The 70892-nt window shown below is 32.9% G+C and overlaps 8 protein-coding genes across 12 annotated transcripts; 7 read left to right on the plus strand and 1 right to left on the minus strand.

Annotated features, from left to right (window-relative positions):
- The first annotated feature begins 3380 nt into the window (after nt 1–3380).
- On the plus strand, nt 3381–4522 carry LOC125836245 (protein PHLOEM PROTEIN 2-LIKE A9-like). Its single transcript, XM_049515410.1, has 3 exons — nt 3381–3494; nt 3629–3705; nt 3916–4522. The coding sequence occupies exons 1-3, from the start codon at nt 3438–3440 to the stop codon at nt 4277–4279; spliced, it is 498 nt and encodes a 165-aa protein (XP_049371367.1). The 5' UTR covers nt 3381–3437; the 3' UTR covers nt 4280–4522.
- Nucleotides 4523–8415: 3893 nt separating this feature from the next.
- Nucleotides 8416–9189, plus strand: LOC125836248 (protein PHLOEM PROTEIN 2-LIKE A9-like). The gene is made up of 3 exons (XM_049515412.1): nt 8416–8533; nt 8636–8712; nt 8829–9189. The coding sequence occupies exons 1-3, from the start codon at nt 8477–8479 to the stop codon at nt 9187–9189; spliced, it is 495 nt and encodes a 164-aa protein (XP_049371369.1). The 5' UTR covers nt 8416–8476.
- Nucleotides 9190–11190: 2001 nt separating this feature from the next.
- Nucleotides 11191–13182, plus strand: LOC125836407 (uncharacterized). Its single transcript, XM_049515577.1, has one exon. It carries the CDS (start codon nt 11212–11214, stop codon nt 13180–13182), a length of 1971 nt encoding a protein of 656 aa, XP_049371534.1. The 5' UTR covers nt 11191–11211.
- Nucleotides 13183–13957: 775 nt separating this feature from the next.
- LOC125836408 (protein PHLOEM PROTEIN 2-LIKE A1-like) lies at nt 13958–15091 on the plus strand. Its single transcript, XM_049515578.1, has 3 exons — nt 13958–14104; nt 14203–14321; nt 14686–15091. Exons 1-3 carry the CDS (start codon nt 13958–13960, stop codon nt 15056–15058), a joined length of 639 nt encoding a protein of 212 aa, XP_049371535.1. The 3' UTR covers nt 15059–15091.
- Nucleotides 15092–15750: 659 nt separating this feature from the next.
- LOC125836113 (protein PHLOEM PROTEIN 2-LIKE A1-like) lies at nt 15751–17301 on the plus strand. Its single transcript, XM_049515195.1, has 3 exons — nt 15751–16073; nt 16283–16401; nt 16660–17301. The coding sequence occupies exons 1-3, from the start codon at nt 15789–15791 to the stop codon at nt 17045–17047; spliced, it is 792 nt and encodes a 263-aa protein (XP_049371152.1). The 5' UTR covers nt 15751–15788; the 3' UTR covers nt 17048–17301.
- Nucleotides 17302–17920: 619 nt separating this feature from the next.
- LOC125836111 (phosphatase IMPL1, chloroplastic) lies at nt 17921–32147 on the minus strand. Of its 3 annotated transcripts, none has more exons than XR_007443447.1 (11): nt 31818–32147; nt 28577–28644; nt 27828–27961; nt 25047–25135; nt 24162–24219; nt 24022–24074; nt 23508–23606; nt 23311–23424; nt 22456–22557; nt 22038–22204; nt 17921–18170 (listed from the first exon to the last, which is right to left on the minus strand). XR_007443447.1 is itself a non-coding variant. In XM_049515194.1 (10 exons), exons 1-10 carry the CDS (start codon nt 32091–32093, stop codon nt 22106–22108), a joined length of 1092 nt encoding a protein of 363 aa, XP_049371151.1. In that variant the 5' UTR covers nt 32094–32147; the 3' UTR covers nt 21886–22105. The 3 variants fall into 3 exon arrangements, 1 of the variants encoding a protein (XP_049371151.1); XR_007443448.1 differs by lacking the exon at nt 17921–18170 and adding an exon at nt 21886–21936; XM_049515194.1 differs by lacking the exon at nt 17921–18170 and having other exon boundaries at nt 21886–22204.
- On the plus strand, nt 19168–21477 carry LOC125836114 (lectin-like). Its single transcript, XM_049515196.1, has 3 exons — nt 19168–19550; nt 20182–20300; nt 20872–21477. The coding sequence occupies exons 1-3, from the start codon at nt 19254–19256 to the stop codon at nt 21242–21244; spliced, it is 789 nt and encodes a 262-aa protein (XP_049371153.1). The 5' UTR covers nt 19168–19253; the 3' UTR covers nt 21245–21477.
- A 21819-nt stretch (nt 32148–53966) lies between the features above and the next one.
- Nucleotides 53967–66606, plus strand: LOC125836597 (uncharacterized). Of its 3 annotated transcripts, none has more exons than XM_049515786.1 (5): nt 53967–54074; nt 54204–54337; nt 64307–64372; nt 65075–65530; nt 66163–66606. In XM_049515786.1, exons 3-5 carry the CDS (start codon nt 64355–64357, stop codon nt 66301–66303), a joined length of 615 nt encoding a protein of 204 aa, XP_049371743.1. In that variant the 5' UTR covers nt 53967–54074; nt 54204–54337; nt 64307–64354; the 3' UTR covers nt 66304–66606. The 3 variants fall into 3 exon arrangements, with proteins under 3 accessions (XP_049371743.1, XP_049371744.1, XP_049371745.1); XM_049515787.1 differs by having other exon boundaries at nt 53973–54074; nt 54218–54337; XM_049515788.1 differs by having other exon boundaries at nt 54007–54074; nt 54201–54337.
- Nucleotides 66607–70892: the final 4286 nt, after the last annotated feature.

The raw sequence follows: 70892 nt of genomic DNA on the forward strand, positions 1-70892 counted from the left end.
TTATTATTTCTGAATGATACCAGATTAGTATGACATTTACTACTATGGTATCATTTAGTAATTGTTCTTTTTTTGTTGATTATTTCTAAATGATACCAGAACAATATGCCATACTACTATGATATCATTTAGTAATTGCTTATTTCCTCCAGATTATTTCTAAATGATACCAAAACAGTATGTCATATACTATTATGACATCATTCAATAATTTCTCATTTTTCTTGATTAATTCTGAATGATATCGAAACAGTATGTCATATACTACCATGGTATTATTCAGTGATTGCTCATTATCTCCAGATTATTTCTGAATGATAACAAAACAATATGCCATTTACTATTATGACATCATTCAGTAAGTGCTCATTTTTTCTTGATTATTTCTGAATGCTACCAAAACAATATGCCATATACTACTATGCTATCATTTAGTAATTGCTCATTTTCTCAACATTATTTCTGAATGATAATATAACAGTATGACATATACTACTATGGTATCTTTTGGTAATTGCTCATATTTTTTAGATTATTTTTGAATAATTTCCTAACTATACGGCCATATACTACTATGGCATCATTCAATAATTGCTCATTTTCTCCAGATTATTTCTGAATGATACCAGAACAGTATGCCATATACTATTACGACATCATTCAGTAATTGCTCTTTTTTTCTTGATTATTTCTTAATGATACTAGAACAATATGTCATATACTACTCTCATATCATTTAGTAATTGCTTGTTTTCTCCAGATTATTTCTGAATGATACAAAAACAACATGTCATATACTACTATCGTATCATTCAGTATTTCTGCAATTTTCCTCAATTGTTTCATCAATCTACAAAAAAGCAGCATGTCATATACAAGATTATGTATAGGCATTATACCTCTTTTTGTAAGATCTCGGAGTTCTATATTGAAAACCTTCATGAACTGAATGTCGTTTTACATCTTGAGCTAGAGTGATTTTGTTTTGGTAGAATTGATAAACTTGATTTGGTTCTTTCGAGAAGTCTACGATTATCTCTATGGAAGTCATTTCCTTAGTAATATTATTAGCAGGAAGAACAATTTCATTACATGTATTTTTTTCATAAATCAGTAGTTCTGTATTTTTTTGAGATATTTCTAGAGAATTGATCATTTTTTCCATTGTTTTGCAGGTGTCGGCAATGATTATCGGATAAGAAGCAATATCATGATTCTTCTTCTTCAAGTCAAGGTAAACTTTGATGGCCATATCACTAGATACTTTCAATTGCGGAAATCCTTCTGCAATTGAATAGCTTATGTCAATACTTCCATTGATTTTGAGATGATCTGCTATTTATTTTATAAAATCTTTGAAATTTGTAGTGTTTTCTACGAGCAGTACATCAACTTTATTCTGTGAATGCCAAATTCCATCATGCTGTAAAAGAATGGATATTTGCTCCATCCTCGAAATTGAGTGTTGATTTGAATTGGAAGAAGGAGAATCGTCGATGATGAAAGAAGGAGAAATGAGGGAAGAATGAGAATTGCGGATAAAGATGGAAGGAGAATTGCGGTAGAACAGAGAATTGATCAAAATTGAGTTTTCTGATTTGTTGAAGTGGCGGAAATTGCTGTTTTGAAAGTTTATTGTTAGGGCTTTTTAGTTTGTTATAGCCAATTGTTTGAGGGGATATAGAATGTAATTATTTAGGGGGCTATGAAAGTAATGGGCTATAAGCTTGTAACTATTTTCATTCTAAGGGCTATTTGCTTAGTATTCCCTAGAATTAAGACATGATATTTTATTCCATTTGCGGATAAATGCATGTCTCTTATGCATGATAAGCGTTATTGGAAATGATATTCTATGCAAAATGCATATCTCTATCTTCATGCATTCAATTTTGACAACTCACTATAGTGAGGAGTATATTCTCAACTTTTTTTGTTGTTGGTTCGATCATTTTCCGTGTTCGAAATAATTGGTCTGATTTATATAGGCAGAGACAATTTTAATTTTATAAATTTTAAGATTTTAAAATGACGACTTTCTATTAAATATAATTAAGTTTTAAACTTAATATATATTTAATAATTATTTTAAATACGAATATGTTGATTGAATAAAAACTATTGAATTTAATCGACCATGATCACTAATTCCGCGAGTGACACTCGTGATTTATTCGCACTAAGTAAGCCCATAAGGAATAAAACGTTTCCTTAAAAAAAAAACTTGTAGAAAAATGTTGCCAACCAAACAACATAATTTTTTTTTTATCCCATCACTATTTCCTTATCCTATCACTATTATTTCTAATCCCTCACACCAAACAAGCCCTTAGTACTTCCTCTATCCCTAATTACTTATTCACGTTTCCTTTTTAGTTGTCCCTAATTACTTGTTTATTTTGACAAATCAAGAAAGAACAAATTTTTTTTTACCTATTATACCCTTAATTAATTACTTTGAAAAAAAAGTATAACTTCTTGAAGATCTTACATTTTTAATTCATCAACTTCATAATTAATAGGGGTAAAATGATAAACTCACTATGTCAATTATTATTTTTTTAATAGATGTGTCAATTTAAAAGTGGACAAGTAATTAGGGACATAATATAATAAGTAGAAAAGTCAATTTAAACTATAACTTTGCAAAAAAAATATTCTGAAACTTGTGGCTTTAATTAGCTCGAGGTAATTTGGGCCGACTAGAATCAAGTGATAGTTCATTTTTTTTTTAAAAAGGCAATGAAGAAAACGTCTAAAAGTGGAATATGTGAACTAATAATATTCACCGTGTGAGAATAATACAATGTCAATTTTTTTGTGGGTAATATATTATATTATTCAACCTTAATCAACTTGGGCTCAATCTCTATCCTCATGCATTCAATTTTGACAACTCACTATAGTGAGGAGTATACTCTCAACTTTTTTTGTTGTCGGTTCGGTCATTTTTCGTGTTCAAAATAATTGCTCTGATTTATATAGGCAGAGTCATAATTTTAATTTTATAAATTTTAAAATTTTAAAATACGACTTTCTATTAAATATAATTAAGTTTTAAACTTAATATATATTTAGTAATTATTTTAAATAAGAATATATTGATTGAATGAAAACTATTGAATTTAATCGACCATGATCACTAATTCCGCGCGTGACACTCTTGATTTATTCGCACTAAGTAAGCCCATAAGGAATAAAACGTTTCCTTCAAAAAAAACTTGTAGAAAAATGCATGCCAACGTATATTAGAATATAAGACATGATATTTTATTCCATTGGATTGGTTGATAATCTATGCTAAATGCCTGTCTCTTATTACGTGTGATTTGATTCCATTTCTATCTCTATATATGTATCTGATTTTTGTAGCCAAAATTATTATAAGGCACTCAAATCTCCACATTCTTTACAATTCAACTTATATAGCAAATTAAATGGCTTCAAAATCTCTTCACTATCAAGGCAATCAAACATTCTCTATAACAGAAAAGGTGCAGGACATTTCATACAACAGTTTCTTCTTATATTGCAATTCTTGTTTCTCTTATTACTTATGCTTAATCAATCAATCCATCGAGTTTATGTTATGTTATTTATTTAATAGTGTTATTTTTGTTGCTTGCAGGGTTATATAATTTATCCGAAATCTCTTAATATTGTTTGGGGAAATGATAAGCGTTATTGGAAGTTACCCAAATACGAGTAAGAATACTATTTTTTTAATTTTATTTTTACCAACTATATTTTGATTTCATATAGAAGTTGAACATAAAATTTTCTAAAAGGACTACATTTTGCATAATGAAAAGACAATATAGGACTACATAAATCATCTTGGGATCAATTTAATTATACTGATCTCTTGTTGTTTTTAGCATGCTGACGTTTTTATTAAATATTTTTGAATTACAGAAAGGATGATGCAGAACTTATGCAAGTAAATTGGTTGGAGGTAACTGGTTGCATCGATAATTTTAATATAACGAAGAAAACTTCATACAACATTGGATTTACAATGTCATTGATGACTGATGCGTTCGGTTGGAGCGATTCGCCAGTTTATCTTATGGCTAAATGGGGAGATAATAATACTCAATGGAGAAAGATCAATTTGACTACTGAGACTAATGGCAAAAAGATGATATCAAAAACTATTACGATAACAAAAGGAAACGGAAACAACACTGATAAGATTTATTTGGGATTGTATGAAATTTGGAATAAAAAATGGAAAGGAGGTCTCAAAATTCATTATGTAAATTTAATAGAGACCTAAAACTTAATTTAGCAGAGTGAAAGAATAGTGTTACAAAAAAGTTGTAAAAATAGAAATACATCAATTATTGTCATTCGTAAATCAGAGTTTAAAATAGGGGAAACTCAATTGTTAAGAGTCTTATTTTTATTCATTTATTTTAGAGTGGGTTATCTTAAATGAATTCGCGTTTGTAACTTTGTATTTGTATTGCTCAGATCATCATAAATGAAACTATGAAGAAAAAATTATTAATTTCCTAAACGGTAACAGTTTCACATAATATAGGACAATAGGAGGAGTATCCTGACAATTATGTTTAATTTATTTATGTTGATCGATTCATATAAAATTATTCTGATTCACCACAACTTGTTCACTGTTACCGAAAAATGACTCCCAATAATTTAGTTACTACATTGTGTTTTTATTTTCTACAAGTTGTGAATACTTTTTTTTGATCGAACGAACACATTTAGTTACTATATTATGTTTTTATTTTCTGCATATGAGAGGTGTCTTGACCCATGTAACTTATCACAATTATCTCTCGATCAATCACCGTCATTTAGTACTAGATATATTCTTCAAACTACTGTCTAGCTAGCAATTTCTCGTCGCTCATTATGACAACATCAAAACTTTGTTATCTCTAAACTATCTTTATAAGTGATCTCTCATATGCTTAAGAATGACATTGTTCAATAACAATCTAAATATGCATTTTTTTCTCTAGCAACTCATAATATCGATGACAATTCTATTCGATCAACAAAAATAAGCACATACATATATAGTCAACAAGTAGAAAAATCTAATGGCTCAATTATATAAATAAAATGAATTCATCCTATAAAAGGTTTCATCAAAATCCAAAATAGAAAATTGGCTATTCATAAAAATATATAAAAGTATAATAATAAAATTAATCCATAATTAAGACAAAAGAAGAAAAAAAAAAAACATTGCTGAACCTTTCAAGGTGGCTTCTAGCTCTCCCATGTCAAAAGTTATTTAAGAGTCGTGCAAAAAATGTGAATACATTAAGGTATATGAGATCAATAACATTTTAAAGTTCACTTATCCAAATCTAAGTGTACAAATTACAATATACTCCCTCTGTCCATAATTATTTGTCCACTTTTTCTTTTTTGGTTGTTCCTAATTACTCAACTATTTTGACAAATCAAGAAAATGACAAAAAAAAATTAATCTATTATATCCTCAATTAATTACTTTGAAAAAGATAGAACTTATTAAAAATCTTAAGTTTTTAATTCATCTACTTCATAATTAATAGAGGTAAAATAGTAATCTCACCATGTCATTAATTACTTTATTAATAGGTGTGTCAATTTAAAAGTGGACAGGTAATTAGGGATAGGAGAGTATTAATACTAGGCATAATTAAAAAAACAAAGGTAATATCTTAGTGATATTGAATGATATTATCTTTTACCAAAAAAAAGAAAGAATGTTATTATTACTCCATCTATTTTCATTTATTTGTTTTAATTTAATTATTCAGCTGTTTGGCATGCTGGTCTCCGGTTCTTAAACTTGAATACATAGCAACATTATTTTATTCCAGTGCTCATTTTGCTTCTATGTTTTTATATTATATATTTTCTTCAATATTTTTATACAATTAATTGTTTTTCTAAAAGTTTGAATTAAAGTTGACCTTCTGTTTAGCCATACATTTTGCAAAAAATATAGGTTTGAATGTACTTTTCTTAGATATGATTTGTGCTGCTAATTTCAAAGAATTATCAAAATTATTTAATTTGATTAATTTTTATATTTAAATATATAAATATTTAAAACTATGTTTTTTATTTTTATATAATTAATTATTTTTAAAAAAAGTTTGAATTAATGTTGAACTTGTGTTTAGCCATACATTTCACAAAAAAATATATAGTTTGAATGTACTTTTCTTAAATATGAGTTGTACAACTAATTTTTAAAAATCAGCAATATTATTTAATTTGATTAATTTTTAAATTCGAAATATACAGATTTAAAAATTATGTAAAAAAATGCAATAAGTCACAATAATTGACATGTTTAAAATATATTTTAAAAATATAAAATTAATATTGTTAGCTTGTACTACACACTACACAGTATAGACTATTAATAACTAATATAAAAGAAAGAAATAAACAAGCGCCAAACCGTCAGCAGTCAGCACAGCACGTCTTCTAATGTTGCCTGATTATTCCCCTTGGCTGCTTCAATGAGAATGTGAATCTATTTATAAAGTTTCAAGTTTGAAAACTTTTGCTTGGGTTCATTAATCTTAGCTTCATTTGTATTTTGTATTTATTTTATTTATTTTTATTCGTTCATTTTTCCATTTTATATATTATTTAAATTTGTGATTAATATGCCTATTTCGTCACAATTTTTATATTAATCGATGTATAATATTAAATTTTGAAAAATAAGTAACTAGTATTGAAGATAAAATATTTTTAAAAAAAAATTGATATACTAAAAGTGAAAGATAAAAATTTAATATAGTGAATAAATAAAAGTGAACGGAACAAATATTTAACACCTAGGAATTTCGACCCTTTTGGTCCAACTTTAGTGCTTTCACTTATTATTCTTTCTGTCGGCTTAAGCATAAACTGATTTGGCCTCCTTATCACCAAATATTTAGTGCTTAATGAATTTTAAAAAAACAACTATAATTAATATTAAAAATTCAATAAGATCTTAGTAACTTGTTGACTTTCCAAACTTTTATCATATTTGTGAAAATTCTATTTTCTATCTTGTAATCCCCCTCCTCCTTCCGGCCATTTTCCCTTCCCCCACCCCTAATGTACATGTTTCTTTTATTTATATATTTTTAAGAAAATAGAAAAAAAAGGAGTCAATTAGACTACAACTTTGCAATTTTTTTCTAGAACTCGCACGAGGTCTAGAAAGTGGAAGATGTGAACAAAAGCAATGAAAAAGATATATACGCCTATCGTTAACTTTTACTTGTCTACTATTAAATTCTCATTTTTTTTGTTATTTACATATGCAAGAAAAGACAAAAAAAAATTCTTTATTTTATCACCAATGTTAATTACTTATTCCTCAAATAAATTCCATCCAAAAATATACACTAATTAATAGGAGTATTATAGTAAAATACTTATATTATTAATCATTATTATTTCTTAAGGATATATAAAATTAATGAATAAAAATAAAGAAAAAATTACAAAAATTTCACCTTTTAGTTTACTTATCACCATTATCCCCTATAAGTTTTACAAATCTCCAAAATCCCTCATTTTCGCGCATCAGATTAGTGTATCTCGCGCATCAGACTAATGTATCTCGCGTATCAGATTAGTGTATCATGTATAAAATGTACATCAGATTAGTGTATCATGTATAAAATGTAATGTATCTTACTTAACAATTAATGTATCTCGCGCATCAGATTAAGATATCAACGCTTATATTATTGCATCCGTTTGAGGGATTTCTGTAATTATAAACTTTTGAAGGATAGATTGTAATTTTGCCTTAAAAGTATGTGATTTCTGTAATTTTCCCATAAATAAAAGTGAACGGAGAGAATAATATCGTAATCTACTAAACGTGTGAGAATATAATACAAAGTCATTTTGTAGTGGGTGTTTTATCCTATCTTTAGCAATTTGGCCTCAATCTTAAGTAGTACTACAAAACAAAGGACGGTTCTAGTTTAATGCGTTCAATTTTGACAACTTATGGTATATACTTTTAACTTCTTTTTTGCGTGCAATCATCTCTGGCGTTGTTAAGTTAATTACTCCGATTAGTTCAGATTTGCATTTAGTAAACCCTATAAGGGCTAACTACAACATTTTTTTTGAAAAAAAAATCACGGTGTATCTTATTTGAACGTCACTGTTCAACTTGTACTATTTTTTTCTTAAAATTATTTAATTTGCACCTAATTGTTTGACAAACATCAAATATGCGATATTTAAATTAAGTTTCATACGACTAAAGTCTGACATTTTTACTTTGGTCAGTAGTATGCTTAGCTAAATGCCTCTTTCATACGATGTAGTTGATTCCCATGCATGCATGGAATTAATTCCTATCTCTATATATATCTGATTATTAATTATATAGGGCAAATAGCATATATCACAAGGCATCACTCAAATCTCCACATTAATTCTTAGTAATTTTGAGTAATTCAACTTAATATAGCAAATGGCTTCAAAAGCTCTTCACTATCAAGGCAATCACACATTCTCTAAAACACAAAAGGTGCATGAAATTTCATGTATTTGATTTCTTCCAATATATATTAAGTTGTGCTCGAGTTTCTATTTTTTATTAATTGAATTATGTTGTTTTTGTTGCTTGTAGGGTTATATAGTTTATCCGAAAGCACTGAACATTGTTTGGGGAAATGATAAACGCTTTTGGAAGTTACCCAAATATGAGTAAGAACTAAAGGGTGCTAATTAATAAGTTATATAAATTAATTTAATTAGCTAACATATGCTATACTTTGTAATATCAACTAACATGTTGTTGTTAAATGTATTTTGAATTACAGAAAAGATGGTGCAGAACTTATACAAGTAAATTGGTTGGAGGTAACTGGCTGCATTGACAATATTAATATAGCGAAGAAAACGTCATACGACGTTGGATTTACAGTGTCACTGATGACTGATGCATTTGGTTGGAGCGATTCACCAGTTTATCTTATGGCTAAATGGGGAGATAATACTCAATGGAGAAAGGTCAATTTGACAAGTGAGATTAATGGCAAAAAGATGATATCAAAAACTATTATGATAACAAAAGGGAAGGGGAACAATGTTGATAAGATTTATTTTGGATTGTATGAAGTTTGGAACAAAAAGTGGAAAGGAGGTCTCAAAATTCATTCTGTAAACTTAACAGAAATCTAGAAGCTAATTTAGTTGAGTGAAAGAGCAGCAGCACTACAAGAAAGTTATAAGACAAAAATTATATTGAATAAATCGAATGTTGTCATTCCGTCAATCAGAGTTTAAAATAGGATAAGCTCAAGTTAAAAGTCTTATTTTTGTTCACTTTTTTTAGAGCGTGTTTTTCTTAAATAAAATTTGTGATGGTATATGTATTTGTATTGCTCACTTTACGAATGAAACTACGTTTGTTCTTTCATACTTTTTCAAGTTTGTCCTTTTTGTTAAAACTATATTACGCATATATATATATATATATATATATAAAGTTTAACTATAAGAAGTGAAAATACGCAAATTACCCTTGAACTTTTTCTGAAAAAGGCACTCACATATTTTAATTTTATCAGTGTTCTCTTGCGCGCTCTATTTTGTTTATGTAACTAATGCCATCCTAGAACATAAAAAAAAAAAATCATGTGTTGAAGTGCATTACATGCACCACAAATACCTTACGGAATAGATGCTGAAGAATAAGTAGAAACATTATTGATCATTCAGGGTAAGATGAGAAAATTAAGAATATTTTCCTTTCACTCTTTTTTATATTCGCTTCCTCTCATGGGTTTAATGTAAGAGTTAAATATTTGATTTTGATTATAATTCTTTAAGATAAAATTTATTCATTAGAAAACTACATGAAAGTATTACAAGACAACATAAATAATGATTAAAAATATTTTTAAAAAGTTGAGAAAATTATACTTAAAGAATACTTTCACGTAGGGGTGTCAAATGGGCGGATTGAATTAAAATTGGAGATATTAAAATGGGTTAAAATAGAAATTGGGTTGGGTCTTGACCCGCCCAAGTTTACTTTGGGCTCAAATGGGTTGGGTTCAAATGGGCTAAAAAAGGGGTTGGGTCTTGATCTCCCAATTTGACCCGATTAATCTCAATAATTTAAACATAGTGATATTTAACTTTTATAATCACAATTCGAATATCAGCTCAAGATTTTTTTTCCAAAAAAACTAACAAATGGATAGATAAACCTTAAAAGATGTTAAATAGATAATAATTCATACCTTTAATATATGAACATATCTTAGTAAAGAGTTTTTAAAACGGATTGAAATTAGAAATTGAATTGGACTCAATTAAGGATTCCCTTAAAATGGGTTAGGCTTGAGATTGGACCCAATTCAAATTATCTTGAGCCCAACCCTTAAAATTATGGGCGGGTTAGACGGGTTACCTATGTGAACTGTTTTGATTCGCCTCAAATTATTCATATCAGTAAGTGAAAAATGATTCCCCAAATTAGCCTTGTCACAGTGAGTGATCTCATTGAACCTTTTCAACTACGATAGCAACTGTTGTAGTGACAAAATTGACAGACACTAATTAACTAACATTATGGGAAATATCTATAATGTTCCTCACTAGAAACCAATGCCTTCATCCATGGTTGATTTACTTATAACTTTGTATATACACAATCACTTTTACTTATCACATTATGCTCATTAAAAAAATAATGATCGATATGACTATTTTACCATACTACCCCTATTAATTGATGTTTAGTTTAAATCAAAAAATAAGTAATTAATGTTAAGGACAAAACACTAGGAAAAAAAATAACTGTCTTTTCTTGATATTGATATGTTAAAACTGACAAACAAAAGAGTAGTGGACAAGTAAAAGTGATCGGAGAGAGTATCTGAATCTGTGCTATTCTTTTGCATATTCTTGTATTGAAGTTCATCAAAAAGGTTTAAAAGAAAGAGAGCAAGTTGGAGTAAACGATCCCATAATAATAGATAGAAGAAACACAAGAAAAGGATCATATTCAAGTAAGAGACACTTGACATAAGAGGAAGGTACATCCTTCAACATTCTTCACAAAATTTTAGGTCTTTCTTTATCATCTCCGATTACTCGATACATATAATTTTTACATGCAAAACACGATCGAGAATAAATATCATTTCATCAATTCTTCATTGATCAAATACTTGAAACATTTGCTAGGCAGGAATGATGTCTATAAATCATATCAAGGCTGCCTGGATTGCCTATAATGTGCAATCTTTTTGCATCCTAAGCCTCTTAATCCAAGCTCTATTGCTTCTTTTAGCACCATTCAGGAAGAGAACAGGCAGTAAAATCCTGATGGTGTTTGTTTGGTCAGCATACATGGCTGCTGATTGGGCCCCTGCTTTCATTCTCAATCTCATTGTAAATTACAGCAAAACAAGACATGACAAGACAGAACTTATGTCATTTTGGGCTTCTTGTATGTTGTTGCACTTAGGAGGTTCTGATCACGCGATAGCTTTTTCCCTCGAGGACAATGACCTGTGGTTTAGGTATGCTTTCACGTTTGTTTTCATGTTCCTGTCCTCTGCCTACGTGTTCTACTTATCGTTCTCCCAAGTAAACTATCTTTGGATCCCAAATGTCCTAGTGTTCTTGGCTGGGATCATCAAATGTTACGAGAGGGCACGTGCTAGGTTCATAGGGAGTATGGATAAGTCCATAACGTTGAGTAATCCTAAGTACGAAGATGTTGTGAAGAGGAAGTCGTCAGAAGAACCTCACAATTTCCGAGCAGGAGAGCCGGATGATGTGGAGGTTATACAACTTGCATATACAATATTCAGGGCCTATAAAGGTGTTCTGGTGGAGCACAAGTTCACTTTTGAGGAGTATGGTAGAATTCAACAACTCTTGCAAAACAGAACTGATCTGTTTGCTTTTAGAATCGCGCAGGCTGAACTCGAGATTCTACATGATGTTCTATACACTAAGGCCCAAATTTTCCATGAAAGTTTTGGGAACTCAGCTCGATCTGTCTATTGGGTTCTGCTTCCTGCAGCATTGGCCTCTTTCTCTTTGTTGGTGAGGAACAACAAGCAAAAGCAATTTGATCCGTTCGATGTAGGACTAACCTACAGCTTACTCATTGGAGGTATGGTTCTGGATGCCATTGCTTTTGTTGTCTTGCTTTATTCCTCAACTTTCACAATTGCCACAATGTCAAGGGCAACATCGAGGCCAATCACTTGGGTGGTCAAATTCCTCAAAGCTTTAAAGTGGCCACGGCCACGTGCTCTATGGTGTTGGAGACCATCTCTCCAACAATTCAACCTCATAACCTATGGTTTAAATCGACCTCCAAAAGCATGGGAATGCATAATTGATTCCCTACACCTTACAAATTATCTGGATGAGATGATATATGTGAAAAACAAGAGTCTTTCTCCTATATTGGAAGCTGAAATTCTAAGACAAGTAGAAATACGTCTAAATAGGCATGATTGGGATTGTAACTTGTATGCGTCTACATTCACTAAATGCACCAGCAAGTTCCCTGTGTCAAAGGATCTTGACAAGAACGAGTTCCTCATAGTATGGCACATTGTGACAGAGATTTTCTATAATGTTGTCGATGTACCTGAGGAAAATATTGGATCTGATTCAAGAGAGTTGAACAAGTTTAGAGAATGTTCAAAGTCTCTATCAGACTACATGGTTTACATTCTTATTTTTCGCCCTTTCTTCATGCCTGTTCCTAACAAGAAGAAGATAGAAGAGACCAACAACAAGATAAAAGAATTGCTTCATGAAAAGAAAAATTCAAGCCAACAAGAAGCTTGCCAAGAGATCATGAAAAAAGCTGCTGAGGGGAGAATTCCTCAGGAATCGTTCTTGTATGAAGCTTTTAAGGCTGTCAACTATTTGCAAACTGAATCTCCTTGGTGTCAAGACACAGTTAAATGTTGGGAGATTATTCATAAAACTTGGATCGCGATATTATTTGATACTGCCAAATGCTCTGCACCGCGTGCTCATGCACAATATCTTGTGAGAGGTGGTGAAATTTTATCCTTAATCTGGTTGTTGGGTGCTAACTGTGGATCCATGGCTCAGTTTTCATTTTTTGAAGATTCTGATGAGGAAAACCAAGCTAGTAATATGGCTAGGCTCGGATCGATATATTACTAAAGTTTAGGAATGTAACATATCATGTGAAGAAGAACATCGTACCAGTTGGTCTTAGGATATGGTATCTTTTGTAGTATTGAAACTTTGTTGTTGTTATGAATAAATTGAGCTAATGGATGTTCATTGAGTACTTTTACATATTATTTATACCATGAACCATGTAATTTTACATGGGCGATGCACTTGATTCTTGTGAATTCTGGGGGAATTTTGTGTCATATAGAGTATATATCCTTGTGTTAAAAGCTTACCCACACCTAGTGTTTATTACACCAAACCATACTAATTTACACGGTCAAGTCATATATTAAGGTGATAATATGTATAATCAGTCAAGTTTTTACTGTATTCCTACCCTACGAGAAACATATTGAATGAAATTATCTAATAGTAACAATCTCCACACTTCTTTTTTCCATCTAAGCATCTCTAATTTTTCTTGTTTTACAAGCTACTAGTATGAGTCTCTAGTCAACTTCAAGTAGAGGTTCATGTTACTCGATAACATGTTATCAATACGAGTCTCTACTCAACTTCAAATAGAGATTTATATTTTTTTGGTGACTTTTGTATTATAGAAGATGTTAGCAATAGGATCTTCCACACCACAGATGGGAGGTTCTTAAGCCAAAAACAGACCCAAGAATATATGCTTTCTTTTAAAAATTCTAACTTGGTTGCCACTCAGAGCATCAGCATATATCTGGTTTTAAGATAGATTACTTGACTTTGAGAATTTTCTTTGCAAAAAATATCATCATTTGTAAGCTTCTACATGAATTGTCCAATACTTCCAAAAAGAGCAAAGCCGAAGAACAACAGCAGCAGCAGCAACAATATTAGTCGTCTTCCGCGTAAATTGGAAGAAATCTTACAATATGCAGAGCCTGATGTGGAAGTACTTTTGGATGGACAAATCAGGGTATATGTATATCCCCAATTACAAAACTATCCATGTTTTATACTGTATATATATACGCATGTTCGTCTATATTAATTGATGTATTATATATGCTACAGTATTGGATTGATACAAGGACAAAGGCAAGATGCTTCTTCTTGTATGCCAAAAATCTACATGTCCTATGGTCAGAAGAAAGCAGCAAGTGGAGTCTGCCCCAATATAAAGAGCATCCAAGGTAATTTAATCTGCATTATGAGATATATCTCTTACCTTTTAGTAGACTTTCATCAATTTCCAATGTCTTCTTGAGTACAAATGAGCAGTTGAAGGATCTCCCTGAGAAGGGCTTTATTAGGCCAAGCCTTCTCACCATGAGGCGCACCTGTTTTGTATGTCGGAAAGAAGGATAGGTCGCTAAGGATGTGTGTAGGATAATGTATGAAGAAAAAAAAATATTGGTGACATGTTTAGGAAGTATTAATCAATCCTCTGCATTCCCACTAAAGCACTTAAAGGGGCATTTCTACACTAAGATATAGAATGTTAAAACCACACATAGACACACTAATGCACTTATTTTCAATTGATTATGTGTGCAGTGATCAACCTGTTCAAGTTTACGAAATGGAAACAGTTCTATCACTAGCTGTTGGTGGAAGTTTTGATGCAGAAAAGCTTTCAAGGGGAGTAGCGTACAAGGTTTCACTTGTGGTGTTATTGAAGAAATTTCTTTCAGGATGGGAATCTCCACTGCAAACAATACTTGTTAAGCCTGATGGTACCAAAGAACATCAAAGTATTGAAGATCTTATGGAAAAACCAAAAAGAGAATGGATAAAAATTCAACTAGGGACTTTCATCATTCCACAAGAAATGGAAAGTATCACAAATTTGGAATTCTATGTGCATGAAAGGAAAGGTAGAAAACTTAAGATGGGACTGGTTATTAAAGGTGTTGAAGTTTCTGTCTAAATTCTTCTACTAAATATTATGAGTAACAAAATAAAACTTACAATAATAGAGATGTCATATTCCTCAAACAGCATTTCAATACCATTAGGGTGTTCGCTGCCAAAAGTGCAAAAAAGTTCTATGCACTGACCATGTAAAAATAGTTACATAATCAGGTCACATTTATAGGGTAATAGTATTGACTGACGATCTAGAAAAAAAAAACATGTTAAGTTACACCAATGATCGTAAACTATCATTTCAATAAGTATGGTGTTGTTGACAAATGCCAAACAATGCAAAAACCCATAGTGAACCCCATTTTTCTCTACTACTTAAATGATTTCACTTGGGTTCTTGCCAAGTATTAATCCATGATCCTCTTGTAACTGATTGAATTTCCATATCGTTAATTTAATTCATCGTAACAAGCATAATCAAGGATTCAAATCAGAGTGTCAATTTACACAAAGAAGAAGAAAAGATAAGTGACTTCACAAAGCAATTTCATCGACCATTGAAGGAATAATTCTTTTGTAGAAGAATAACTTGTACACAGGGTGAATTTGTCAAGGAAGAAGAGAATCAGATGCTTTAAGCTAAGATTTTGAGTCACTTATATAAAGAAAAAAAAAAAACAGCATAGCATCAAACTTTATGGCAAAATATCAAGTGGTCATCAAGCTTGCTTTTCTCCATATCTAGTTAATATAATATTAGACTTGGAGAAGATTGTTAATAATCTCTTAAGATGGGTGCAAAGCAATCAATTAAGAATCCAAAAAATAGAGAGCGAACGTCTGTGAAGACAGAAGAACCAAGCAAGCTAAGACCAGAAAGAAGCAAAACTGATGTCAATTATAATGCAGAAACTACAAAAATAAGAGTCCAGCCTCCATATATAAGACCTCAGCTTCCATATTATCTGAATGACATCTTGAAAGAAGCAGACTCTCCGTTGGAGATTGATATATTGTCCACAGAGCGACTATATGAACAGCTATATAATGGAGTCCACCTCAAACAAAATAAGAAGGTAGAGCAACTTAAGTTTCCCTTCTTCTTCTCTGTGAACTTCTTTTTATCCTTATCTTATACAGAAGTATGTATGATCCTATTTCAAAATAGCTAAGCAGTTGTAATTATATACTCCGTTTTTATGATATTCTTCTAATAATTCTTCATTTATTTGAAGTTTACAGTGTTATGCAATCTTACAGATAATATTAGTGATATGATATGCAGAAGTACTGGATTGACAGAACGAATAACGCAAACTGCTTTATGTTATATGCAAAAGATCTCTCAATCACTTGGGGAGAAGACAATCGTTACTGGGATTGGGTAGATATAAAAGAGACAAGGTGACCAAATCAAAGATATATTGTCTGTTTCAATTTATGTGATTCTGTTTCCTTTTCGGCCTGCAAAAAAGAATAAAATTTTGGAAATAGTTTTAACTTAAACTTCATATTTTACCCATGATGATGAAGTTTTATACTCACACAACTGTTGGGACATGTTTGAAACTACAAGTTTTATAAGTTCTGGAGTCACACAAATATTATGACATGATAAGCTGCGAGAACCTAGCTAATGGTTTTGAATTTACCACTTTGCAGTGATGAAAAAATTTTAGCAGCAGAACTAAAAACTGTGTGTTGGCTGGAAGTTTGTGGGAGGTTTGATACAGAAGCACTTACGCCAGAAAAATTGTACGAGGTAGTGTTCGTGGTGAAGATAAAAGAAAATGCAGATGGACTGGAATCAATTACATTGAGGCTTATCATCCCAAATAAGTCAAGCAACGATGTTACAGTAAATCTGATGAATGTAACAGAAAGAGAAAAATGGATAGAAGTGCCAGTAGGTGAGTTCTTCACGATCAGTGAGATTAAGAGGAAGAAGAAGAGGGAGGAGATTGAAATTTTTCTATATGAAACCGAGAAACTGAATTGTAAACATGGTTTAGTCATCAAAGGTATTGTTATTTGTCCCAAAGTGTCCTGAGATTTTCCGTCTGGGTGATTTACAAGAATGACTTTAGAGGTGGATGATCTTGAACTTATAATCTTGCTTGCCCCATTAACAGAACATCAAGTTTCGACTTTTGGCCTTGAAGGTTTACCCATGTGGCAAAAGTTCAAGACCAGCTATTTCCAAGGTCATTAGGTGTTAATTTCCTAAAGAATAAGAAGCTTATGTAATTTATTTTGGAGATATAAGTTTGTTCAGTTCGAAATTCAGTGACTAATGACCTGCCACTCTATCCTTTTCCACTAACTACCACCAAGTTTTGTTTTGCGGCAACATTTAATTGTAATCCATAATGTGCGTCTAACTCACACATCAAATGTTGCAGTCTTAGTATTCACCAAAGCCCCTGGGCTTGACCTCCTATGTACTCTTCACTGAAAAAAAATCTCAAAGTCTCTCCTCAATGCTTGAATCTTTACTGGAATGACTTAACTAAAGGATAATTATCTCCTTTGAGGATTTGAAGGTTTGTTGGACACTCTTTTAACTTGTAAACCAAATGCATGCCACAGCGTAAAGCCCAGAAACTTTTGGGACTAAATTATACACGATAAATTCAGAGTTCACTCAGCAAGTAAGTTAGACTGGGTGTCAATCACCTTGCATCCAGTTTGGGGGGCGTGACACATCATCAGCTTATAAGAATAGTCTTGAAAACATCATTATGTTGATGATGGCTTGATATTGCGGTAACTGGAATAAACAAGGATTATACCTTCATTCTATCCCAGATTATCTGCTCACTCTTTCTTTAAACCAATTCATGCTAAAAAAAAAGATAGCTCTGTTGAATTGTCCAAAGATCTTTGTGCGATGAGCACATAATTATGCATTCCTGCTAGAAGCTTAATATGAAATAATATTTAACTTAGTATGAAAAAAACATGCATTGGTTATGATGCTATGATCTCAAGGAAATCTGTAAGATGAGAAGGAATATGGAAATATGAATAGCAAATGGGAGAATATATATATATATATATTTGATAAGGACTGATCTGGACATAACTAAATAAAATCACCATATTCCTCAGCAGCAGCAGCTTGCCGTATGATAAGACTTCTTCTATCAGGATCTCAGGACAAGCATCTGATTGTGAAAGTATTGACCATACAAAGTGGTAACCAACAGTGCAATTAATAAGTAAAATAAAAAGCACTATTATTAGATCAATAAACATGAATCTTATCTCTCAGGTCTATGTCCTAGAATTAATGCTATAAAGCTAGATTTTTTAATTTTAACTACATATCAGAAGAAGATCAAATGGCAAGCAATACACAATTCTAGCTGCAATATGTTCAACATACGGCCACGAATAAACAAAAACCAACCATCTGAAAGAAGGCACACAATTGTTATATCAAAGTAACAATATTTTGAAACCTTGCAATTTAACATGTTCTAGCATGTTGTCCACCTTATTTTTCAAGATAATAATTCCACTTATGGCAGACATGTAGTTATCTTGTACTTGACCCGGTAATGCAAAAATTCTTTTACACTACCACAGTACCACTATATAGAAGTTAAAACTATATAAATTGATATTATGAAAAGGAGGCAGCAAGTGACTAGGGGTGAAATGACCAAGTATAATCAGGTACAGAAAGTGCAGGAGGTCTAATAAGGTATTGCAGGAGTTTGGAATGTTTTGAAGGTGCTAAGTACAAGCTATTTTTCAGATAGGAGGGTGTTTTTCCAATGAGGTGTAGCCAAATAGCTAGAGTAATGCAATTTTCAAAGTTTAGACATTCTCCAAATCCAGTAACATTAGTGAATTTATCACCGAAAAGGAAAAATCTAGAGTCATTACTTTTTTTTTTATGACCATGATGTATGGACCAGCTTGGGTTCAACTCGACTAATTCCATGGGGTACCTTCTACCTCCCACCAGCATAGATATTGGATATCTACAATGTCATAACTTATTGTAAAGGAATAACCTTTTTAAGGCCTATCCGTGCTGGCATGAATCTGTTCATAGACAGTGCAAAGTGGACGGAAGGAATAAATTCTTAAAGTAGATTCCGACTCCACTCGGGAAAGATAAAATCAAAAGATGCTCAACTAAGAGAGTTTCAAAATAAAAACTCCCTTTATTCATGAGAATGACTACTGACTAGGCCTTCCAGAATACATACACCAACATCCACAAAGAGTTCTTCTTCAGAGAAATGGGGTCAGGATTGTCACAAGATCAGGATTTAAAACAAAATCAAGAACTAAGCAATACTTCTCCTCAAGGCCACCATAGTGATGCTGCCGTACTCAATGAAGAACCAAGAAAGATTATGCCACAGAGCAGCAAGAGTACTGAGACTAACAAGACAATGGAAGCCGCTAGAGTACTCAGATTTCCACATAATTATGAAGAAATCCTAAAAGAGGCAGATTCTTCAGTTGACAGATCCTCCATGACCAAACTATATGACCAGCTATATACTGGAGTATATCTGAACCAAAAGCGCAAGGTAAGAAAAATTTGTGTAAGGCTCAATTTGAAACACTGGCCACCCTTCTGAAAAGGAAATTTTTCCTTTATCAAAACCTCTTTATTATCCAATTTTCAAAAAGATTTTTTAACCTACTCTCTCACTTAACAACATTCATGTTCTTCAAGAAGTCAACTTTATCTCCATTTCTGAACCTTCTTTCATATAAAAGATTAACAAGACTCCAACTTTTACCTTAAAAGTCGTGTCCAAACCAAATGAGGCACCTAAATTCGTCCAGAGTAATAGATATATTGCTAGTGTTCATCCTTGAGAAGTTTGTTATTTTTGATGTTGATATACAGGTTTCAGTGTGTGATTACATTGGGTATGTTGTTGTTTGTATATACAGGTTCTACAGTCCCTACATGCTATTTGGAAGCATATATCTACTTTATGAGTTCATGTTGAGTTCTTTGTGTATATTTTGTTAAAGCTTAGAATTCTGCCTTCAACTTAACCCCAAGAGAAGCATGTCCTCTTGTGACTTGTTGGACCAATTCTGATGTGCAAATTCAACTAGTCAATTAAGCCCAATCACTTGAAATTACAGTTTTATTCTGTAGCCTTATCTACTGCTATGGCTATACTTAATTTGCACTTCATGCAGAAATACTGGGTCGATAAGAAGTCAAATGGCAACTGCTTCATGCTGTATGCAAGAGATCTCTTAATCACTTGGGCAGAAAACAACCGTTTCTGGCACTGGCCCTTGGTACAAGAGTCAAGGTAATATGAAAACGTTTCATTTGACAAAGAAAACCATACTCATTTCGAGTTGAACTTCAGTGTAGATCCAAAGCATCTTTTACCACACATAGGGCTGGAATAGAAAAATAATAATCCCTCCGTTTCACTTCATATGGTGGTATTTGATAGGTTATGGAGTTTTAGAAAGAAAGACTTTTGGCACATACCAAAAATATCCTTAGAACTTGTGGTCATAAGCATTACATGATACTGTGGCTATAAGAATAAAATGAGAAGTTTAAAGTTAAAAAAATTGAATATAGAAAAGTCATTCTTTTTTTTTTTTTTGGAATAAACCTAAAATAGGAGTGACATCTAAAGCAGAACATGGGAAGTAATGTGCTAAAAGAGATTAAAAATTAGTAAACATGTGTTAGCTGTCAGGCCACGAAATGATAACCAGCATTCAGGAGTTAAAACTAACTAAAACTTTCACATTTCCTATTAGAAGCTATTCTAAACCAACATGTACTGCATACTAAAAGGTTTTTGTAGTTGAAGACTAACAAAGTAAAAAGGCCTGAAATGACTCTTTTTATTGTTTATGCAGTGATGTCCTCCTTCCAGCAGCAGAACTACTAGATGTTTGCTGGCTAGAAATCCATGGAAGATTCAATACAACTAAGCTATCGCCAGGGCTCATTTATGAGGTTGTGTTTATTGTCATGTTAAAGGATCCTGCTTATGGATGGGAAAATCCAGTGAATCTTCGACTCATACTCCCAGATGGTAGCAGACAAGGACATACCGAGAATATGGTGGAAAAACCACGAGAAAAATGGATAGAAATCCCAGCAGGAGAGTTCATGACATCAGCAGATCAAAAGAATGGAGAAATAGAGTTCTCTCTATATGAATATGAAGGTGGGAACTGGAAGAAGGGGCTTGTCATTAAAGGTGCTGTCCTCCGTCCAAAAGCCTGAGTTCTATGGCATATGATACGAATTTAGCATGCAACTGCAGTTTCTTTTTAGCTTTTTCACCCTAATGTTTACAATGATGAGCACTGAACTAGCAGCAAAAATCAGGAGATTGTGTTCTTTCTTTTGTATATGTAAATTAAGATGCATGTGCTATGCAGATATGTTCGAAGCCTCAGACATTTGGCGTTAAGCCCAGAACTCAATAGTATCAAGTGATAAATGTGTATAGACAAGAGTTGACCTATCTAGGAAAATCTTGCATACCATGTGTTAAACTAATAAAGCAAATAGATCAAAAATATAACTTCTTCCCCACTAGCAGAGATAGAAACCTATGGGTCTGTAAACCTCCAGAATAAAAAAGTAAAACTCTCGATTAAAACATCAAATTCAGGTTCAGAGCATTTGCCAGAAGAACTAAAATTTGTACAATCTGGGAATACATTTTAAGGCCCAGTATTGCACTTACTCAGTTACAGACGAACATTTAATGGATTTGTTTGCCAGTTGTACACTTGTACAATAACATGGAAAAAAATGGGAATCATAACATAATGTTAATAGATAAAATCGTATAATTTGATTGACCAGATGTCATAAAGTCAGTTCTACTAATGGAAATGTCTTTCTACTCAATGTTGTTTCCAGTAAGAATTTAATACAATTTATTTCCGTTGCCAATATCCTTTTACCTAAAAGACATGTTATATTAATATTTACCTGATACCGACGAATATTTGACCAGTTCCATACAATGATATGTAAAATAGAAAATACAAATGCAAATACCGACCTAATCAAAATCTGATTGTAGAAGAATCTTTCAAGCAGCACATCTAAAGAACAAAACGCAGGGACATATCAAACTTCTGTATGGTAATTTTCTGGCTTGAACCACACTGAGAAATCAATCCCTTTGCTCTTCAAATTTTCCGTTGCTGGACCAATTTTCTCAAGGAGCTGCACATGTTAATGGAAACGACAATGAGTAGCAACACATTTCCATTAGAAAGTTGCATGCTCTAAATTTTAACCAGAATTTAAAGGAATAAGAATACTCCGTCTTCTAGATACTTATCATAAATATTAAAAACAAAATTGATCCAGTAGATTTGACGTACTATGTGTTAAATCAACTGCAAGTCTGCAACCATATGCAGATTAAAAACAGCTGGCAAGTTAATTTCAGTTCAACATAGGTAAATGCTGACCTTTGCATGGAGCAAACCATTGGATACCAAGACAGATCTATCAAATACTGAAAAACTTCCTCCATCCATACACGAAACTGTCCCTCCAGCCTCTTCAACTATCTGCATGAAACATACACCACAGTGTTAAATATAGATTTGATCACTTGAATAACTTGTCATTAGTTCGTAAACTAGAAGTAACCCCCTTAAGAGAAACTTGAGAAGGACAACATTTGAGCCAAACTCACTTTCATGAGTGGATATCCTGGAGGTATTTCATTATTACAACGTTACCAACATCTGATACTTCAAGTTAAAAAGATGAGAACCATTCACTTCTTCGATTCAAAAACCAACCCACTGATCTTGAAAAATTTGTATCAAATAGGATCATACGGAACTTAGAAATGAGATAAGTTTATATATTGCTACTTAGGTTTCATTCTAACAAAGGCATTCCTGTTATAGGACCTTAACTCCTCCTGCACACTTGCCCCCGCTGCATTACTTGTTTATTGCACAATGGTTAGTTCTACTTATCCACATAAAATAACACACACACATACACAATGGTAAGTGCTGCTTGTTTTTCCTTTTTGGATAAGTACATAATATGTTGCTTTCTTTCACCGACTAAATCACTTTTCACAAATCTATAAAGAAAAAGAAAAGAAAACTTGTGGCAAAGAATACATTTTAACCGTTTTTCCTATTTAATAGTAAGGAGAGGAAAACAAAATATTATATTGAAACTACAATTTGTTGATTGGACCTATTATGCATCAAATTCTGCCTACTCAGCTCTCTAGAATTTTCTTCAAACATGAGAAGAAGAGTGTCTGGAAATATCAATAATAATGAAAGCAAGAATACCAGAACTCCTGCAGCCATGTCCCATGGCTTTAGACGATATTCCCAATATGCTTCAGCAATCCCCAAAGCAACATGACACATATCCACTGCAGCAGCACCAAGCCTTCTTACACCCTATGCAGAACATGGCAGGAAGAATTTTTTTTTGGTGGGGAATGTGCAAAATTTCAGATAAAGATAAGGGATAAAGTTGCTACCCTGCTGACATCAGTAAATTCTTTGAACAATTCCATATTGGTTGCCCATGGATCATCATGCTCATATCCAAATCCAGTCACTAGAAGAGATTGTTCCACCTAAACAAACACCAAACAATAAAGAACAGTAACGAATAAGTCAAAAGAATTGGTGAAAGAAGATTGACAGTAATTGTACCTTTCATTTAGTGAGCTTTATGTGTAACACTATTGTCAATTTAAAACTTGAAAGCCAAGCCATGTATAATGTCTTTGCCCATAAAGAAGGTGCAAAACTAGCACAACTTTCAAATAGTCATAAATACACATGCATGTAAATGGGTATAGACGCATAACAGGTCACACAGAACAGGTAGAGGCCCACACTTACCTGACTCTCTAATGCAATAGGACAAGCTAGAACTATGTTTATCAGATGTACTGAAAGTTATCATCAAACTCTCATTCCTAGTCATGGGTCTGTGGAAAATGGGAATTAAGCTAGTTTTACTCATTTGCATGTATAAATTCTCACCTTGTCAGTTCGACTGACATGAATCTTTTCACCATTAGCAAAGGCTCCTTTGCCTAGGAGAAGAAAATTGCATAACGTCATTAGTAGATCTTTGGAGTTTGCAATTGAATAAATGACTTGTTATAGATAAACTTCTTTACCTGCAGCTGCAGAAAATATTCGAGTATTCCAACACATAGGGCCACCAACAAACTCAACCTGTACAGAAAAAGACCTTAACAATATTATGTTCAGGACATGGAATTCAGATGTCATATCTGACCAGATATCAGAACAAGAGATTTGGTGTCATTGATAGTCTTCCCGCTTTATGGTTTCCAATTTCGTTCTCTCAGTCTTCCTCTGAGAGTCTGTATACTACATAAAAGTTACTATTAGATAAACGTCACATAATTTTGGTTGGTCAGCTAATTCAAATCTTCAGTGAATTAAAAAATGCAGAGTTGCCAGGGTTGAATTCGGCGGCATCTATTATAGTTCAACTAACACATCCTACATAAATTATGGATAGCCTCAGAAAGAAAATCTTACAGCAATGTTAAAGCTAGTCACTTTTCAACTATATAACATTTGTAAGGTTTGCTGAAAATTCCTTCCTCTTTTTTATCTCTCAGTTCAGGTCCCTTAAGAGTATAAGAATTCTCATTTATGTTCTTAGTTTTAATAATATAATTTGTCCAATACAGTATATAACATATCAATAATCAATCTCTAGCACTACATGATTTAAGTTGCTAGTGATGGTTCAAGCTTTTGGTTCTCTTCTTGCACATTAAGTTGGAATCAGCTATCATAAAATTATCAGAGACCAAGCTCGCTGGATAAGAGACAGTGCTCTTCCACTGAGCCATGGTAAGAAATCTAAAAGGCACATCGGAAACCTAAGTTGCTCGGACTCTTCAAAAATGCCAGCAGGTGCGTGTCGGATTCGCCAAAAGTAGTGTATTTTTGAAGAATCCGAGACGGGTGCGGCATCAAAAGTGAAGAGTCCGCACAACTAAGTCAGAAACTATCCCAGCATATACCACAGCAGCTGCAGCTGGCTTCCCTCTAAAAAGAACACCCACAGAGACTGCAAAGCTGGGATAGCCATGCGCAAAGTTTGTTGTTCCATCTGCAATACAAAGTTACCAATTAACATTCATTCCTTGGTTGAGTTGTCTATAAGATAATATGTGGTGCTTTTCTAGTGAAAGAACATTTTATTGAACTCAGACATGCAAGATATATATTTATAAATAATAAGATGAATTTATCAAGATAAAATTAAGTACTCTTAGGGGTAAGGTCTACATACATCCTACCTTTCTCAGACCCCACCTATGGGATTACCCTGGGTATGTTGTTGGTTCTGTTGAACAATAACAAACAAGAATTAAAAGAATTACTCTCTCCGTCCCAATTTATGCGATGTAGTTTGATTGGGCACATGTTCAAAATATATGGGAGACTTTGCAATGTTTCAAAACTACCCTTAAAATAAATGACTTTTAAATAGAAAAGTACACCTTTAAGGACTTTTTGACAAATAAATGGGATCCAACATGGGTAAAATGTTGATCGTGTCACTAAATATTTGCCAAATAATGAAATGTGTTATTCTTTTGGGGACTGACTAAAAAGGGAAGTGTCTCATATCAATTGGGACAGAGAGAGTAATAAGTATTTTTAGCAAAAGATTTGGAAAGTTTTTGAAGCATACTGTGGATATCTCACTTGATATGAAATATTTTTGCATACTAGGGAAAGAACTGTATAGACCCAAAATGTGAAATGAACGTGTCAGATTTTGACAAAACTTCAAAAAGTAATCTGGATTATTCTAGATCTCAAGTTAAGCCATGATATTCATAAAATTGCAACCTTGATGTCTAGTCGCAAATGCTTCAAATTGCTCATTATTTTGACTTCCCTGAACAAAGTAATGACCATTTTACTAAAGTTGTGCAAGTTTAGCTTGGTTGCACTAGCCACTCCGCGTGCTTATGCGACTGCATGGCTGTGCAATGCAGCTACTTGGCTGTTCATGCGCTTGCGCAATCGCACAGCTATATCAAGCTTCACTCGCTGCTGTAGGACATATATGCAGGGAGTCCAAGATTTTCAGTGTTTCCTTCTTGGCTTAGGATTTCCGGTTTGCATATAAAGAGGGGACTTGCAAGACAAAAAAGAGACACCGGAATTCAGTTTTATAGGTAAGATAAAGCACAAGCAAAATTTCTTCCTTCTACTTCTAAATTTCACTTTGAAAATATGTTGTTTAGGAGATTCTCCACGAAATTCTCAATTCTTCTCTTTTTTATTTTGGGAACTGTGGTGTTCGGGTCAGCTTGAGTCTCGCGTAATCCACTAACTACCTCCTAACAATACAGGTTTCAAGCAAATCTCCCCAACAAGTCTTCAGTATAAGGGAATAATTTACTCAATGTCATCCCTTACTGAGAAACTGGTTCTAAGATTATTATTCCATACTTCCTTAGGTTTTTGGTGTAAAGAACAAAATATAGAAGAGGAAATCCAATTAGTGGATTTCGTAGGTTCTTTGTAAGTATTTCTGTTTCTATTTTCTTCTTTTTTTCTCTCTTCTCTGTTCATACTTTTTGGAGGTGGCCAGCATAGCCCTTAATTCTGAGGAATACAAGTTACCCGTTTCAAAAGAATTACTATTCCAACTCTTCAACTACTACACCACCTCCTTGGGTGTCTATGATGCTCTCAACTCTTAGCATGAACCAGTTTTACTTCGTAAGGTTATGAATGAATTCAAGATATTTTGGAAGAAAAAAAAAGGGAAAAGAAAGGGAACTTCCAAGACCATAATAAGGAACAAAAATCAGTTTTTCAAGGCCAAAAGACACAAGACAAGGAGCTTTTGAAGAGACTAGGACACCAAATAGAGTTTCTTTCTTTCATTTTGTTAATTTCCAATTTAGGATTATCATGAAGCTTGAACTAATTACTATTTTTCCTGGTTTTTATTACTAACAAGTACGTTGTTTGTTCAATCTTGTATTTAATGCTTTTCATTGATTGACCACCAACTAGATCCTTCTCTAGATTTTAAGGTAACTCAGGAGAGATTCTTCATTTAGAATCAGGATTGAAAAGATTGAGATCCATACTAATCAAATAGATGATAATGGTATGATTTGATTGTAGAATAGGCTTCTACTTCAAACCAAAGGCATGGAAAATAGAGCTAAACTCATTGCATCCTCCTTGTCTTAACAACCATCAAAAATAGGTTATTAGTTAAGAAGGTTAGCTTCACTTGACATAGGAATGTACCCTGAATAAGTATGAACTCCAACTTAGCTCACATTATCAGTAAGATCAAGAGGATGATAAAGGTCCAAATGAAATAATTAAGTGAAGTCAGAAACACTAGGCTTGTTAGTTGCTACCACAAGATTTTCTCTTAGCTAGTTAGTGTTAGTTATATTCTTTCCTTTTTTCAATACTTAGTTACTTTACTTCATTGTTCGAAACTTCCACCCATTTTTGACCATGAAGTTAGGACGATGCTCAATATTCATCCATACATTGCTTGTGCAATTACATGCCTTAGCGTGCGTAAAATCTGCTAGTATTTAGGTTAAAGTTGTATATTTGTTAAACCGGAACTAGTTAAATGTGACCCCTTCAAATTAAAATAACCTGACCATTACAAGTTAAAACCACTTGGAACTTTGACAATTCATTTCTACTTTTGAGGACCTACATAAGTTCTCTAACCTCAATAGAGTGTCTAGCTAATATGTGTAGCTACTTTCATTGCCATGAAGCTAGAGATCTGTAGAACAAACCTAAAGGATCGATGCACCAAAGATAATCAGATGACGAGTCCCCAATAATTCCTCCTTCCTCCCCGAGAATTAGATGATCTGGAAAATTCTTCCTCACGACTTCAAGGATAGCAACTTCACTATTTTTATCTGTGCTGCAATAAGTTAAAGCCAACACATGTTACTGTGACAGCATGATGAAAGTCTCCACATAAAGAAATAAAATGAATATCATAACCTAAGGAGCAACTAAAAGGTAGCTCACATAAATCACCAAATTGTTAAGCATAAGGTCAACAGATAAAGTAAGACCGTACATACTCGCTAACAAGGCATTCTTTAACTTGTGTTAAATTCAAGCAATGGTCTTAAGAGAATGGGGATATGTTCCTCCAGCAAGAAAAAGAAGTATCACGGAGCAGTAACCAATGATCACATAATGATGGAAGAAAGTCAAAGAATATTTACTAGTCTGATAAAGAATTGAATCGTTTCAATGAAAGCATAGAAAATAAAAAGGAAAGAAATATTCTTTGCTACAAAACTAGACATAATGATAGTGATAGAAGTAGATTCACTAATTACAGTGAACCATACAGTGCTCAGTGTTATCACCAGAAATTGAGAAACAATACTGCAACAAGAATGAAAAATCTATTAGGAACAATATGTCACTGATCATCAGCGTAGAAGAAAAGAAACAGAAGCACTATGTCAATTCTGATACAAAAAAATAACCACCACCAAAGGGAAGTAATACAAAGTCTTACTCGGTCACTAGGTCAGTGAGCCCTTTATAGGTAACATTTCGGGGCTTATTCACAGCATCCATTACAACCTAAAATGAAAATGAGAAAAATGAGAAACAAAGTAATAGATTGGGAGCCAGAGAGATTATTTAAATTCTAGATGCAGATGGGAGATATAGAAGTAATGAAAAAGGAAATTGATGATCCCTAATTTGTCCATAGAAAGAAAAGTAAGACATCGATATTCCATGACCATAGTCAGCACTAAAATCTCAATGTACGAAAGAGAAGATAGAGGATACCTCAGAAAACACAAGGAATATGATGATTGAGGCCAAAATAAAATGTAAACAGAAAAGGGGGCAAAAAGAAGATAAGAGAAAATTGGAACAGAAATTTTTGAAGAAAAAAATAATAATCATAAATTCACAAGAAAGCTATCAAGACCTAGAGGAAATCTAAAGATACATAATGAATACGAAGCTTACTATGTAGTCATAAGATCCTTTGATAACTGCTAATATATGAAAAAACACCTATGTTATGTATATATTTCTACACATTTTTTTGCTCATTGGTTACTAAACTTACCAATTATCAACCCCATCCTAGGCCCCCACCCCTCAAGCAGGTATTTCCCTTTCCTCACAATCAAATTAGTGAAAGGTAATGATAATACAATGTGTGGGGAATGGTGAAAATATCACCCACAGAGTAATGGGTTGTATTCCCTCGATTCACTTTTACTTGTCCACGGTATAAAACTACATTTTCACTTTTACTTGACACTTTTAGCATATCAACGGAAGAACTTTTTTTTTATTATGTTTTACCCTCAACATTAATCATTTATTCCCCAAATTATTTCTTCTTCTTTTTTGAAAATGGTAATTGTTTCTATTTCTGCAGAACATAACATCCTATGTACTGAAACCCGTATTTACATAAGGAAACTCTAATAATACCGACCTATCCCTATAATGAGTCTAAGACATCAATGATAGAGACGGTATCATTAGAGTAAATTTGATTACACCAAAAACACAGAGTCGAAATGCAATTCAGTTTAACTTGTTGCATACTACTCTCCCTATTCTCAAAAACTCTAAAGTTCCTCTCTTTCCATATTGTCCACCAAATAGTGGCAGGGACAATTCTCCAGTTACTTCTGTTTTTTGCTTGTGTCCCTGCTTCTTTCCAGCTAAATAGAGCCTCTGAAATTCTCCCAGGCATGGACCAGGAGATGCTTTTACGTCTCAGGAACAAATTCCACAACTGGCCAGTGACTTCGCATTGGATAAACAAATGATTGACTGTTTCTGTGTAATTCCCCTCTTCATTAAATTCTCCTGTGTCAATACTGCTTCTTTAGCCAATAACCACACAAAGCAAGACACCTTGTAGGGGATCTTGGCTTTCCATATATGTTTCCAGGGCCACTTGAGTAGCTGCAGATTTGGATGATTCAACTTCTTGTACACTGCACCTACTTTAAAAATCCCTTTACTGTTTCCCAACCACTGCAATCTGTCTCGCCCCATTTCCAGACCACTAAATTGATCAATGCTTCTAAAAAAACTCTGTTACTCTTGGAATTTCCCAGTCATTGAGGTGTCTTCTAAATACAAAATTCCACCCTTGAGGAGTCCATAAGTCAGCTATAGTACTTTGTTGCTGAAGAACTAAATTGTGGATGTCAGGGAAGAGAGTCTCCATATTTCCTTCTGCATGCCAATCATCCTTCCAAAACCTAGTTTTTATGCCATCTACCACTTTGATCTTGGTGTTAGGTTTGAATTCATTCCAAAGTTCTCTAATGGATTTCCATAAGCTAACACCATAAGGGTTGGTAACCTCCTTTGTCATCCAACTATCACTCTCTTCATATTTTGCCTTTATGACTGAGCTCCACAGATTCTGATTATCATTTGAGTACTTCCAAAGCCACTTCATCCTCAAAGCTTTACTCTAGTTCTTCATGTTCTTGATCCCCAGACCCCCAACTCTCTTTTCGGTGATCACAGTTTTCCATTTGACTAAGTGATATCCTCTCCTTTCCTTGTTCCCTTGCCATAAAAATTTTCTCCTGATGCTATCCAACCTATTGATGATTCCCGGTGGGATAGGAAATAATGACATCATAAATGTTGGAAGTGCATCAAGCACAAAATTAATCAAAGTTAGTCTTCCCCCTAGTGAAAGGTACTGAGACTTCCACCTTGCTAGCCTCTTCTCACACTTCTCAATCACCCTATCCCAGATTTCCATAGAGTTGGATTTTTCCCCCAAAAGACATACCCAAGTATGTGGTTGGGAGGACACCCACTTCACCTCCCAATATTGACTTCAAAATTTCCATGTTTGGCACTTCATTTACTAGATACAAGAAGCTTTTCCTCCAGTTGACATGTAGCCCAAACATAGCTTCAAAAATAACTAGAATCAGTCTCAATATTTTAAGGTGGTCTTTCTCAGCATCACAAAAAATTAGGGTGTCATCTGCATATAGTAAATGAGTGATCTCTAGACTTTCCCTTCCAGCTCTAGCAACTTCAAAACCTCTCAGCCATCCTTCATTGCATGCATTCTTGATCATATTGTTGAGTCCATGCATGACTAGTATGAAAAGGCAGGGTGATAGGGGGATCACCCTGCCTAAGACCTCTCTGTGACCTAAAAAATCCTGCGGGAGAGCCATTTACCAATACTGAGAAGTTTGCTGAAGATATGCAAAATTTAACCCACTGTCTCCATTTGAGACCAAATCCCATCTTCTCTAGCATACCCATAAGAAAGTCCCAATTGACATGGTCATATGCTTTCTCAATGTCTAATTTGCATAGAATTCCTGGTTTTTTTGAGACCAACCTGGAATCTACAACTTCATTAGCTACGAGGACAACATCCATTATCTGTCTCCCTTTAATAAAAGCTAATTGTTGTGACACAAGACTAATTAATATCCTATTAAACGTTGTTTCTTAAGAGGCATGCAAAATTCAAAGTGGACAAGTAAAAGTGAACGGATGGAGTATTTATCTTTCTCCAACATCCAAACTCCTCAATGAAGCTTAACATCATATTCTTAAGAATCCAACTTATCCTCTAGGTAACCAGTTCCCTGTCTCTAATAGCTCAACAGAACAAAAGGTATCCTAATTCAATAAATAATCCATTGTAAACAAGAACTCAAAATTCAATCTTTAAGCAGAAAATTGCCAAGAACATAGAAATAAAACCAGATTAAGAAAGGGGGCCAAACCTGAGCACCAGTCGTGGCTGCAGCTTCAACCACTTGGAGTAGCTCACTGGAGGGGATACTTCCGGTTGAATCAGCAGCAATCTTTGAGTACTCTTTCTTGATACCCACCTCCGATAAAGCAGCCTTGGTGCAAAATCCCCCACTAGTGGACAAACTTGTACAAAACCCATATTGTGAGTTTGTGCTACAACTCTTGGGAAATGCAGGAAGACGAATTCTGGGTAACTGACAAATTCTCAAAGAAGAAATTGTGGATGAAAGAAGACATCTCCCCATTTTCACACACACTGTGTAGTGCTTATTTGTGCTCAAGAGTTTTCTTGGATTTTTGGTCTAATTTCAAGAATATGAACTTCCATGATATTTTACTTTGGTCCCTTTATCATGAAAATTGACACATAACACCTTTGTTTTTTATATTATAATTGTGAGAAAAACAATCCAATGGCCGTGGGCATAAATCATACTAATACAGGTAAATTAGAATTTGAATGGCTGGAACAAAACAAATGTGTGTCAGATTTGGGACTTCGAATTTAGAATATAAAAAAAATATGGAATTTGTATATATTATATGCATAATAAGGCAGATGTTTCTCTAGCTTTTGGCACAGCGGCCCAAGTGGGAGAAACGCATGACGGGCTAAATATGTTCTTTTACTTGATTTTATTTCACATTTATGTTCTTCAATTTTCAGAATGAACAAGTAGATACTTAAATCTGTATAAAGTTAAACAAAAGACACACACGTCCTACGTAGCATCTATAACGGCCAAGCCCGCAAGTGATATTGTCGGCTTTGGGCGTAGGCCCGCACGACTTTAAAACGCATCACTAGTTGGTCGGGCTTGATTACTTATATACCCAACATCTCTCCTGTCTTTTGCCGATGTGGAACTTCTAATCTCAAGTTGGGGTGTCACATACACCCCCTCTATAAACTCAATGTCCTCACTGAGGTTTGCTCCACCGAATGGGATTTGCCTAGATTCAACACTAAGGTTTGACCTGCCTTACCGTGATTTGCCTGAACTCATTTGAACTTTGGCTCACATCGACAAGGCTGACACATGAGTGGCTTTGATACCATTTGTAACTCCCCAACCGACTAGTGATATTGTCCGCTTTGGGCCTAAGCACGCACGACTTTAAAACATCTCACTAGTTGGTAAGGTCTGCTTACTTGTATACCCAACATCTCTCTTGTGTTTTGCCGATGTGTGGCTTCTAATCTTAAGCGGGGCTTCACAGCATCATACATGGTAATTTATGGCCTACGTGGTGTCTTATGTGTACTATGTTACATAGGACTCGTGTGTCTGTTTGTTCAACTTTATACAAGTTTAACAAGTAGACACATGAATCCTACATGACATAATACACGTAGGACATCATGTCGGACTCAAATTGTCATGTAGGATGTCACGTAAGATGTATGTATCTATTTGTTCAACTTTATACAAGTTTAAGTGTCTATTTCTGTACTCTCAAAGTTGAAGGGCATAAATATGAGAAGATGTCAAGTTAAAAAATAGGGATAAGGGTCTGAAAAATACCCCAACTTTGGTCGGATTTGTTGTTGCGATACTAAACTTTCAAAAGGACATATTATCTCCCTAGACTATTTAATACCGTATTTTTTACTCCCTGAACTATTTAATAATATACTTTAAAGGTATATATGTGTCCACGTTGACACATTACTATTTATAATCTTGCATTATTTTTAATGTCCACGTGGGCAAATATATATATTTAAAATACGGTATTAAATAGTCTAGGGAGGTAATAGGTTCTCATGAAAGTTTAGTATAGCAACAGCAAATCCGATCAAAGTTGGAGTATTTTTCAGACCCTTATCCCTAAAAAACATATTTATATATTATGCCTTGAAAATAATGCCCTTTATCATGTTGGTAACTGTAGTAGGAAATTTAAATTCTCTAAATAAAACAATAAGGAAAGGTGAAGACATTCTATCATATATCTTTAACCATATATATCAAGTTTCAAAACCAAATTATTTCCTTAATTCTTACTTTTGATATTCTGGACAATCTCCTAAGCTAGCTAGGCATTTTCTGTAATAAGTCTATCCTTCAAGAAATCACTTTGATTCTCAAAGAACATAAGAGGTAGCATAGGGTTGAGCCTTCCAGAAATGAGCTTAATAATCTTGCTGAAAAATTACTCACATGGATGGAACTGAAATCTATGAAGTTAGCTGGACATACCACCTTTATAATCAAAATAAATAAAGTATGAGAAAATGTTTTGGTTAGTTTTCCTTTAAGAAAGAAAAGTCGATTCCATAGAATTTTCTTATTCAGGAGGTGGACTTGTTTGCCGTTATCTTAATCAAATGATTTCATATGGGATCCACTCAAATCTAAATATTGCATTGGCCCCTGACCTTGTTAATTCAATCAATTCATCAATTGGGAGCATTAGTATTGTCGATAAGGAGGAGCTTGACTTAAAACTTAGGCTTTAGCTCTTAGTTAACTTCAATGTATTGTTTTGTTTTGTTGTCGGCTTATGTTTATTGCAACAGTTGTCTTTTGCTTAAGTTTATGTTCTAAGTCCATTTTATATCTTTACAATAGTCAAATAAACAAATAAATCCAACTTCAATGGAAACATAGAAAATAAAAAGATAAAAAAATATATTATACTTCGTGCAAAAATTAGTCATAGAGATAATGATAAAAGTAGATTCACCAATTACTGTGAATCATAAAGGTCAGATCGAACTCAGTGCTATCACCAAAAATTAATGAATAAAGTAAGTAATAGATTAGGAATATCTCGTACTTGTCCATAGAAAAAAAGTATAAAATTGATATTTAATAATCATATATAGTCAGCAGTACTTAATCACACTGTACAAGAAGAGAAGACAAAGGATACCTCAAAAAGTAAAAGAAAATTGAAACAAAGATCTCTTTAAAAGGAGAAAAGATCATTTAACCTATCAAGAACTAGAGAATGTCTAATGAGGTGTAACGAGTACACGACTTGTTATTAATTAGGCACAATACATAAATATACTTTTTAACTTGCTTCAGCTGGCATCTATGTCCTCCAATTTTGAGTGTGCACCAGCAGCCACTTAAACTAGTATAAGATTGAACAAGTAGACACATGTGTCCTACGTGGCATTATACACGTAAGACTCAACGTAGGATACGAAATTGACATGTCAGATGTCATGCAGGATAAATTATTTTTAAATGTTCCCTTACAAACGAAAACTAAAACTATTCGGGTCTTTGATATCGTAGAAATATTTCTTTGCTTTAGTAGAAGCGTGGAAAAATAATTTTCTACATTATAATTAATTTTACCTATAGGTTTTGTTTGACTGAATTAATGAATTCATATTTCGCGTGAAAATTAAAAAGTAAGAAATTCAAATAAGAAAAGTTTGATTTGATTGATTTTTTGGTTTGTGTGTTTAAATAGATTTCATTTAGTTTTCTCCCTAGTGAAAATCAATTTGAAAGAATAGTAAACACCCCTAATTCCTTAATAGAAATAAATGATATTTTTTAGACGAATAACAATTTTTAATTCATTTTTAAGAATAACTACTCACAGGTAAAAAAATGTGACACAAAATTCAATTTAAACTTTTTAGATTTTTTCTGCGTGCATTTGCTCATATTCTTATCTAGCATTGATTTTTCTAGAATTTTGTTTGAATTTGTGCTGATTTTCAGAAATAAATATAAAGTTAGTAAAATTAAATGCTTTTTTCCTTTATTAAAAAAGGGAAATGATATATAATGTTATATTTATTATCTTATGTACATATTCTAACAAACTCATCTTTCTTTCAAAAATAGAAAACAATAATAAATGCGAAGAAGTAAGAAATTTTATTTGAAATTTTGATATTTTGGTTGAGTCTAATAAGCAAAAGAGAGAAAAAGAAGAGGAAGCGGGAAAACTGTTACATTTGGGATTTAAAAAATCTAAAAAAAAGTCAAAACTGAGTTATTTTATATGAAATATCTAGAATTACCCATTATCTATAATTAATACATTTATAATTAATACATTTAACTGGTTGTTCAGGCATTGCAATAAGTTTATCATAAATGTTGCTCCTATAAATTCCAATGGAATTTTTTTTTATTTCCTCACTAAATCATTTCTCAAATTCTTAAACAAAAAAAATCCTTTTAAGAAAAATGCAACAACAACCACCAACAAGTGGAATAGCTCACCAAGGCATCATACCAAATTCTAAAGGAATTTGGTGTTACAGGTGTACTACTTGCCGCGATGTGTTCACTTCGAGCCAAGGGCTCGCTGGGCACCAACGTAAGCACAAATCTCAGGGCACTTGGATAAGAGGTGCTCCTCATGAGAAGTTTTTTTGTCCATCTGCTGGACTCCCCAACCTCTATCGACAATTGGGTACACGAAAGTCGACACCAACAGTGTTACGGGGCCAAGGAAAGTTTTACCGTCCCCGTAATCCAATGGTGTACGGGCCTCGAAGATTGCCTGGACGCCCACGGGCGGTTTTGTATCAACCATAACAATCCATGGTGCTTCGAGTGCCTTATGTTGTTGCATCTGCACGTATCGTTCCTCTACTTATTCAAGATCAAAACTTGTTTGCCAACCGTCCTAATCAATTGGTCGAGAACACCAATGTTGATGATCAGGAGGAGCTTGACTTAGAGCTCAGGCTTTAGATCTTAAGCAACTTTAGTTTGTTGTTTTGTTTTATTATTGTGTTATATTTGTTGGTTTGTTTTGTTTTGTTGTCGTGTTATGTTTGATGTTTTGTTTTGTTGTCATTTTATGTTTGTTGAAACATTTGTCTTTTATTTATGTTGATATTTTGATTTTATTTTATTTTATGTCTTTACTATTGCCTAATAAGGAATTAAATTTCACGTCAATGGAATGATAGAAAATAAAAGGATAAGAAAATATTATTCTTTGTGAAAAAAAACTAGATAGAGAGATAATGACCAAAGTAGATTCACTAATTACTGTGAATCATAAAGGCCAAATCGGGCTCATTGTTATCACTAGAAAGTGATAAATAAAGTAAGTAACTGGTTAGGATGATATCTCACTTGTCCATAGAAAAAAAAATAAAAAAATCGATATCCAATGACTATATAGTCACCACTATAATCGCAATGTACAAAAAGAGAAGACAATAGATGCCTCACAAAGCATAAGAAATATGGCAATTGTGGACAAGAGAAAAGGTAAATAGAAAAGGGAGCAAAAGAAGGTAAAGTAAAATAGGAATAGAGATATCTTTATCTGGAAAAAAAGGATCAATAACTATATAAATAGATCTTTTGATATCTATCAAGAACCAGAGGAAGTCTAAGAATACGTAACAAGTACACAACTTACTATTAATTTAAAACTTTTGATAATTGCTCATATATGAAAAACACATTTGTTCTTTCTTCTCATTATTGTTTACATACTAAACTCATCAATTATCATCCTCATCCTAATTAAAACTCCATGTTCCCGAGTAGGTTTTTACCTTTCATGACAATCAAATTAGTCATGAAAGGTAATTATGATAATACAAGTTATGGTGAATGGTGAAAATATGACATACACATCAATATAGAGCAATGAATTGATGTTGCAACAATCTTACCATTTTCACCTCACTATTATGTGTGCTTGATATTTAGCTAAAAGTGGATATTTCTAGTACATTATCACCTCATATATATTGATCATAATTGTATTGTCACATCATTATCTCATATATTTTGAGATTATTATGAGTTTTATGTGTGTGGGAAGTATGTTGGATGAACACAAAAAAAAGGTGATATTGGTTGGATTTGAAGTAAAGGAATGATGATTGGAGCAAGGCCGAATTCACTCAATATCCTTGCTTCATTAGACAGTCAAGCGAGCCTACGTGAAGTGAGAATTCAGATGAGCCAAGAAAATTATCCTAGCGAGTTTGGATTAGGTTATTTGATTCCTACACATCTGGTCCTATAAATACCCTAGTAAATGACTTCTGAAAAGGGACATCGGATATTTGGAGACAAGAACACGCTTGGAGATAAGAGATAGATTCACCTCACATTTTTTCCTATTTCTTCTTAATTTTTGTTGTCATGGGTTCTACCATTGAATTTCTTCATACTATTATGAGTAGCTAAATTTCTATCTAGGGTGTGTGATGGAACCTTTTGAAATATGACTTACATTATGTTTAGTAAGTTTGCCATTATTTTTCTCTACTTGTTCAACAACGTGATTAACTCTACTAGTTGATGAGCCCTTAATTGATTGTGCCTGTTTATCATGTATTCTTGAGAAAGAGGGCGTATTTAGGTGGTTGTTGAATAACACCTCTATCCAGGTCCACATTCTTATGTTATAGCCTACTTAATCTTTGAGTGGATAATACTAGTGTGAGAAAGTATTCCTACTTAGATAAGTATGTCTGTTATGGTTAAAAAAGATCATATGTATAACCACGTTTTGGGTTGTATGTCACTCCCTAAGCCTATATCCTGGACGTGGCCGGTACTCGAAAATCATTGTTGACCCCCAAGAAATTTTTGGTCTGGCTTACTACTTAGCGGAAGACTAACTCAAGCATACATAAGCTTAAAATTGAAGAAAATCATTTAAAACAAGTGACAGAATCTTAAAGCTATTTGAAAATATTTGATATAAATGATAAAAGTTTAGCAAAATGTTTGAAACTGAATACTGAAAGACTCTCAAAATTTTCCTTTCTATAAAGCCTCTACTGTTGAAAGATAGGTGTTGAGACAAGACCCACGATAACTTTAATCAAACTACTAAAGGAATAAAAAATGGGAGTCCTCTGAAAAGCAAGATAGACTCACCAAAAGCTGACGAGTAGTGATGTGATCTCAACGAAATGCCTATTGATGATACTAAATACATGTATCTGCATCATGAGACGACGCAACATCGGATAACATAGTACATGGAATTTACCGTATGTAATAAAGTTGAATGAAACAAATAACTAAGCTAAAGGACTAAAGTAACTCAATTGAAGTAAAGCATTCACGTGAAGAAAAATCATTTCGCTTTACACTATAAGATGCAATGATAACAAATACTAAAATATAAATACTTTACTTTATAGGGAATTTCTCTAACAGAAAATTATCACTATGAGCCTCATGATATTACAACGTATTACCCACATTGACAGAGTCTCCCTATACTTTGCCGGAGTATAGAACGCAACTTTAACTTATGGATCCACTAAAATCCTTCTTGAGGTAGGTGAGAAGTAGCCCGTATTGTGGTACAAACATATCTGCGTTGGCGGCGTAGGTTATGGAGTTTAAGTTATCTTAATTTTTACTCTAAATCAGTGTTCAATACTACTCCTAATATATAAATATGTATGCTCATATAAAATACTCATTGATACTCAAAAAACCCTCTTTAAGGGATAACTTAACTTTACTTTATCTATCTGAAATGCTTTTGAAAACTTTTTATGCTTTTCTGGAAATAATACTTCCTTTCTAAATGTAAAAATTATACATCTGGGATCATTAAAGTTCCTTTAAAACTCCTCTCAATGCTACTTTAAATTACTCTTGGACTCTCTTTAAATTCCAAAATCAATGTAAGGAAATAATAGCACAACAACTTTCAACAAAATCTCATCAACTAGGATTCATGTAAAAATATAAGCATGAACAACAATGCAAGTATCTAAATGCATAAAGTATCATAATCTCATAATTAAGAAATTAGAACTCAAAAAAACCTAGCTTTCTCCGCTTAGATCCTTGCTCCAAGTCATAGAAGTGTTTATGAGAGCTTTAAGGTCAAACTACACCGATGATAACCTTAATTAGGTGTAAAAACGTGGGGGTTTAGACTTAGAATGGGTGGAAAGAAATTGAACCAACCCCACTTAAAAACAATCGGATCACTTCTACGAGCACCATGTATGGTCTATACAGGCTTCTACGTACTGTACTGGTGTACCATAGAAAGACTACTAGAGACCAACTTCTAAACCAAATTCCACGAGCCAGGGTCTACGACATGTTGAACGACCTACGACGCATAGGTCTCTTCCATGCAACTCATTGTAAAAAATTCCCTTAAGTCCACTCTCTTTTCTACGAGCCCTGGGCTACGGACCATAAGACTTTGTACGGTCTTTAGTCCCAATTGTAGATCCAAGGTTCATCAATTTTTTTCTAAGTCTATATCTCTTCTACGGGCCCTAATCTACAACCGTACAACTTCATATAGACCGTCATATTGGTCCGTAGGTACTCATGTGGGAGTTGACATTTTCAATTTTCCAACTCAACTTCTACGACCACCATCATGGACCATAGGTGGTCTCGTTCAAACTGACACCAATAACTTTTCTACAACTTTTCAGCTTCCAACTCACTTACCGATTTCCGAGGTGTTAAAGTGTAGAATCATAGTCCAGATCCTATATATAACCACGTTTTTGGGGTGTAAAATCATAGTCCAAAATAACACATTCTTTTTCTCCAAGTAACTCTACACATTTTTTTGGGTGTAATACCAGTCCAAAACATATAGGATTCTTTTTCTCTATGTAATTGTACACATTTTTCGGTAGAGTATATCCAAAGCATGGACAAAAACTTGGAGATCCTCTTATTCTGGCCTATTTCGCAACATACCTTCAAATTTTGATGTTCCAAACCAACCCCTTCACACCAACTTAGATATCGGGAGATTTACTTGCCCGAATTCAATTATGAAAAGTCATACAAACTCCTTAACGTCTTAGATAAAAGGTAACTCAACTCATACTTAGACATTTTACCAATTCTTTCTCGGATTGTCCTAGACTTCACCTCGCTCAGATTTCATCCAATCCTAGCCTAAAATTTTGAATTCCTCAATCCAAAAGTTTTCTCACCCAATTTCTCTTACGATTAGCTTACCAATAACGACCGGTAGAGTCGTTACAAGGACTAGTTGAATTCTACAAGTTTTTCATTTCAACTTCTTTCAGTTGATCATATCTAGTGCTTTTGAAAACTCTTCATGAGTTCCAATTCAAGTTATTAAATTGCACAACAATATGAAAGATGTCAGTAAAAACAAAAAGTTAAGTAGAGTCCTTCAGGGAGATTTGCCGTTAACAGATCTGAATATTTTGTATCACAAAGATAATTACACAATTTTGTATCTTTCGGGAAAAGATACTTTAATTGTTATTTCCTTCGAGGAAATCAGTAACAATTAATCATAATGTACCAATGAGGTTATGGTAAAAAATATTGTACTCTTCTTCCTTTTGCCTCAAAGTGATACTTATTAAAATTATTCAAGATGTTTTCTACGTATGACTTGTACGTATTGCGTTGATACTTATTAAAATTATTCAAGATGTTTCTATGTATGACTTGTACGTATTGCGTTGACTTTTTATATCACAAATATGACATGTATACTCTTTGTTATTCTATCTCTCTAAAGGGTAAGTTGTGGTATACCTTCATTCGTTTCGGGGAATAAAATCTAATTTTTAAATGTGCTTGACATACGCCATTCATTACTTTTGTAACACACCGAATTTTTTTAAGCTAAGACCTGAATCATCTTATAACACCTCGCAACTCTACTCTTAAAATTTGAATCTTTTTGTAACACACCGAACTTCGAAAAGTGCTAAAGAAGGGAAACGGGCAAGTCCACAAACCCAAACTGGACCATGGACCCTTCACGGCACCCTAGATGGCTTGTTTAAGGGTTCACGACCCATTTTGGGCATCATGAAGGACTGCCCAAGGCAGCCAAGGTGAAGGTCACCTAGACAAGCCACTAAACAACCCGTATTGACTTGTATGATGTGTTTAGTGGTCTATACAAGTCACCCATCAAATCTTGAGTTTTGTCTCAACTTCAAACAATCATGTCTCTTAGAACAAAATGAATTAGGTGGCGCATTACCTATCAAATTAAAGGTCTTTGAGTCCTCTTTCCAACGTCATCAAGTTTGCCTCATTTGATGTTTGGAGTAAAAAGTTATGCTCATTTTAGTGAAGCATTGTCAGGCAGGTGCAACTTGACGACCCATTAGACGGGCTGTGAAGCATTAAACGGCCCGTGAAACTGCCCTTTTTAGGCGCCTTTTCAGTTTTAAAAGTTGGGTCGTTTTAGTCTTTCTCCTATGTGTTTTGTACTTAAACTACGCCATTTTAACTCTTATTCTAAGCCTAAATTATGTCATTTCACACCAAATTAAGGGCTTAGAAAGTGTTAATCAATTCTTTTACATTGATTAACACTTCAAGACATTAGAGCAAGGTTCTAAGAGGAGAAAATCTAGGGCTCAAGCGTTCTTCAAGTTTCTTCAATTTCGCCAAAGAACTTAGTTCTTCCAGATATGTAAGGCTATTCATAGAGTTGGACTAGTTCATCCTACATCTCAATTTAGGAAAATAATTTTCTTGCGAATTTTCATACTAATCCCTAGAAAAATCCCCATGTAATTCACACATTTCTTTTTCAGGAGTAAATTTTATGAAGTTCTACTACTTTAGAAATAAAGTTTAAAGTTTTACCATTTTTGGAGTAAAAATCAAAGTTTGACAACTTTAGAAGTAAATTTTAAAATTGTACTACCTCGAGAGTAAAGTTTAAAGTTTTACCATTTTTGGGAGTAAAAATTAAAATTTATCACTTTGAGAGTAAATTTTTTAATTTTATTACTCCAGGAGTAAATTTTAAAATTCTACCACTTCAGAAGTAAAGTTTAAAGTTTTATCACTTTAGGAGTAAAAATCAAAATTTCTACTTCGTGAGTCAAAATTAAAGTTACAACTTTGGGAGTAAAATCTAAAGTTCTACTACATCGGGAGGAAATTTCAAAGTCTTACTACTTTGGGAGTAAATTTCAGAGTCTTACTACGTCGAAGGTAAATTTAAGAATATTTGTTATTTCAAGAGTAAATTCCATATTCATTACTTCGGGAGTAAAATTTAGAGTGTTTACTACTTTAAAAGTCAATTTTAAATTTACTTTTACTACTTCAGAAGTAAAACATAGAATATTTAGAATTCTTCTTAATTATTCTACCTCTTATAGAGGTAAGTCGTGATATTTTTCACAACTAAGAGAACATTCATATTTATAATTTTTGTTAAATATTGGCACATTCACTTCATGGAATAATTCTGTATTTGTAACATTAATCAAAAGTTCTTATTCGACTATGAAAATCTTATAACTTAAGTTTGCCCTATCTACATCAACTCAATACTAAGTTCAATGCGCTATTAAAACAATTAATATATCCTATTAGTCCGTTCAATCTTATCATATTACCTTATTGTATCTTCCCTTTACATTTTTTGCTAACTTTTGTGAGTACCATCATCATCATTGTTGGTATTTGGCATATTTATCTAGGTATTTGGCATGACACCCCTAAACCCTTTAATTAATAATAGAAATAAATGACACATTTTTAGATGAATAACAATTTTTATTTGTTCAACTTAGACACAAGACATAAGTACCCCTTTAATTGTAGGTGAAGTCTCTACGACACACCTTAACTATATAAGTGTCCTATACCCTCCTAAACTACTTTAATGAGTAATAAATATACCCTTTGATGCTGAGGTGGTACGCATGTATGAGATGAAAAAGAAGTATGAAAACCTGATTAATATGGACAAGTATCCATTTTTAATTTGACTTTTTTTAAAAATATAATTAATTAGTATATATAATTCATTAACATTAAAACTTTTGTTGATATTTTTTTAATTATTTTTTTTTTCTTTGTGAATTAATGTTGAATTTTATCTGGACTTTGATGCCTAAAAGGACTTGGTGTTTTTTTCCTTACCTGAGGATGTATGGTAGAATGAAGACATTTATTCTGGTTAAAGGGTTTAATCTAGCAGAAATATTTTTTGAAAACCAATGTTTAGTTATGTAAAAATAATAAGGCTACTTTTATTTCACATTATATTGGGAGATTAATTTGACCATAAGTATTTCAAATTATTGGTTTTATTTTATTTGAACTTTCTAGTTTATGTATGAAAATTTGTTAGATATAAAATCAAGTCACTCTATCTCAACTTTATGCTTGCTCGTGCAAATTAAAAGTTCAAACAACACTTGAGAATATGATATTTTGAAATATTAATCATTTAAAAGTTATAATTCAACGTTTTCCTCTAAAATTTTAAACGTCTCCATACAAATGAAAATTAAACCAAAACTATTTTGGTTTTTGGTATCACAAAAACATAATGCAAGAGGCCGGGGCTAGTTAAACCTGCAAATAATCGATTCTTTTTGAAATACATATAATATACTGAAATTGTATGAAGAAAACTACACGACATAATTTATCTATCAAGATGAACAGAGAAGAATCTTATCATTCTCATTAATCAGAATGCCTTCAAAGGCTTATGAATACACTTTATATAGATCTTTACAAAAGAGACTAATCCTAACTAACTATCTAACTTTAATTAACTAACTCTCATTAATTTAGTTAACCTTGTAACTAACTTTTAACTACTAACTAACTTCTTGAGTCTCTAAGTGATACCTTCAATACTCCCCTCAAGTTAGGTACTCTAAATATGTTTTGAATACCTAACTTGGAACTCAATAATTCATGTTGCATTCTGCACAAACCTTTAGTTAGCAAATCTGCAGGCTGTTCATTTGTAGGAATATAATTAGTAGAAATCATTCCTTGCATAATTTTTTCTCTAATGAAATGACAGTCTATCTCAATGTATTTAGTCCTTTCATGATAGACTGGGTTTGTTGCTATTTGTATAGCAGCCTTACTGTCACTATACACATTAACTGGAAGAGTAACTTCTACACCAATCTCCTTCATTAATCCAATTATCCATACCAACTTTGCCATTGTTGAAGCCAAGCTTCTGTACTCAGCTTCTGCTGAGCTCTTGGAGACAGTTGTTTGTTTCTTAGACTTCCAAATAATAGGAGAGTCTCCAATCTTAACTACATATCCTGTTACTGACTTCCTGGAAATATTTTAACTCTCCTAAGTCCTTCATTTTGAATGCTTGTTGTAAGTACCCTTTGGTCTCATTGATTAGCTTTAGACTATCACCAGTGATGAGCATGTCATCCACATATACAAGAACAATTGTGATGCCTTCTGTGCTTTTCTTAGTAAACAATGAATGATCATGCTGACTTTGTTGAAACTTAAACTTAATCAGAGCCTCAGTTAACTTAGCATTCCATTGCCTAGGAGTTTGTTTCAATCCATACAAGGATTTCTTGAGTCTGCATACTGTCTTAGTCTCCCCTGACTCTGAAATCCTTGAGGTAACTCCATGTAAATTTCATCAAACAGACACTACTAGAAAACTGTAAATTACCAGCGAATTTTACTTGGGGATTATTTCTGCAGAAACTTCCTACGAATTTTCATGCGGAAATATGAAATTCCTAAATTATAGACTTTTTTACTTGCGAAAAATAGTTTCCAGAAAAAATTGGTGGGTAAATTTGGCGCCATTTCCGCAAAATTATTACCTAGGGAATTATTTGCGGCAAATAATTTGTAAGTGTTATTTTCATAGGTAAATTCACAAGTAATAAAAAAATGATTTTTTTTTTATCTTCTAGCAAGAAAATTCCTAGATAAATTTATTTGCAAAGAATTACTTGGAAATTTATCTAGAAATATATGTGGTATTACCTGGGGATTCATGTTCTGTGAATTTTGTTGGGGATTTACTTAGGAATTTTCTTACATGAAGAATTACTTGGAGATTCTATTGTTGTGAATTTGATTTGAGATTTTTTGAGGGATTTACTTGGAAATATGCAAACTTGAATATTTTTATATAATTTAATTGGAATTTTTTTTTATTGAAATCTAAGGTTTTTTTAAAAATTAGGAGTCTTCGAGGAATATTTTCTTAAAAATATATTTACCAAAATTAAAAAAAAAATATAATAATATAAAAGGGACAAATGATCACTAGAATGAAATTTATTGTTAAATACTTATTCTATTTGTAGGTTTAATAAATTATTATGCAATAATATCAATTTAATAAGGTGTTGGAACATTATCATAAATTTTAGGATGAATATTTTTAACTCATATATAATTAACATTTAATCTCACTAAACATCAATGTTATTATTTTTTAATTTTTTATTTGAAAGAAACAAAAAATTAAAAATAGATGGCTAGTTATTTATCCAATAGAAAAATAATTATCATAAATATTTATCAATCTAATACAGTGTTGGAACATTACCATAAATTTTAGTATGAATATTTTTATATAATTAATATTTTATCTCGCTAAAAATCAATGATACCGCTTTTTATTTTGTTTTTTGATTTGAAAGATACAAAGATTTAAAATTATATGGGTAGTTGTTTATCCAATAGAAAAGTGACTATCATAAATATTTGTCAAATTAATACGGTGTTGGAACATTACCATAAATTTCAGGATAAATATATTTAACTTATATATAATTAATATTTCATCTCACTAAAAACCAATGATACCATTTTTTATTTTGTTTTTTTATTTGAAAGATAGAAATAATTAAAATTATATGGATAGTCATTTATCCAACAGAAAAATAACTATCATAAAAGTTTAATTACCCCTTGTTGATAGAATTATATGAAAAGAAAAATAAATAATTTTTACTTGTATATCCAATTGGTATATTATATTATTACTAGCATTAAAAATAAAATAAAAAATCTCTATAGTAAGTTATTAAATGATATTATATCCAAATATAAAACTAAGTATATTAAAATATAATTATTAAAAGATAAATTAAAATTATAAATACCAAAAAATAGAGTACAGTGATTTATTTTAATATATAAATAGTTGTCATGCTTTATTTTTGAAAAGCTAAATAACATAGACTTTACTCAACATTTTAAGATATATTTTTATCTCATATTAATATGAGATGACTTTATAGCCTTTTTGTGTAATGAATATCTAAATTGTATTTTTAATACTCAATTAATTTAATTTAATTTAGCTTTAAAAATTAATTAAATTGAAGAAAAACAACAAAGTTTAGTGTAATGCTAGTGGTACTTTTTACCACATCGGTGGAAGACACATGATCTTTAGCATTTATAACGGTATTAGTTAGAGCATTGGTAGAATAGAGTAATTACATATAGGTTGGGCATTGGGTAGTGGGGTAAGATTAAGCTAGTGCAATTAAGTACGTGCTTATGTGTATGGTTCTCTAGAACAAAATAATTAATTAGGAGATACTAATTATTAATTAATATTGTCTAGAAAAACTCTCTTTTGTTAATTTTTACAAAAAAAAATCGGTATATTTTTTTGCAATTTACCTGCGAAATATAAATCCCTAGGTAAATTACTTGGGGATTTTAAAATTCGCAGGAAATAATTACCTAGGAAGGTTTTACCATCAGATTTTTTTTGGTAGGAAAATCCGCAAGAAATTTAGTTTTTTGCGAAATTTCATATGTAATCCCTAGGAAAATCCCCATGTAATCCACATTTTTCTTGTAGTGAGATCACCCTGCAAAAAGGCATTAAACACATCCATTTGATGGATATGTCACTGTTTTGTTGCTGCAATAGCAAGTACTGATCTAACAGTTTTCATTTTCACCACCGGAGAGAAAGTTTCTTGATAATCAATCCCTTCTTTTTGACTATACCCCTTGGCTACCAACCTAGATTTAAACCTTTCCACTTCACCATTAGCTTTGCACTTTATTTTGTAAATCCACCTGCATCCAATAGGTTTTTTTTCATCAAGTAAATACACTACCTCCCAAGTGTTATTTTGTTGTAGTGCACTAACTTCTTCCTTCATAGCTTCCACTCACCTAGGATCTGTGATTGCTTCAGCATAACTTATAGGTTCTGTGGAGGCAGAAAATACAGCAGCATAGGCTTGATATTTGAGTGCCAAATGATCATAAGCAACATACTTGGACAGCTACTGTTTCATTCATACTTAAGGAAACAAAATCTTTTAGCCAGACATGAGGGTTTCTGTCTCTTTCAGACCTCCTAGTAATCCTACTAGGTGCTACAAAGATTTCCATTGGTCCAATTTCTTTTGGTTGTGTTCTCTCCACATGTTCTAGAGGTGTTGTACCTCCATGTGTCACATCTATTTAAGCCATATCACTTACATCACATTCAGTACCACCTGGAACAAATAGCTTGTTACAGGATACACCAACATTGGCTTTGAAAGGAAAGATATCCTCCTTTAATATAACATCCCTACTAACAACCAACTTCTTTGTTTCTAGATCATACAGTATATACCCTTTTTGAGTCATGGAATATCCCATATGCACTGTCATTCTAGACCTTGGTTTTACTTTATCAAGTTCATGTACTATCTTAGCATAGCAGAGACACTCATGACTCTTAAATGTGAGATACAAGGCTTCTTGTTGTAGAACACCTCATAGGGAGACTTGTTTTGTAAAACTGAGCTAGGCAATTTATAATATGTACAACAACTAACACATATAGGAGGTGTCTGTGTTTTCTCTCAGCTACCCTATTTTACTGAGGGGTATATGCACAACTAGTCTGATGAACTATGCCAAGGTTATTGAATAAATCCTTGCATAATGAGTTGACAAACTCAGTATCATTTTCAGACCTTATGACCTTAACACACCTACCAAACTGAGTTTTAGCATACATAACAAACTGTTTAATGACCACACAAACATCAGACTTCAACTTTAGTAAGTATACCCAAGTTAATCTTGAAAAGTCATCAACTATAGTAAGAAAAAACCTGTTACCGTCAAACGTAGGCACTTTGTAAGGACCCCAAACATCCATGTGTACAAGATCAAAGCATGCTGAAGTTTGTATACTACTAATATAAAATGAGTTTCTAACTTGTTTTGCATGAGGGAAAATAGTACAATTATTCAATGTATTTGCTATACATGCAGTCTTTACTGATATAAGGTTGTTTAATGACCTTATAAATGCATGCCCAATCCTTTGGTGCCACAATTCCACATCTGCAGACACTTGAGAAATATTACTGTCTTTTATAGCAAGAACATACCCACTGTTTTGAGACTGAGGCTGCTGCAACTTTGTGCTTCCAGTTAGAACATACAGTCCATTCTCTTCCTTACAAATCTCCCTCACCCTTTCATTGGAGAGATCTTGAAGCAGGCAAAAATCAGGAAAGAAACTCACTGAGCATCCTAATTTTTTGTGAGTTTTGACACATAAATCAAATTGAACTTGAACTGTGGTAAATGCAACACATTAGTCATGGATGTTCTTGCAGTGACACTACTATAGCCAGCATGAGTAACTGGAGCAACAACTCCATTAGGCAAATAAACTCCTCTAGAAACTATAGCAGGCTTATCTAATAAATTGACATCAGCTACCATATGATTGGTTGCTCCAGTGTCTACTATCCATTCCTGTATGTTTTTAACTGAATAAGCACTGGACTGACTTATACCTGCTAAGTTTGCTGAGGAGTTTGCAGCACTGCTGTTGTCACTCATATTCTTCAATAGACTCTCAATCTGACCATATTGCTCCTTGGTAAATAGATACAACCATATTTCAGACTCTCTATTCTCTAAGGGGTCGTTTGGTGTGAAGGATAAACACAAATAGTCCTGTGATAAATATTTAATGACACTTAATTTAGTGTTTGATTGGAAAGTTTGGGATAACTTATCCCGGGATTAATAAATAGTACCGGGATAAGTTATCCCTCCCAAAGGGTGGTATAATAATCCCATTCATTATTTGTCATGGAATAAATTTATTAAATGACAAAATTGCCCTTCAAATACTAGTTCCTGCTGATATTTCTGTTTCCTCTACTTCTTCAACGACTACATATCTCATTACGTCTCAAAAAAGAACGACTTTACCTATTCGTGCTTCTGCTAGCTCGTTGTGAAGAAAAGGTCAATCACCCAATATATACACTACTATTAAGATGGGAAATGGGCGGCTCTTCCCTTCCTAACCCCAAACAAATTGTGTTGAAGTTTATTATTTAATTTGTTGGACTTGGACATATGGTATTGTCATACAAATATAGTGATTTTGGATGGAAAATCTTGAGTTCCATTTTCTTTAGCGTGGAGTATTGATACCTCCATAAATGACACATAATTGAACACAAAGAATATTCATGGGAATTTCATACATAAAAATAATTAAGTTAAATAAGGCATGGAGGTTTGTTTTTAAGAATGAATAACTAAAACTCAACTAAAAAAAAATATATATATACAAAAAGCTAAAAAAAAGGGTATTTTTGTAATCAAACTACTTATTTTTAGAAAGTATGCAATGGTTATTATTTTTAGTACGACAAACCAAACAATCAATAAGAAATAATGTCAGGATAACTAGTCATAGTATAACTAATCACAACATAACTTATCCTAGCATAACTTAAATTCAAACCAAACGACCCTAAGTGATACCTTCAATATATACGAAGTTCATTATTTTTGTCGAGCACATAAAGACATTACTTCAGAATATTTCAGAAACATTTTTCAATGGTTAGGCTGATTCTTCCTGAAATGTGTTATGGCGCACCAGTTGATTAGAAATCGAAAGTTGATGAAGCTCATTTTTGGATAATTATTTTTCTCCAGGCGTGGGAACTGCTTGGTGTTTTTTTCCTTGCCTGAGAGTGTATGGAAGAGTAGTACTTTTTTTATTTACAAAAATAGTAGAGAAGTAATTTGTTGTGAGGTGTTGAATTTTTTTATGTTTGCTGTGAGTTGTTGTATGGTATAATAGATAAGTAGTTGCAATTATATCTGCATCCCTTAATGATTTCTTTGGATTTTTCAAGTGTTGATTTCCAGAAGACTCTAACAAGATATTTTTCAATAATCTTAAAAATTTCTTTCAACAAGATGTTTTTCGATAATTTTGAAAGCTTAGGCCAAAGCTATTTTCATATCTCTATATTAATTTCACGAAAAACTCAAGTAGATTTTGTTTTGCCTCCATAGAAGATGACAATGACATTTGCACAAGCAAGATGATTGATTTAATGATTATATTGTCTCCAATATTATCATATTTAGTATTTTGAATCAAAAGACCATTCTCAGTTATATAGCTTCCCTTACCAAATCCACATTGATTCTTAGGGATCAAACATGAGAGTAAAGTGTTCAATTTAATATCTTGGGCGACTTCTTGAATCAAAATAATATTTTTAGTTATATAGCTTTCCTTTATAAATCCACTTTGATTCTTAAGGATCAAACTTGAAAGTAAAGGGTTTAATCTAGCAAAAATATTTTTTGAAAATCGATGTTTAGTTATTTGAAAATAATAAGTTTACCTTTGTTTCACATTAAAATGGAAGACTAATTTGACCATAGGTATTTCAAATTATTGATTGAAATTTTAAAACTTTTTAGTTTACTCAAGAAAAATTGTTATAAAGGCTATAAAATCAAATTACTGCTATCACAACTCTTATGCCAGTTGTGAAATAAAAATTTCAAATAACACTTGAAAATATGTCATTTAAAATATTAACCATTTAAAACTTATAATTCTATGATTTCCTCTAAATTTTAAGCATCCCATTCAAGTGAAAACTAAAATTATTTGGATGTTTGGTATCTATCACATAAATATTTCTTAGAACTATGTTTTTCTAGTGTTTGATTGGATAATGAAAATAATTTTATTTCAAAAATATTTAAACATTAAAGATAATAATAATAACTTGGTTTCATATTTTTATTTATTGACACATGGTAATTAATTTTACTTGAAACTCTTGTTTGACCGAATTAACAAATTTGTATTTAAACAAATTGAATTTTATTTCATATTAAAAGAATTTTTAAAACCTTAAGAAAATTAGTTGAAGAAGATCAAACAAAACAACTGATTTGATTAGTCTTTTTCATATTTTCTGTATTCTTTGCACCTTTTTATGCGGGGTTACAATTCAATTTAATTAGTTGTGGTGATATGTACGCACCACTATGTGTATATATATTATTTTTTTATTCAACTTTATTTTTAATTTTTCTTTCATTTTTACCTTGTTTTAGTGTTTTTTTCTGTTTTCTATTGCTTTTATTTATTCTTCTTATTTTCTTCGCCTTTTTTTGTTTGATTTCAAATTTAATGTCAATGATTTTCTTTTTCATTTTTATCCTCATTCATGATTATTTTCCTTGTTTTTTTTAATCAAAAAGATATACTAGCTATATCGAAAGTAATATATTATTCGGAAATACATGCAAATTAATTTTTTAAAAAAAGAGACAAAAAAAAGAAAAAAAAGTTAAAAGTGGGGAGGGAAATAAATATTTCACAAAGAAAGAAATGAAAATTGAATATAACGTAGTTAAATATACTCACTTGTGATACATAATTCATGAAAATTGAATTTGCATTTTGTGTGACAAGGAAAAACTTAAGCAACTCAATTGAAAGAATATCAAACAAAAAAATATCCGATTAGGTTGATTATTTTGTTTGAATGTTTAAACCAATTTTATTTTATTTTTCTCGATGAAAATTTTCCTAAGTAAAAATCAAATTAAACTCATGAATAGTAAACATCCCTGACCCCGTAATAAAAATAAACGATATCTTCATAGAAAAGTAGTAACAACTTATTTTTATTCAACTTACATGAATTATTTCACTAGTCACAAATGACATACAAAATTGAGATTGTGTTGGAAAATACTCATACAACTTAGTAAGGTTAATTGTTTTGCATGCATTTGGTCATGTCCAAATCAAAATAAGCTTATCTAGCATTGTCAAGGACCCTCTGCAAGAAATATGTGTCCTTCAAATTCAGGTTATAACTCAAGGCGCACTTATGCATTTTCCCTATCAACCTATTTGATTTGATTTTTTCATTGAAAATCAAATTACACAAAATAGCAAATACCCTAACCTCTCAATAAAAATAAGTGATACATTTTTTGATGATACAACTTTTATTTATTTAACCACAAGAATAATTAATTACTCACAAGTCACAAATGATGTACAAATTTGAGATTGTGATGAAAATGATTTTTTTAAAAATTAATTGTTTTGCATGCAGTTGGTCATATCCAAATTAAAATGTGCTTATCTAGCATTTGTTGTTCCATAGATAATCTATTTAAATTTGTGTTGATCTTTAGGGATACATATAAGAAAATGAAATTCAATGCTATTATCCATTATTAAAATAATAATAATAATAATCTAAAATAAGTCAGAGTTGTTCAAAAAAGGAATAAATATAATCATAAATGAGAAAATAATAAAAAATCTGAAAAGAGATTCTAAAATTTGTTTGAGTCAAATAAGCAAAAGAGAGAAAAGAAGAGGAAGCACAAAAAACGTTGTATTTGGGGTTTAAGAAATCTAAAACATGTAGTTGCTTTTTAAATACATATTTTGAATTCCCTTCACCATAATCAACTCATTTAACTTCTTACCTTATCGGGTTACTTTTTAAAGAAATATCCCGAACTACCCCTTGACCATAATCAACACAATGTAGCTTCTTACCTTACTAAGTTATTTTTTTAAGATAGATCCTGAATTACTTGTTGACCAAAATTAATACATTTAATTTTTTTCTTTACTTGTGCAAACACAATTTTATTGAAAGTTTCAAGCCTATATATTTCAATGGACATTCCTCCTATTCTTCACCAATTTATTTCTCAAAATCACAAAAAAAAAAACCTTTAAAAAAATGCAGCAACAACAACCATCAAGCAAAATGGCTCATCAAGGCCTCATAACGAGGGCTGCAGGAATTTGGTATTACAAATGTAGGATCTGTCTTGAGGTTTTCACCTCAAGCCAAGGGCTTGCTGGACACCAACGCAAGCACATGTCTCAGGGAACTTGGATAAGAGGTATGCCCCATTACAAACTTTAATAATTTTATTTTTTAATTAATAAAATAATCCACCTAAAACTCAAAGTTTAGACCAACATAATGAGGTGATCCTATTCAAAACATTAAGGATGGAATTGAAATGAATAAAACATTTTAGGGATCAAATTGAACTTCCCAAAACATTATGTACCAAATATGCACTTTACTTAAATCTATATTCACACTGCAATAATCCAACTGTCAGCAGAAGAAGAAGCCCTTCACTAAGCCAAAAGAAAATGGCGGTCTTCTCTATGATGCTTTGGCAAGACCTACAAAGGTAACGTACACCTCTTAAATCCCTAATAAAACAGCAAAAAATTGCATTTTGTTTCTGCAATGCACAATTTCAGAATTACCCAGTTCTTAGTTTTCTCACTTTCTTTGTAGTTTTTGGGTATATAAGCAGCTTTGATTGTTTAGGTGTATAAAGAAGACAACCCATTTGCCCAAAAGGAAAACAAATTAGCATGTGAGCTGAAGTTTCTGAAGAAATTGGCTTCGCTTGCCTTTATAGCCCTCTTTCCCATTGTCAATTTCCAGGTAAAACTTAAAAGTACTGATAATTGGACTTTCTTAGCTTCCTGATCTTAGCATAGTTTATGAAAATTCATGTTACAGTAATTAATTACTGGGTATCCATTGTGGATTGTTGTTTGGTTTGCTATATGTGGAGATTTACTCTTCTTTTAGAATTATACATTATTATAAGGATGTGAGGTTCTTACTTTAATTTTCCTTATGAATTATACCTACATAAGTCAGAGGGAAACTATGTATTATTCCATACGTGATTTTTTTAGAAAAAGATTTCGTTTTTTGGAAAGACACAAAAGATAGGGAGTGGGGTGGGGGTTCCTGATAGACAAATACTGATTGCAAGCAATCTATTAGGACCTTTGACCCTTTCTGGTAGATGATCTACATTGTGTACAAAAAGATGGTCTTCCAAAGAAAAATCTCACTTTGCTAGATAGTCTACGACCTAATTGGGTTCCCGATAGCAATGAGTAAAGTTGCCTTTGTGTGATCCACCAGGGCAAAGATATCCTCAGTAATCGGATTGAGAGTGAGATTGCTAGTGTTCTTGCTCCTCAACGTATCTACCATAATCATAGAGTCAAGCTCAATAGTGTCCTGCCTCAAGCCATTGTCTTTCAACCATTGCGCAGCATATTTGGCTGACATGGCATCTGCCACATGATAATTGTTGCACTGTATTGGGGTAGCAAAGGCAAACAGAAAATTTCCAGCATCATTTCTTGCCACACTACCAATGCCAGTCTTTCCAGTTTGCTCCAAGTAGCTCCCCTTTGTATTAATTTTGATCTTCCCTGATTGAGGCATATTCCAAGTCACCTACCTGATGATAACCTTTGGTCTAAGCCTCTCCACCTCTTCACATAGTTGATTCCATTGGAATTCCATCTTGCAGTTAGGAAAAGTTCTATTCACTAGCAGCTTTGAGGTACCACATAATATGCTGCTCCATTCTTCCTGTGTAGAATCTGTTCTGGTTGCCATATCTACAAGCACATCTGATTCTTCAATAATTGCATTTTGGCCTCCCATATATAAGCTTGAAAATGAACATCTCCGATTTTTCTCTCTAGACCATTAAGATAATCTCTGTCCCAGTTCTTTGAGCTTCTGTTGTAATCTCCACATAGGATTACCCTCAATTTCTTGATCCCATTCATTACTCACAATCTCATGGAATTCAGGTTGTGTTGTGTAGAAATCCAGGAATTTGAAATACATCTTTCCAGTAGTTTGCTCGTTATCACATTTCAGCAGCATGGGTCTATGATCAGAGCCAGCCCTAGGCAAGTGCCTCACAGTGTTGAAGTTGTAATCAGTGTTATCAAAAGCAAAAAGCACAAAAAAGCTCCAAGGTATGGTGGTGCTTCAAGTGCAAATAAAACGTGGACTTGGTGAAAAAAGGCGCAAAGGGAGAAACCCTCAAGCACAACTGATCCAAGCTTGCAAAACTATATATATATATATATGAACAAAGGAATAAAAAAAAAAGATTACGATAAAGTGAAATATCAATTGTTTAGTGTCGCCTCTTGAGAAGATGCTCGAAAGGGTTTCAGACCAATCAACTTAATTGGAGGGCTGTACAAGATCATTTCTAAGCTGATCACTGAAAGATTGAAAATAGTTATAAAATAGTTATAGGGAAGCTAGTTGATGGACATCAAATGACATTCTTGAAAGGAAGACAAATCATGGATGTTGCTGTGCTGGCTTATGAAATGGTCGACTCTAGGGTAAAATAGAAGAAACCAGGCATCATATGCAAGCTAGATATTGAAAAAGCTTATGATCATGTTAATTGGAATTTCTTGCTAAAATTTTTGGAAGACATGGGCTTTGAAGAGAAATGGAATTATTGGATACAGTTTTGCATCTCGAATATAAGATTCTCACTCATTATAAATGGTAAGCCTGAAGGATTTTTTCAATCCCATAGAGGTCTTAGACAAGGAGACCCTATGTCACCTTTTTTTTTCCTACCGACTATTAGAAGTGGCACAAATCAAACACTTAAGAGCAATCCTTACAATATTTGAGGGCATTTCAGGGCTTCATGTTAACTGGTCGAAAAGTTTCCTCTTCCCAATTAATCAGGTAGACAAATAACAAAGTCCAGCTGAGAATTTAGGATGTCAGATTGCCTGTGGGGGCCAAGAACAAGGAGTTGGAGGTATGGAATGAGGTGATGGAGAGATGTGAGAAAATGCTATCAAGATGGAAAAGTCAGTACCAATTACTAGGGGGTAGGTTGACTCTCATCAAGTCAGTACCAATTACTAGGGGGTAGGTTGACTCTCATCAAGTGGCACAAATCAAACACTTGAGAGCAATCCTTACAATATTTGAGGGCATTTCAGGGCTTCATGTTAACTGGTCGAAATGTTTCCTCTTCCCAATTAATCAGGTAGACAAATAACAAAGTCCAGCTGAGAATCTAGGATGTCAGTTAGCTTCTTTGCCTACAAAGTACCGGGATTGCCTGTGGAGGCCAGGAACAAGGAGTTGGAGGTATGGAATGAGGTGATGGAGAGATGTGAGAAAAGGCTATCAAGATGGAAAAGTCAGTACCAATTACTAGGTGGTAGGTTGACTCTCATCAAGTCATTTTTAGATGGGCTACCTACCTATATGTTGTGTCTATTTCCAATACCCAAGAGCACTATGAAGAGAATCAACAAAATGAGAAGATCCTTCATTTGGCAAGGGAACAAAGAAAACAGAGGCTACAACCTAGTGAAATGAGAGATACTCACTTGAGCAGAAAACAAGGTGACCTTGGCATGAGAAATCTTAGCATCCAGAATAATTGCTTGCTACAAAAATGGTTATGGAGATTTTGTAATAGAGATAGAGCCCGATGGAGAAGATTCATAGTAGGGAAATATGGCTTGTTTAGCCAGTGGACTACTAAGGAGGTGATGGGGTCGTTTGGATGCAGTGTGTGGACGACCATTAGAAGGCTGTGGCCACAGTTCAGTAACAATATCTATACTAATGTGGGCAATGGTCTGAAAACATATTTCTGGAATGAAATCTGGAAAGGGGATGATAGCCTAAGGAACTTATTCCCAAACCTCTACACCCTGAGCTTACAAAGATCTGCTACTGTTGCTCAAGTATGGAGCAACAAGGGTGGAACTTAGTGTTCAGGAGGCCTTCTGAATGACTGGGATGTGGCCAGGCTACTTGAGGTGCTAAACACCCCACCAGCCATATCTCAAAGAAAGGATAAACCAATTTGGAAGCTACATAGCATAGGAATGTCACAGTTAAATCTTGCTACTTGCTACTGGAGGATGAATGTTAATTAGTCAGTGACTAACAAGTGGCCTTGGAAGCTAGTGTGGAAGACAAGAAGCCCATTAAAAGTAGCATTTTTTATTTTTTTTTGAGAAAGTTAACTGGTATTATAAACATAGAAGTACACCAATAGTGAACTCCTGTAGTAATTACATCACAAGTATAGAGGGTTTACTAAAAAGAATCAAAACACCTATCTCCCTCATAAACTATCTAAGAATAGGGTGATGTCCCCCGGATCCTTGGGAATAGAATGGATACACCAAAAGTAAAAGGTCACTAAACAATTCATTTTAATGCTTTGGAAATGGATGCTCTTGTTCTCAAAACATCTCTGATTTCTCTCACTCCATATTGTCTACCAGATGCAGGCAGGGACAATCTTCCATCTCTCCTTGTGTCCTGACTGATTTCCATCTCTATTCCAACATGCTAGGACTTCTGCCGTATTTCTAGGCATGGTCCATGTGATACCTCTCAGGTTAATGAAATACTTCCATAGTTTCTCAGCCACTTTACAATGCAAAAATAGATGGTTTATTGTCTCTCAGATTCACAAAAAAAACATCTGGAGCATAAGTCCTTTCCTCTTTTCATTAAGTTATCCCGAGTCAGAACAAATTGTCTTGCAACAAGCCATGTGAAGTAAGCCACCTTATGTGGTATCTTCCCTTTCCTGATTTTATCCAAGGCCACAACTCCTTGGTTTCAGTTGAAATGTCTAGTAATTTGTAGGCTGATTTCACCTTGAACTTGCCATCTTTCTCTAGCTTCCATGTCAATTTGTCTTCCTCACAAGTGAGGTTCTTGGCTTGTTCCAAGGTATTATAGAACTGAGTCATTCTCTCCACTTCCCAGTCATTGAGGAACCTTCTAAAAATCAGGTTCCATTCTTGTTCATTTCTGACTTCTACAATTGTAGCCATTTTCTGCTGATTGAGAATATAAATGTTTGGGAACTGTTGTCTCAAAGGTGTTTGTCCCATCCATATATCATTCCAGAGCAAGGTTTTCCTCCCATTTCCCACATTAATCACAGAGTTGCTCCAAATTCTTGGCCACTGATTTCTAATAGTTCTCCATTGACCCACACCATAAGGAGTATTAACCTCCTTAGTAGTCCATGATCCTTCCTTTCCATATCTTGCAAAGATAGTGTCCTTCCATAAGCTCTGATCATCTGTTGCTAGTCTCCAGAGCCATTTTAGCAGAAGGCTCTTATTGTGGGCTTTCAAATTCTTAATTCCCAGACCTCCCTCTTTTTTGTTGGAAATAACAACATCCCACTTAACCAAGTGAAATTTCTTAACCCCTTCCCCATTACCTTGCCAAAGAAAATTTCTTCTGATTGTGTGCAGCCTCTGAATGATCTGTGGTTGATCATAAGAAAAGCTTGCCTTACCCATGAGGCATTACAAAAAAAGGGATGCAGTTTTGCTCAAGATGCTTATGTGTGAGCAGAAAGCAGAAGTAAATAATCATTTGTTCATTCACGGTAAAGCAGCTTCAAAATTGTGGAATATGTTTTTGTGTATACTAGGGGTTAGCTGGGTGATGCCAAATACAACCATGGAACTCTTTAATAGTTGGACAAGAATTGGCAACAGAGGAAAAGTGAAGACTGGTGGAAGACTAGCCCCCTGTATATGGTGGACTCTATGGAAAAAGAAAGGCATGCTAGGTGTTTTGAAGGACAAAATGATAGTTTTGACTTCTCTGAATATAGACTCTTGTGGCATGGTTGATATTGGGCAAACAGGTTCTAAATACACAAGGTGCAACAACTGGACACCTAGCAAAAGGATATGGAAAAGGCTGAACAGAGTATTCATTAATAGCTTATGGGCTCAGAATTACAACCAGCGTTATCAAAGGTGTGCTAAGCACGCTTAAGCCCTGAAGCAGTCTTTGTTGGAACCATCTGTCCGTATCTGATCATTTTTATCCGCACATTTGTTGTCATCAGCCATCCTTTTTTCCTTAGTACAATTTACCTCAGCTTGATCAGTAACTATAGCATTCTTTCCTGTAGGAACCTTCTCCTCTGCCCTCTTCTGTTCCAATTCTCTACATTGAGTTATTGAGTGCCCCAAGATTTTGCAATTTCTACAAAATTTAGTTACTATAGGAGAGTCCTCATTGGTCCTACAATTTGTTTTACGCAATTCCATCCGTGACAGTGGAATGGAGTTCCAGCAAAAGCACCCAGGTAGGGACTACAGGAGAGTCCTCATCTGGTCTGAAATCCAGAGTGGATTTCTCTAGCTACATCACTTGACCCTCTATTTCAATAGATCACTTATACCAAACATTTTTAAATCTTCCTCATTGGAAAAATCTAAAAACATAATGCAAAAATCGTAAACTTGAATCTTAACTTCACCTCTGATAAATTTGGAGCATATCTTTTCAATCTGTGGCCTAGTGCTCATGAATTTACCCACCAGAGTTAGTTTCACTCTTCAGCAGTAACCCCATTGTAATCGCTTGATTTGAAAATGATTGCCGGCATGCCATTGTGAGTATCATAACGAGCTTTCACTTATGGATTCCCAAATCGATGATTACTAGGCTTGGGATAGCACTTAGCGGGCGATTGAATTGCTTTAGAATGTTAGATTTCTGTGGAATTTTCTCCACAGCTAAGGTCGCCATAGTAGTATCAATGTTTTTATCTACCAGTCGCTCCGTGCCGGGTCTACTGGTGTTCCCATGGGACGGAGCATGAGGCTCAATCGCGAGAGAGAACAACCGTTGAGAAATAATGGTCATGTATTGTACGGAAAACTTTTTCTGTTTACTTATTTTTATAAAGTGTAGAATGTGAAATAACAACAAGGGTAAGTAATACATGGATAAAGAAACTAAAGATAAATTGACCCTCGTGATAGTAAAGAAACTTTTATTTTGGTTAACAAGTAAACATATATTTTTATATTGCACTTTTTTGAGAATGAATACTAACTTTAATACATCAAATCAAATATCCAAATAATCCACGCATTACATGCCATACATTACTAATCTTTGCATTACAATCCAGGCATTATGCAAAGCGAAGCCCGGTATTTAAGTGGAGAAGGGTAGAGGGGCGGGCCCATTATCCACCGAGTTTAGAAGGCTGTGATTGGTCCAAAGGGCGGGTCACAGACGGATTTCTCGGTTATCAAAAAAAAAAAAAAAAAACAATCCAGGCATTATGTTTATCTTACCTTATAGAAAAAGGAAAATCTTACATTTTAAATCCTTTATCTCTAAACCAAACAACCCTTTAGTGATAAAGATGTATGCCTAGCGTCATCCTGGATCCACTACTAGTATTAAGTATTTGTGCAATATGTCACTTCTCTCTTTGTTGAATACTCAGTTGACTCACACTAGTCTCATACAATAATGTTAGGTAGAGTATTTTTTATTGATACTTCCCTCTTCCTAGCAAAAAGGAAAGTTGTCTCTGTCATGAGCGGATATGGGTAGATTCATGTGGAAATATGTTTTCATCTGTCTGGCTTGGAAAATGATAAACATCTCAGGATCTCATCTTTTCCATGATCTTGGCCATAGGACTTGGAATTAAATTATTCTGAAGAAGCGACATGAAAGATACAATTGAACCTACTTTGTCTGCTTCATGATTAGACAGTATCTGAACTTTTTATGCTACAACTAGAAGAGCTAATGGAGAATCTACATAGAAATTCAGGCTGAGTTATACATTTTACAAGGCATTAGTTCTTTTTTTTAAAAAGTTACTATTTTCAGTTCTCCTGAAAAATATTTTCAATCAAACACCATTAGAAAGGAGTGTTTCAGGTTTACTCCTCTCTAATTGTGTATGGCTTTGGTTTTTTTGATAAGTAATGGTGAATTTAATAAATGGATTCTAACAAGGAATCAACATCAGTTACATAGGGGCCAAGTGGCACCAATTAGCTAACAAGAAAATACATCTAAGTTTAAGACTGTATATTTCTCCTTTTGCCAAAATTTTGTTTGAGTTTTTACAAATACAGAAAAAGGAAGTTCATGATTTTTTTCTAACTGTTTCCAATCTATTGATCACAGTTTAAGTTATGGAATTGGATCACCTTTCCTTTTTTGCAAAATTCACTTGTTGGATCAAAGAGAGGAAATGATCATTTAAATTTCTGTCAACAATTACTTCTCATTGCCTTGAAAGGGAATCTGTTTTCTAATTGCCATGAGTTATATGTTATTGATGCGTTTGTCGGGAAACAATATTACAAACGCAAGAATGATTAATATTTCTGAATTATTGTTTTAGTTGTTTTAGTCGAACATAACTTCTATAGTGGATTAGGATTCTTATTATTTTAGTTTTATAGGACTTTGTTATTTCTAATTTATTAGGACGCTTGCTATTGTAAACCTCTATTTAAGAGAGTTGACATTGTTAATAAAATAAGTTGGATTTTATCAAGTTTCAGAGATTCGGAACTTTCTCAAACAAGTTCCTAGGTCTGCAATTCCCTGAATGAATTACAAATTTCAGCAATCATAGGCAAGTCAAGGAACAAGAACAGGGGCTTAGACCTGTCTATTGGACCTGACTTTTCAGTTAATAGTCCAACGACTCGATCCAGAACTAGGGACCATAACATTATACTGCTAAATCTTCTGAAAATGAGAATCTACGTTATTGGAAGGAAATATTAAACGCTGGCATGAAAGCTCATCTTAGTGTAATTAATCACTGGATATTATTAGTAATTAAATATTTATACTTAGCTTTCGTCCTGGATCAACAACTAGTATTATATAGTTGTGCAATGTCTCACTTCTCCTTCGGTAGGATACTCAGTTGGCTCATACTTCTCATAACATAGTGTTCAGAAGAGTATTTTCAATTGGTACTCGTCTCTTCCTGAAAAAAAGTATAGTTATCTTTGTCATGAGTGTCATAGACTTTTGTTTAAACAAGTATTTATCTGTCTGCCTTGAGAACCTAGTTCTGCCATTTTTTTTCCTACCCACCTTGGATGTTATTACTAATTTGAGACAATTAGGGCCTGTTTGGAAGGACACCCTGGTAATTGGATTTGGTGTAATTGATGTAATTACATTGTCTTGTCTTGTTTGGAAGGACATGTAATTACTTGGTCAACAGGTAATTGGTGTAATTGGCAGGGGGTAATTACACTCTACAATTCACAGGCAGAAGCTGTGAATTGCTGGTAATTACATGGTGTAATTACCACCTGATTACTTTTTCATTTTTTTTTTAATTTCTATTTTTATTTTTTTTGTTTTAATTTTTTTACTTCTATTATTTTAATTTCTTTTTATTTTTATTTTTATTATTCTAAAAATTTGTAAAAGTCTATTTTTTATTTTTTATTATTATATTTCATTTTATTCTTGTACTCAACCTTACTTTACGTGATTCTATGTAATTTTCTCGTATTATCTATTTCTTTATGCCATGCTTATTTTCTCATTAGCATAATTTTATTAGTATTCAAATTTTTAAATTAAAATAGAATTTATTGTTAAGTAAGGTTATAGACTTACGTTTTCTTTATTATGAAGAAATAAAAATAAATCATATTTATTGCTATGTTGAAATTTGTTATAAGAGTATTACGTTAAATTTTTTGTTTTGAATTTATTACTTATGTTATATTTTCAGTTTCATTTGTTTTAGTAAAATTGAATTTACATTGCATGTCATTTTTTAATTAGACTTGACAGATTATATTTTTGTCAAATATTTAATAATTTATGATATTTTATTTATATATTACTATTCTTTTTATCAAACATGCATTTCACAATGTTCGTAGAAACTTCATACTTTTAGTTGTTACGATCAATTCAATTGAAATATATTAATTTGAAAAAATATAAATCAATTATTTTTTCATAATATTAGTTACAGTAAATATGTTTATTAATTAATATATTTTCAAAAAAGAATATATATCTTAAATATTTAATTTAATGTCATTTATAAAATTTCTTATTTTTCTAGTATAAATTTTAAATGATTAATTTTTATTTTTAAAATTTATTATAATTTTATGATTGCAATTGTGCATCCAAACATGACATGTGTAATTACAGTGTAATTACACTGTGGTAACCAAACATGTTAGTGTAATTACTAGACTGTGTAATTACTAGGCTGGTAATTACTACCCTAGCAATTACACCAATTCCAATTACCTGGTAGCTTTCCAAACAGATCCTTAGTGATATAGCTGGAATATTTCTTGTAACTGTCTTATCATTTTACCAGCCATTCTTGAAGTAGGTTACCATTGGGGACCAAAGGCGACACATGTACGTGGAATATCATTTACTTCAAGGGATAATACCAAAATAAAGGAAATTAAATGGAACCTACAAAGTTTCTAGTTGACTCAACCATGACTTAATGCATTTTCTCCTCTTTCATGCATATTCCTGGAAGTAATCTTTGAACATTGTCTCTTTAACTAGCACTGTAGTTTCACCACAGTTCTTTCCCTCTCTTTTTGTTATTTCCGTCCTTCTGTTTTGTCCTCTTCATTTATGTTTGATGATTCTGTGAACTGAAGCCATGTAGCATTTGATCTAAATAATTTAAAATAATTCTATCATTGCTTTAAGAAATTGCAAATAAACATTTCATCTTATCCTTCACTAACCCTTGTCTGTAATCTGCAGATATTTACTACAGTTGTCTTCTTCTCTTCATTTAATGAGATATCAGTGATGCCTCTTCAGAATCAGGTATGATTGTCATCAGGGAATAGAGTGAATTGTGGAACAAATAGGAAATAATACAATACTTGTAGAGTTGCAGTGAATATATCCCTTCCCTTATAAGGTAATTTAGGTAATGAAAATCCTACATATAACAAGGAAGAAGAATCATTGGTATGAAATGAACAATATACGTCACATTCTAATTCTATGCTGTATTAAGGTCTCCCTGGTTCATAAACTCTAAGCTGACTGGTCATATCTCTCTACCTAGAGAAATTAGGGAAAATATCATCAACTCTTAAGATTCTATAAGCACTTGATTGGTACATATACTTTTTAAGTTTGTAACTTTACCTGCTTTCTTAACCTAGTGATGAAGTTACCTAATGTGTTGAACCCCTGAAGGACGATGACCATAAATAGTTGGAACAAGTCGTCATTGCCTTTAAAAAGCAAATATTTCAACTATTTATTTTCATATTAGGCCAAAATCAATTGAAAAAAAAGAAACTTAAGAGTTCCATTATTTTTAGTCAAATAGAAAAAGATATAACCAAAATAATGGAGTTGCAATTGTGTACTTCTTTTTGTTATATCTTTTAGATGCAATGACTTTTTCTTAGGACAAATCTGTTTTAAAAAAAATTACTTGGTTAGAGCTCCTTTATATATACTCCTCTTCCTCTTCTCCCTAAAATGATTAACATGAAAGTAACAACAACACAGGGACAAAATGGGCAGCAGGGTGTGTGGATGTACCAATGCATCCATTGTAAAAAAAACTTCCCTTCAAGCCAGGCAATAGCAGGCCATACAAAGGGTCATTTCAGAGATGGCTGGGTTAAAGGAACCCCCCAGAGCAAAGTATTTGTACTATTTTCTGAGTATCAGCAGCAGCAGGGTTCTATTACGGACTCTTCAATTCCCGAGAAACATGTTTTTTCTGCAGCAACATCTGACACTCACTTAACAGATGCTCATCGATTGCCAATAGGTGATGTGCAGAATTCCAGAAGCCTGGTCGTACGGCCTCCATCTCCAGGTTCGTCTAGCAGACAACCACGAATCCCTAGGCATCATTTGAGGCTTCGTGATCTGAAGATACTAGCTAGGCTAAGGGCTCGTCTTACCAGAGAGGAGCAAGAAGTCATTTTGCGTCTTCTTGATAGTGCTATGGAACAGGTTCATTCATTAATTTAAATAAGCACTTGCTCGATTTTATTTGTTTTCCTTCATCACTCCTATAATTTTCTTAGGTGTCATTTGGTTCAAAACTGGGGATTATATCAATCCCACTTTTTTTATGAGATGAGTGATACCAGGATTTTGGTATAGAAATAACACTGATCTTAGGTTATACTTCCAATCAAATACAGATAGGTTTAACCTCAAAATCTATAATGGGATAGCCCAATTAATCCCTTGAACCAAACAATTGCTTAAAGAAGTCCTTTTCATGTCTTACTCGAATGAATTGCCACCATCTTTATGAATTTGGTTAATCCACCATGAATTATATTTTCAATAGTAGTGTTCAAGTAATTAATGTGTGGTTAGCTTTTTCACCTCCTGTACCACCAACATGCTTGGTCCTGGTAGAAAGATTGGAATATCAATCTCATCGAGACAAACTACAAAAACTCATCCTTCAGGAGCAGAATCTTTCTCAAATTCTAGTGTTTCCACGACAACTAATCAATTTTGTTCTACCTAATCCCTCTTTCATGACCACGTATTTTTCCAGCTTAGGATGTCGGAAATCTTTGTTGAATGCAACTAATTTGATGATTGATAGGGGTATTATTTTGTTACAGGCAAAACAATCAAGAAAGAAGAGCACTGAGGCGGAGGTGATCCCAAATAGAAACTCAGAAGCAGCAGCCGCAATTGGAACTACTGACACAGATACCGATGTCTCTTCTGAGGAATCGGATGATGAGTCCAAAAATATGTGATCATATGGTTAAAGCATATATGCAATAGTTTCTGGGCTATTTCTTATTAGTTATGGTTCTGAAGACCGTTCGAATTATTAGTGAAGTGTTCTATTAGATATATGAACAGTATAATGTTGTTGCTTTTTTAGATCATCTAAGAGTAGAGTTGAACAAGGTTCTTCCCTTTATCCCCTCTGTTGAATTAATGTATATGTGACTGCTACTGAGGCATTGTCTGTGACTGTGTGAGGCCTTGGTTGCTTTATTAATTGAAGATATATGTATGTTTTGCTATTCTGAAGGAAGCCAATTGTTACACTTCTAGCATAGGGTGATGATAGAGTAATTTCATGGCAGGTTATAAAAAATAATAGTGATGGGATAATTTTTTTTTTTATCTTGTTTGGTTGCCATGTTTGGGATAACTTATCCCACCATTTATATCATAGTGATGGGATAAGTTATCTCATATACATGGTGGGATAAGTTATTCCAGGATAGCTAATCCCAGTATAACTTATCCTGGGATGACTTGTTCCCAACCAAACGACGTATTAGATGGTTGAAGTAGAGGTGGGGGTGGGGTGAGGTGGACTACTTGGAAAATTACGTATGGAGTTAGTAAATTGTGAATTGTTTACATTTTTTTTTTTAGATGTATGATTTTATTTTAACTTGTATAGATGTACTAAGTATCTCTTTCAACAGTATATTATTTATTTTGGCCAAGATTTGTGAAATAAAATAGGCCAAAATTTCATTATGATGTCTTGGTGATCCATTCATCTTGTTGGTGGTGGCTGCATTTTTCATAAAGGATTTTTTATTGAGAACAACGAAACGAATTGGTGAGGAACTGAAAACGTATCCATCGAAACATAAAAGGATTAGGATTTCCAAAAAATGGTAACAGACAAATAAGGTAAAAAGTTAAATGCATTTATTATAGTCAAAGGGTAGTTTTGATTATTTCTTAAAAAAATAACACAACTTTGACCCATTTTGAATTTTAAAATCCCAAATGCAATATTTTCCCACTTCCTTTGATTAGCACTTCCAATAAAATGGTAATAATGTTTGGACAAATAAAGTTAAAAGGTTAAATGTATCTATTATAATCAAAGGGTAATTTTGAATATTTCTTTAAAAAAATAAAAGAAACTCAACTTTGACATGTTTTTAATTTTGAAACTCCAAATGCAATATTTTCCCGCTTCATCTTTTTTTTTTCTTTCTTATTACTTATTAGACTCAGAAATAAAAAATGTTAGAATCTAATATTAAATTTCTTGTTTTATTCACATTTATGATTACTATTTTATTTTTATTTTAAAGAAAGTTTAGCTTTATATAATCTTAATTAGAGTTGTCAATGTGGGCTAGCCACTCCACCAGGACTAACCCATACAAGCTTTAGAATTTGACGGGCTAGGACGATTGACCAATTTTTTGTGGGCCAAAAAACAACTAGCCCAACCATTAGTACGTGGGCTGCAGATCGTGGTGGGTCAACCCATTTTTAAAAAAAATATTCTTTTTATAAATTTTTTAAAATTAAATTATACTTTAAAAATATTAACATAAATATCGACAAGAGAATATTACATAATTAGAGTTACTACTGGTTAACCAAATCCACTAATAAAATAATCTTTATATTATTTATTAAGCTTGACTTCAAGTAAAAATATAACTAGCTAAATAGAGATATTAACCTAATTGTTTTTTAATGGTCACAAAATATGACAATATTCCAATCATTAAAAAGTGAAAAATGAACTCCTTAAAAAAATTCATGAAACTTATGGCGTATTCAACACCAACACATCATCTTCATCGAATCAGCTTGTGGCAAGGTTGTCTTAACATCTTCATTTTCATCTACGGTTTATATGCAATATCAATTAGTTAAACATAAGAAAATCACTAAATTTAAGAACTACGTATAATATTTAACTGTACGTAAAAAATATTACCTGTTTGAAAAAAATCATGCAACAAGTTTCCAATAGAAACAAGTGTTTGAATATTTTCATGATGGATGCAACTTCTATACTTTGTGAGAACACGTCCACCAATAGTGAATGATGATTCCGATGATACAATAGTAGTAGGGATACTAAGTACATCACATTTTGATGATTCTAAATTTTGATGTTTAAAACTTTACATACTTTGAGTTTAAACTTCTGTTACTTTTAATACTCTATATTTTTTTTATTTTTTAATTAATTTTTTATTTAGACCACGGGCCGGCTCAACCTATATTGCTGAAGCTCCCACAGAGTAATAGGCTTATTCAGAATGGGCTAATTTTATTTTTCTTAAATGAGCTTCAAAAATTTTAGCCCAACCCTATTAAATCACGAATTATGCCAGATCGGCCCAATAAGCATAGCCATATTGACGACTCTAATATAAACATTAAGCTAGTATCAATATCATCATCATCTCTCTCTTTTTATTTTTTTACAAAGGAAAATAACATTGAATTTCACTAATTTCCTATTTTTAACCGCTAAGAGCATGAATTCAAATGAAGCTATAGAGCAAGAAATTGTAAATAAGCACATGACCAAATGCACTAAAAAACAACCTTAAAAAGTTATAAATTGAATTTAGTATCCCATTTACAATTTGTGTGTACATAATTATTTTTAAAAGTTGAATAAAAATAATTGATATTCGTCTACAAATAAATATCTATTTCTATTAAGGATTAGGGGTATTTGCTATTATGTTTAATTTGATTTTCAATAGAAAAAGAATCAAATCAAACTGGTTTAAAAATACAAATGAAAATATCAATCAAATCGAACGTTTTTTAGTTTGATTTTCTTAAGTTTATCATTGTCACGTGAAATATAAATTCATCAATTCAGTGAAACAAGAGCTACAAGCAAAACTAATTATAATATTTGCCAACATTATTGTTAATGTTTTAATATATTTCAAAGAAAATTATTTTTCACTCTCCAACCAAACACCAAAAAATATAATTCAGAAAAGTATTTTGCAAAAAATATTTTTGCAATATCAACCCTGATAAAGGCTTATACTTCATCAATGTCCTTACTGCGTTTCACACTTTTCAAGACCTCGATCCAAGCCCCCAGTCTCTAAAACTTCAGCATGGATGCATAAATGACATACAATTGTTTTAAGTATTTTATATATAGCGGGACTGTGACCCTTCTCTCAACCCAATCCCTTGCTTGCCCCTCAAAACTCACTATCGAGTTGTAAACCGAAGTAGATCAAGAGAAGGGTTTAGTTTTCGTTTGTAGGGAGACATTGGAATTTTAGAGGAAAGTATAAATGTATAAATTTTAAATGGTTAACATTCCAAATGACATATTTTCAAGTACGATTTGAACTTCTAATTTGCATGAACTAGCATAAGAGTTGAAATAGTTGTGATATAGTTTTATTACTTGTATAACAAGTTTTCATACACATATTCAAAAATAAAAGATATGGTTCATTTGATAAGCATAAAGCATATAGGTATAAATATATAAGTAGTTATCAAAAGATTTTTATAATTAATAGCAAGTCGTGTACTCATTACTTCTCTTTAGACTTCCTCTGATTCTAGATTACTTTTTTATGAGATTATTGATATTTTTACCTTTCAAAGATCTCTGTTCGAATTTTCTTTTATCTGTTTTTTTTTGCTCCCTTTTCTATTTACCCTTTCTCTTGGCCTGCCCCAATAATCATATTCCATGTGCTTTTTGAGGTACCATCTGTTTTCTTTTCTTGTGCAATGTAATTATAGTGTTGACTATATATAGTCATGGAATATCGATTTCATACGTTTCATTCTATAGATCAATATGGAATCATCGTAATCTATTATTTAACTTATCAATTTATGATAACAACACTGAATCTAACCTATATGATTCACATTAATTGGCAAATCTACTTCTATCATTATCACTATGTCAAGTTTTTTCACAAAACATAATATTTTCTTATCTTTTTAATTACTATCCTTCCATTGAAATGAGATTCAATTCCTTATTAGACAATAGTAAGAAAAAAATAGACTCAAAACATAAACAAAAAACAAATGTTTCCATAAACATAAGAAGACAACAACAAAAAAAAATAGCAAACTGAAGTTGATTAAAACATAAATCCTAAGTTCTAAGTTAAGCCCTGATCATCCATACGGGTGCTCCCGATTGATGAAATAATTGATTGAACTGGCCTAGAAGCCAATACATGATTTAGATTTGGCTGGATCACATGAGAAATCAGTTGATTAAGATGATGAACAAACAAGTCTACCGCCTGAATAGGAAGAGGAGTGACAAGTGCAGAAACACAAGGCACCTACAACACCATAGCCTATCCCGATTGGTCAAAAATTACCCGCGGACGGTCAAATAGTCTATGATGCTCTTGCACCATCATATTCCTCTAACACAGATGCTAAAAGCGTCCTTGGCCAGGTAACGCTATTGAGGTAGACTTGTGTTTGCCCAACTGACGATAGAGGAGGTCAACGAATGGACATATAAATAATTAAACTGTTGATGGGGCGCACCTCTTGTCCAAGTGACTTGAGACATTTGATTATGTTGGTGCCCATGTTA

The sequence above is a fragment of the Solanum verrucosum genome, unplaced genomic scaffold, assembly GCF_900185275.1.
Source record: "Solanum verrucosum unplaced genomic scaffold, falcon-dt-bn FXZP01000278.1, whole genome shotgun sequence".
NCBI classification, from domain to species: Eukaryota; Viridiplantae; Streptophyta; class Magnoliopsida; order Solanales; family Solanaceae; genus Solanum; species Solanum verrucosum.

What these genes read in the sequence shown, in the direction of transcription:
- LOC125836407 (XM_049515577.1), top strand. Translation starts at nt 11,212, where the DNA reads ATGATGTCTATAAATCATATCAAGGCTGCCTGGATTGCCTATAATGTG.
- LOC125836248 (XM_049515412.1), top strand. Translation starts at nt 8,477, where the DNA reads ATGGCTTCAAAAGCTCTTCACTATCAAGGCAATCACACATTCTCTAAA. An exon ending in CATTCTCTAAAACACAAAAG is followed by an intron (nt 8,534 to 8,635) that starts GTGCATGAAATT and finishes TGTTGCTTGTAG; the next exon opens with GGTTATATAGTTTATCCGAA. An exon ending in TGGAAGTTACCCAAATATGA is followed by an intron (nt 8,713 to 8,828) that starts GTAAGAACTAAA and finishes TTTGAATTACAG; the next exon opens with AAAAGATGGTGCAGAACTTA.
- LOC125836113 (XM_049515195.1), top strand. Translation starts at nt 15,789, where the DNA reads ATGGGTGCAAAGCAATCAATTAAGAATCCAAAAAATAGAGAGCGAACG. An exon ending in ACCTCAAACAAAATAAGAAG is followed by an intron (nt 16,074 to 16,282) that starts GTAGAGCAACTT and finishes TATGATATGCAG; the next exon opens with AAGTACTGGATTGACAGAAC. An exon ending in GTAGATATAAAAGAGACAAG is followed by an intron (nt 16,402 to 16,659) that starts GTGACCAAATCA and finishes ACCACTTTGCAG; the next exon opens with TGATGAAAAAATTTTAGCAG.
- LOC125836245 (XM_049515410.1), top strand. Translation starts at nt 3,438, where the DNA reads ATGGCTTCAAAATCTCTTCACTATCAAGGCAATCAAACATTCTCTATA. An exon ending in CATTCTCTATAACAGAAAAG is followed by an intron (nt 3,495 to 3,628) that starts GTGCAGGACATT and finishes TGTTGCTTGCAG; the next exon opens with GGTTATATAATTTATCCGAA. An exon ending in TGGAAGTTACCCAAATACGA is followed by an intron (nt 3,706 to 3,915) that starts GTAAGAATACTA and finishes TTTGAATTACAG; the next exon opens with AAAGGATGATGCAGAACTTA.
- LOC125836111 (XM_049515194.1), bottom strand. Translation starts at nt 32,093, where the DNA reads ATGGGGAGATGTCTTCTTTCATCCACAATTTCTTCTTTGAGAATTTGT. An exon ending in AATATTTTCTGCAGCTGCAG is followed by an intron (nt 24,075 to 24,161) that starts GTAAAGAAGTTT and finishes TTCTTCTCCTAG; the next exon opens with GCAAAGGAGCCTTTGCTAAT. An exon ending in ATGGTTTGCTCCATGCAAAG is followed by an intron (nt 22,205 to 22,455) that starts GTCAGCATTTAC and finishes TAACATGTGCAG; the next exon opens with CTCCTTGAGAAAATTGGTCC.
- LOC125836597 (XM_049515786.1), top strand. An exon ending in TTGATAGTGCTATGGAACAG is followed by an intron (nt 65,531 to 66,162) that starts GTTCATTCATTA and finishes ATTTTGTTACAG; the next exon opens with GCAAAACAATCAAGAAAGAA.
- LOC125836114 (XM_049515196.1), top strand. Translation starts at nt 19,254, where the DNA reads ATGGGGTCAGGATTGTCACAAGATCAGGATTTAAAACAAAATCAAGAA. An exon ending in ATCTGAACCAAAAGCGCAAG is followed by an intron (nt 19,551 to 20,181) that starts GTAAGAAAAATT and finishes CACTTCATGCAG; the next exon opens with AAATACTGGGTCGATAAGAA. An exon ending in CCCTTGGTACAAGAGTCAAG is followed by an intron (nt 20,301 to 20,871) that starts GTAATATGAAAA and finishes TTGTTTATGCAG; the next exon opens with TGATGTCCTCCTTCCAGCAG.
- LOC125836408 (XM_049515578.1), top strand. Translation starts at nt 13,958, where the DNA reads ATGAATTGTCCAATACTTCCAAAAAGAGCAAAGCCGAAGAACAACAGC. An exon ending in TTTTGGATGGACAAATCAGG is followed by an intron (nt 14,105 to 14,202) that starts GTATATGTATAT and finishes TATATGCTACAG; the next exon opens with TATTGGATTGATACAAGGAC. An exon ending in CAATATAAAGAGCATCCAAG is followed by an intron (nt 14,322 to 14,685) that starts GTAATTTAATCT and finishes TTATGTGTGCAG; the next exon opens with TGATCAACCTGTTCAAGTTT.